The 60,948-nt window shown below is 43.7% G+C and overlaps 4 protein-coding genes across 13 annotated transcripts; 2 read left to right on the top strand and 2 right to left on the bottom strand.

The window, feature by feature from the left end:
- Positions 1-323: 323 nt before the first annotated feature.
- Positions 324-13,549, top strand: impdh1b (IMP (inosine 5'-monophosphate) dehydrogenase 1b). Of its 10 annotated transcripts, none has more exons than XM_084573758.1 (16): positions 324-446; positions 2,302-2,400; positions 2,568-2,645; positions 5,399-5,447; positions 6,880-6,981; positions 7,081-7,155; positions 7,555-7,761; positions 7,849-7,936; positions 8,036-8,235; positions 10,032-10,122; positions 10,228-10,323; positions 10,756-10,899; positions 10,994-11,138; positions 11,223-11,366; positions 11,447-11,530; positions 13,201-13,549. In XM_084573758.1, the coding sequence occupies exons 2-16, from the start codon at positions 2,303-2,305 to the stop codon at positions 13,220-13,222; spliced, it is 1,623 nt and encodes a 540-aa protein (XP_084429884.1). In that variant the 5' UTR covers positions 324-446; position 2,302; the 3' UTR covers positions 13,223-13,549. The 10 variants fall into 10 exon arrangements, with proteins under 10 accessions (XP_084429884.1, XP_084429875.1, XP_084429876.1 ...); XM_084573749.1 differs by having other exon boundaries at positions 7,330-7,761; XM_084573751.1 differs by lacking the exon at positions 324-446 and adding an exon at positions 455-585 and having other exon boundaries at positions 7,330-7,761.
- A 127-nt stretch (positions 13,550-13,676) lies between these two features.
- Positions 13,677-38,301, bottom strand: prrt4b (proline rich transmembrane protein 4b). The gene is made up of 4 exons (XM_084573748.1): positions 38,230-38,301; positions 31,355-32,527; positions 25,510-25,647; positions 13,677-17,988 (listed from the first exon to the last, which is right to left on the bottom strand). The coding sequence occupies exons 2-4, from the start codon at positions 32,433-32,435 to the stop codon at positions 15,914-15,916; spliced, it is 3,294 nt and encodes a 1,097-aa protein (XP_084429874.1). The 5' UTR covers positions 32,436-32,527; positions 38,230-38,301; the 3' UTR covers positions 13,677-15,913.
- A 9,072-nt stretch (positions 38,302-47,373) lies between these two features.
- On the top strand, positions 47,374-49,941 carry LOC311508887 (transmembrane protein 53-like; the record flags this gene model as incomplete). The annotated part of the gene is made up of 3 exons (XM_084573874.1): positions 47,374-47,440; positions 48,639-49,258; positions 49,580-49,941. The coding sequence occupies exons 1-3, from the start codon at positions 47,415-47,417 to the stop codon at positions 49,939-49,941; spliced, it is 1,008 nt and encodes a 335-aa protein (XP_084430000.1). The 5' UTR covers positions 47,374-47,414.
- A 4,021-nt stretch (positions 49,942-53,962) lies between these two features.
- Positions 53,963-54,529, bottom strand: lepb (leptin b; the record flags this gene model as incomplete). The annotated part of the gene is made up of 2 exons (XM_084573893.1): positions 53,963-54,283; positions 54,389-54,529. The coding sequence occupies 2 exons, from the start codon at positions 54,527-54,529 to the stop codon at positions 53,963-53,965; spliced, it is 462 nt and encodes a 153-aa protein (XP_084430019.1).
- Between the last annotated feature and the right edge of the window lie 6,419 nt (positions 54,530-60,948).

The raw sequence follows: 60,948 nt of genomic DNA, 5'->3' as shown, positions 1-60,948 counted from the left end.
TTTGTAGTCTTTTTAGAACTACAAAAACGCTACCCGACGAAGCAAAGTTACATAGTGCGGTTACAGCCAATAGAGGGCCGCAAAGCGAATACAGAATTGGCTTTCACCCGGTTTTGAGGTGATAAATCACTGAAACTATTTTTGAAACATTATTTTAAGGTACTAAAAACTCTTTAGTGTTGCTTTAAATCCGCATGGTTCAAGTTATGATTGATTTTACAGTTGACAGGAGGCACAGGGTTAAACTTTAGCGACCAGGGTGAAACAGAGGGAGAGAGAGGGGAGGGGAGGGGGTGAGGGGATGTGACGCTGCCGCTAGTACATAACACCAACACGCACTGTCTGCGGACAGCGACAGGCAATCACTTCTGATTCACCGACCGCCACCTTTACATCTTGGAGCCGCGAGCGACCGGTGATTTCATCTACTATTCTCCTTCCTCGAGGTAAAAAAAAAAATAAATAAAAAAAAAAAAATGGGGGACTTCTTCCTGCCTCTCTCTCGGCTTGATTTTTCTTGAAGCTACACTACACAGCTGGAAAGTTGCTTCCTTCTGGTCAACGTGGGCATCAGCTCCACACAAGGTAGCTAGCTAACGGTTAGTGCTAAAAATAAATAATAATAAATAAATAAATAAAGATGCCGGGGAGACCGTGTTGGCGAGGAAAGTAGCACGGTTTGAATCGCTTGTTTGCTCCTGTTAACGGTGTAACGGTGAAAGTCTCGTGCCTTTTTTCTTTTATTTAGCTAAAGCTAATATGCCGCTAATGCTAGCTGCTAACCGTTGCTCCCACATGTCTGGACGTGGCTCATGTCTGCTCCACCAAAACTTTAGCATCATTATTATTATTGTTACTATTATTATTATTTATAACAGCGTACATATCTATTTTGTGGAGACATTTTTATAGTATCCTCAGCAAAATAGGGCTATTTTGCATTTTAACAACAGTAAAACATATGCTTTATAACTTAAAGCTGTTTGTGAAAACGTGATATTTAAAATATTTGCTAGTTATTTTAAATTTACTTGTTGATTTGTCACTTGCATGAGTAGTTGTTGGTGCCGGTGAAATTGAAAGTTGCTTGTAAAAAAAAAACAAAAAACGCTGACGCTTTTTGTTATTATTAGATACCGTAGGCTAGTGGTGTTAATGGTTAAGCTCGTTAACTTCTTTTATTGCTGCAGCGACCGAGTAAACAGATATGTATGTGTTTACTTAATTTACCTGGAAACACGACATTTATCTGTCGCGTTTCTGGAAGTGTCAGATATAAAGCCTATACGTCTATCAACCTGCATGCACTCACGCTTCTGGCAGGAAGCTCGACACACACCGGCACGAAACCTCACTTTAAAACTCCACCAAAATAGGAATGATTTTGTTCCCAGAAAGACGGCACTTCGCATAGAGACATATTTTACATTATTCACAGTAAACATGAACTTGCTCTTTAATTCGGCACACTTTGAACACTCCAAAACCTACTTGGTGTGGTAATGGGAGGCATGTGCTTGTGAAGCATGAGGGATGCGTGGAGCTAGCACGGATAATAACACTTGTAAGGGTGATGTAACACAGATGGGCATTAGCATGGATGCTGCTTTGCTGCGCATCTCTGCGTAAACAAAACACGTCGGGAATATTTAGGCGACCGTGAGTGTGCTCTCTGTAAGCGGCTAGTGTTTGCTAGCTGCTGATAATGTAATGTAGGTCACCGGGGCAGTTATCGCTAGGTCCCCGTCGAGGCTGTACAGTAAGAGGGCAACGCTGCAAATAAGAGTGTCCACTGCTTTAAAAATCGATCGGACGGTTAGTGGGTCACCCGGCCATGTTTTGCTTCGCATGCGGTCGTCTGGGGACGATTGCGCTGTTGTCGTTTGCTTTTACTTCCCTGTATGGTCGATTTAATTTCTGGAAATAAAATAGAATAAAATAATAAAAGGCAAAGTTTTCAAATTTGACCTACGCATTATTGTGACTCTCGGCTCAAAATCATTAAATCGTTGTTTGTCTAATAATTGCATTTTTTACACAGTAAATGTTTTGAGCACGCTTGCACGTAGATTGCAGGATTATTTACAGAGGAAGTGGATTGTTTTTACACTAGACGCGCATGCGCACTGACCCGAGGGGTGTTATGGTTGCCATGGTTATATCTTCCTGTGAGGAGGTCATCAAAGCCTGGGAAGAGGATGTCTAGAGTTCTTATTGCCGTCTGTAGATAAGCATCTTTATGTCAAGTGTTTCTGCTGCTCAGTTGATTTGCTCTCTTTTATTTTTTTTCTAATTCTGCAGCATGGCGGATTACTTAATCAGCGGTGGCACGGGCTACGTCCCCGAAGATGGACTCTCGGCACAGCAGCTCTTCTCAATCGGAGACGGCCTCACGTACAAGTAAGTTTTTTTTTTCCCCTGCATCACAAACTTTTTTTTTTTGTCCCTCTTGAAAATCTAATTTAAATAAGGTTAAAAAAAAACAAACAATCCTCATCTTGTGCGTTATGGTGGGTGAAGTGTGCGCACCAGTGCTTTGTAATGGCCAACGCATTTTGAACCAGCAGATCTGACCAACAGTGTGTTGTCTCCGATGGTCATACGGCTGAAGAGCTATGCTCTAAAGGAGATGGGTTGACTTACAAGTGAGTAAAAAAGTCATCTTCAAACTGTTAAAAAAAAAATCCTCTAATGTCTCTGATTAGTGAGGGGGAAGCAAATGATTGTCCTTCTGAAGCAGCTTTACTGTGACTGCGGCAAACCCAAAATCTTTATCGTGTTGTCATGAGCTGAAGTGCATGAACGTAAAAAAAAAAAAAAGGTAAATACAGGGCTTGTCGAAATGCTTAATGTGATCTCGGTCATGGGGATGAAATTTGCTTCCAGTGGACATACCCGCATTACAACTCCCGACTAATCATCAAAGTGCACGACCTGTCCTGGAAACGCAGAGCGCGTGACTGGAGCAGCTCGTGCACTTTCCTGCCAATGCCTTTACTAAAAGTACTAATTGAGTACTAATTCCTCACCTCTTCCATAACCTCACTCTCCTCTGCTTGGCATTCTGGTGCTTTTATAGATCGGCATGTCACACATTTGGTCTGACTCGATTTATCCGCGTAATCGCTCCCTTTTTTTTAATTTCACAACCATAAATAACACAAGGCGGCTCAGTTGTAGTGGTTGTTGGGCATTCGCTCTTCTAAACGTTTGCCCCTAAATCCTTTAGCGCCTTGCCTCATGAATGCATTTGCCACAGATCCCAACAACCACTACAATCAGTCCTGCAATCTCGCCATTCCCTAAAGAACCATTAGCTGATTTATTGCTGTGGGTGGAAGGTTTCATCAGCTGAAAGTCATTCAGTTCTTTGCTGTAACCTTGCTACTCCTGCTTTGCAGAAGCTAATTGAGGAGAAATGTGCAGGAAAATGTGAAGGAAAAGCATGATTGCCTAAAATTACATCATGTGAATTGCAGTAGACAGTAGTAGACAATATAACAGTCCTGCACAAAATCTTATCTATTTATAATCCATATCGACTGTGTTTTCATTTTGGAGGCTGTGGTTTGTATTACTGTTGAATTATGTTGTACCAACACACGATTCTATCATTTTGACAACCCTGTAACAGAAGTACTTTTGTGTTTAATTTAACTACACCCTCCAAAATGATCATAGAAAATAAAACATCCTAAATGAACTATAACGTACTGTATGAAACATAGAAATTTAAATCATTTGATTTGCGAGTTTTCTTCTGACGGAGGAAAAAGAAACTGATAAAGTCACAGGAAGACAGAAGCTGCTTAGTGGGAGTAACAGCTTCCTGCACTATTGTGACCTTCTACCAGGTGCAGAAATCCTGTCCTGACAATAACAGTAAACATGTTGTCTTAAGCAAATCTGCTTTCGTGCTATATTTCTTTTTCCGTCTGCACTCCTGCAAGTTCAGCTGCGGCGCTGGCGCTTTTGCATGTAAATAGGGAATGATTTTGTATTCGTAGACGCCATAACACGCATCAGGAAAAGAGCCCTCTAAAATGCGCCTATTTCGCCCTAGCCCCAGGCTATTTACAGCAGGTAAATATCACTTTACTGCCGCTCATGCAAAGGCTGATACCACTAATTAACGCTTCATTCTTTAGAGCTCCTAACATAAACTGAGATAGCAAGGGAAACCACCTCTGATTGCCTCGGGTGCAGGGTTAGGATGACTCTGTCACTCTGTGATTCACTATAAATTCCTGCTGCTAGCGGTAGTGAGATAATAGCTGGATCTCGGCTTCTCTGGCACACGAATCTATTAAAGTGACGTCAGATGATGCTTAGATGTTTTCAAGGCGTGAAGCACTATACTTAATTTTATACCGAAGACAAGAAGCTGCAAGTGAAGACCAGTTGACGTCTTTGGTTTTAGATTGAAACGCTCCCACAAAGCATTTGTCTACATTTAACAGTCAAACGAGAACCTAAATGACCACGGGCGGTGTTTTGTTTAGAAGCTCTGGTTTACCCTGCATTGACTGACCCCGAGTCAGTAGATACAGCTGTGGTTTGTGGCTCCTGCTAAATGATGGCAGATGTGTGTTGGACTTCCTGCTTGCCCTCTTACTTTAAACTTGCGGGTGTTTGCGCTCTAAGGTGACTTTATTTTGCGGGGGAGGACCCCTCCCTTGCAGCGTCCCGCCTAATGCATCTATTTCCGACCTTCCCCTCCCCACACAGAAGCAGAGGAGATGAGGGCGATCTGTCGGCAGATCAGTCCGCAAGTTTCATTTATTCCCGTCTCATACTTTTCCCTCCCCGATGTCCACTTTCCTCACACAAAGCGCCCTGTTTTCCTCCATCCTTCCATGTCGTCCCTCGCATACTTTCACACCCGTCTGAGAGAAACCACAAAATACATACAGGCTCCGGCTGGAAAACGAACGCGTCACAACGTTCCTGCGTCTAGCTCTTTCTCCTCCACTCCATTAAACGGGCCAGGAGCTGAAATAGCTCAAGTGTAGCGTTTATAGTGTCTCGGCCACTTTGCAGTTTTATTAGAAACCTGGAAGAGACGCAAACAAGAATCCTGGAATGGGATCTGAAGTACGAAAATATGACAAAATATTATACTAAGCTGTAATTGTGGCAGAAGTTCATTAACTTGTGTTTTGTTTTCTACTTCTCACATTTACATCTGTGTTTCCCCATCTTTTCTGTTCCCCTCAAAAATAAAAAAGAAAAAGAAAGTAGTAGGAAAACATCAATCCTCTGCTTTTCTTGAAGACACTATGACAAGTGTTGGTTTGAACATAAGGAAGTCCTCTTGAATGCTTTACTGATTTTATTTTTGGACCTCTGTGTTGCTAAGCTGCAAGCCCTTACTTTGCGCTCCGTTTATGTCTTTCAGTGACTTCCTGATCTTACCCGGCTTCATCGACTTTACCTCAGACGAAGTGGTGAGTACGTACGTGCGCGGAGCACGTATCTGAGAGCACAAAAGGGCATTCAGTTGGTCTCACAAGAATTGTCACAAGTAAGCGTAACATCATGAGACCCTTTCGAGCTAGCCAATCGCTTTTTTCAGTTTCTCCTCCGCCCCTCGTGACGACGAACGTGTCAGCAGACAGATTGTTCCCTTGGCGGAGCTGCTTCCAAACCGTCCACCTTATTGCTGTCTTCACCAAACCTCAGCTTCAATTTTTAATTACAGCCTTCACAAAAATAGTGTCGGTTTTCTCCCATTTATAATTACATTTCTCCTCTCGTCGCCCGGCTATTTTTGCCCGATGTGGTCACCCGCTGGCTGCTCCCTCGCCCCTCTTGTGTTTACATTTGTGTCTGCTCGGTTACTCGTCCGTCTCTCTCGGCAGATGACAGGAGAGTTAATCTCCCGGCTTTAGATGAAGTCCCTCTCCTCTGCTCCATCCATCTCTGAGGGGTTTAATTGAATTTATCTGTAATCTCTCTATGTCTGTTTCCTTTCGAGTAAAAGAGAGCCTGCTTTTACTGTGTAGGATATTTGCCTGCCTGCCATGTGGTTAGTGCCCTCCACAAAGTCTTGGTGTGCCCTAGTTTTGTGCTGGATAGTGGTTCAAGCTTTAATGACGCAAATTTTTACACGTGCGGCCTCGGTCGCAGCTTTGAACGCAGCTTTGATACCATCATGCGCGGGGTAAAGTGTTAGAAACATGAAGAGGGTGCACATGTCGGTGCGCGCCGCCTTCACGGGACATTCTCCGGGGGTCGTGATGTTCTTTGACATACTTTCCATAAAGCCCCGGTTGAATTTAGCAGGCCAGCGCGGCCGTGCCCTTTAAGCAGATTGCTCTTGACTTCGCCACGAACCCCTGAGAAACCCAGCCAGCAGGCTCCGTAGTTTATGTTTGCCTCAGATAAAGAGAAAAGCCTGGACACCATGGAAGTCATTTGCTCGTTTTCCCATGCACAAGGAATGCTATTATTTTTTCCCCGTCTCCCAGTGGAGGAAAACAAAAAGGTGTCTGGCTGTTATGGGAATCGGTGATAAGTGAAGGTAAACGCGGCTGTCGGCCGATACTGGCTCATTTCCATTTTTCCAGTCAGTGTCAGGTTTCTGCACCTGGGAGGAACAACAATGCTTTAGATGTATTCAATAGATAGACCCTTAATGAAGCTCTCAGCTCTCAAAATAATCATTTTAATCGCATGTAGTGTATGCTAATCTCATGAAAGGCTGCTTTAATTGAGCTCATTGACTTCCTGCGAGTTGGGGGATTTGCCATCTGGTGTCAGATTTAGAAGCACAAACTGCATGAAGTCAGCAGAACAACTGTATGCAGCTCCCTGCAGCTTACTGCGCCCTCTGCTGGTCAATCTTGAAAAGTGTCCCCTTCTTTTATTGTCTCCCAGGACTTGACGTCCGCACTGACCAGAAAGATCACACTGAAAACCCCCCTCATCTCGTCCCCGATGGACACCGTGACAGAGTCGGCAATGGCGATAGCTATGGCGGTAAGAAACTGCCAACAATTTATTCATTTTTTTATTGAGTTCATCAATTTTCCCCAAATTGAAAAGTACCTAAAACTTCCCTGTTAATCTTTTTGGTAGCTAATGGGAGGCATCGGCATCATTCACCACAACTGTACGCCAGAATTCCAAGCTAATGAGGTTCGGAAAGTCAAGGTAAAGTACATTTAATTATATTTTTTAACTGTTTTCAAACTGTATTTTATGTTAAAGCATATCGGAGTTGAGTCAAATGCTCAATATAAGCAGGAATATTGATTAATACAGCTGCTCTTCATCATCATTTTCACACACTTGACTTAAATTTTGTCTCATCTTGTCTCTATATAGGATCTGGTAACTGTCTTTCACGTGTGTTTCGTTTTTTTGTGTGTGTGTTGGGTTTCATTTTCGTTTCTTCTTGTTGCGTCATTTTTGTGTGTGTTGCTGCTCACTTGTCGTCCCTGTGTGTTGAGTTTGAGTTTGAGCTTCTTTTCCTGCTTTGAACACATAGAAGTAATAATAATTCTAATCACGAGACTTGATCTTATTATTTGGTTTCCTTTTGGTTTCCAGAGGTTTGAGCAGGGTTTTATCACGGACCCGCTTGTTATGAGTCCGCGCCACACGGTCGGGGATGTGTTCGAGGCCAAAGTGCGACACGGCTTCTCGGGCATCCCCGTCACGGAGACCGGGAAAATGGGCAGCAAGCTGGTGGGCATCGTCACCTCCAGAGACATTGACTTCCTGTCTGAGAAGGACCATAGCAGACCCCTGGAGGAGGTGTGTGTAGTCAGGTTTTTACGAGGTTTGAGAACGCTCATTCTGGTTTCATTATTTTTATATTTAAATCACGCTGTGATTCCTCAGGCTATGACTAAGAGGGAGGAGTTGGTGGTAGCTCCAGCCGGTGTTACTTTAAAAGAAGCCAATGACATCCTGCAGCGCAGCAAAAAAGGTGAATAAGAAAAAATATATGTGAGCGCAGCATTTTCTAGTTTCATATTTATCTCCTTGTTTAATCTCATAAGCTCACTCTCACTCTCTCCGTATCTAGGTAAACTCCCCATAGTGAATGATAATGACGAGCTGGTGGCCATTATCGCCAGGACGGATCTGAAGAAGAACAGGGACTACCCTCTGGCCTCTAAAGACTCGCGCAAACAGCTGCTGTGCGGCGCCGCCATCGGCACCAGGGACGACGACAAGTACAGACTGGATCTGCTGGTGCAAGCCGGAGTGGATGTGGTTGTACTGGTGGGTATTTTGAATTCTGGTTGACCGAACAATAACCTGGGATATAACATACAACATTACATAGTTGAAGTGTACATAACACACTGAGAATGTTATGTGAGAATAGACTCAAATTTTTCGCACCGGAAATTTGCGTGTTGGCACAGATTTTCCAAAAATCGCTGTAACTTCTCTACACTTCTGTTCATATTGGTTGGTGTGAAACATCTTAGCTAATTAATGAGTTAATCAGCACAGTCAGTTTTGTGACTCCCTGTGTTCTTTTGTCATGGCCATCACATCCTGGTGGTGCAAGAGCTCAAACCAGAGAATTTTGACTTATTTTAGAGGAAGTGTCTATATGTGTATATGTACAAATCTACAAGATCTAGAAGTAAATAGACACTATATACATAGGAAGGATAAATGATAAGGACATTTTTAAAGGGGAACTATTGTTTTTTTACGACCTGGACCTTATTTCTGGCATAAAATACGATCGTTTACTCACCCATATAACTTTTGTGTAATTTGTAGTCATTCGGGAGATAATTAGATTAGCGTATATCCATATAGTGGGAGTGACTGGGGCACCGAAACGCAGCCTCTAAATAACACATTATCTGTCGCCAAACTCGTTCATTTCACCAATATTTTGTTGTCGTACGCTAATGCTATTCCCCGTTGAGTCTGGAGTTACCTGTCATCATCATTCGGGGTCTGTAGATTGACCTACAGACCCCAGATGATGTCTTCTGACCTGAATGATGTCATTTTTGAGCGGCGGGTGCATGATGTTGACGACAGGTAACTTCGGACTCAACGGGGAATAGCACTAGCGTACGATAAAAAAATATTGGTGAAATGAACGGGTTTTCGCGGCAGATAATGCGTTATTTAGAGGCTGCGTTTCGGTGCCCCAATCACTCCCACTATATGGATATACGCAGCGCTCCACTGGATCTAAATATCTTCCGAACGACTCCAAATGACACTAAAGTTATATGGGTGAGTAAATGATCGTATTTTATGCCAGAAATAAGGTCCAGGTTGTAAAAAAACAGGAATTCCCCTTTAAACTGATGTTGATTATTTTAGGTGGGCCTCGTTTTACATGACTAAAAACATTTTGCTGCTTGCCCCATTCACAGCAATTCATTGCTTGGCTTCGGTGTCGGTACCACAGTCTGTTTCTCAACCAGCATCTATTCCAAGTAATGCACTGACCACGGATAAGTAACTTACACAACTCTACCTGAGAGAAACCAAACTATCCCTTTAACAATCTCCTGGTTTTTGGTCCAAATACTGTACCCCTTGCACATATACAAGAGTGTGCGCTCTCCTTTTTCTTTTTGGGACTGTCCTTTTAAATTAACTGTTAAAGATTACTCCTAACTAGATTTTCCAGTATCTAATTTAAATGTATACAACTCTTTACTCTCTTACTGTTTGAACTGGTTGATATTTGTAGTCATTCGGGAGATAATTAGATTAGCGTATATCCATATAGTGGGAGTGACTGGGGCACCGAAACGCAGCCTCTAAATAACGCATTATCTGTCGCCAAACTCATTCATTTCACCAATATTTTGTTGTCGTGCGCTAATGCTATTCCCCGTTGAGTCAGATCTAATTATCTCCCGAAAGACTACAAATTACACAAAAGTTATATGGGTGAGTAAACGATCTTATTTTATGCCAGAAATAAGGTCCAGGTTGAAAAATAAACAGTAGTTCCCCTTCAAGTTTTATTTTGCAATATCATGTACTTAAACCCGGAATGTTTTTTTTTTCTTCCCTCATTTTATTTCTAGGACTCTTCACAAGGCAACTCAGTGTATCAAATCAACATGATAAATTATATTAAACAGAAGTATCAAGATTTGCAAGTTGTGGGAGGAAACGGTGAGTTTGTTGACAGCTCTTGAGTATATGAACTCAAAATATAGCATGTATTTGCACACATTTATTTACTGACTATTTTTTTTATTATTTTTTGCTTACCTGCAGTTGTTACAGCGGCCCAGGCCAAGAACCTGATCGATGCCGGCGTGGATGCTTTGAGAGTTGGCATGGGCTGCGGCTCCATCTGCATCACGCAGGAAGGTACAGGACTCGCTGTGTCTATTTATATCCTGAGCAGAGAGTGCTGGAAGTGGGGTTTAAATGGTTGATTTATACCGTACTGCATGGCCGTATTATTGCTAGTTGAGAATTAAAAAATATTTGGGAAAAGAATGGATCAGGATAAAGAAGCGTACATTTAAATTTAGCACCGTCTGGCTGTGAAGTACAGCAAGAAGAAAGGCTATCAGTTGCTAGCAGAAACCCTGAGACCACTCCTGGTTGCCATGGTGATTTGCCAAGGCCTCCGGTCTGCGTTGCCATGGGGACAGGTCTCTCATGTTCACGCTGGGTCACATTAACCAAAAGGGGAGATGTGCTGCGGCAAAGCAGACGGTTTATTAACTTTCAGCGGATCGTCTCCGCTCGTCACCTGATTCGGTTTTGTTTGTGTGTGTGCATTTTTCTTTCTAGTGATGGCATGTGGGCGGCCCCAGGGGACCTCTGTGTACAAGGTGGCAGAGTACGCCAGGCGTTTCGGCGTGCCAGTCATTGCAGATGGTGGCATTCAGACCGTAGGCCATGTGGTGAAGGCTCTGTCGCTCGGGGCGTCGACCGGTGAGAATTTACACGCAACAAAAAAGTTATTTATCACAGCATTGATGTGGTTTGGCGTGTGCAGTAACACAAAGATAATTGTCTCCCACTCCAGTTATGATGGGCTCGTTGCTAGCGGCAACCACTGAGGCTCCTGGAGAGTACTTCTTCTCAGATGGCGTGCGGCTGAAAAAGTATCGTGGCATGGGCTCGCTAGACGCTATGGAGAAGAGCACCAGCAGCCAAAAACGTTACTTTAGGTATGTGGAAAGTCCCGAAAATGACAAGAGCAGGCATTTCAGTTTTGTGATGAACATTAATCAGGGGTGACGTTTTATCCACAGTGAGGGCGACAAGGTGAAGGTGGCTCAGGGTGTGTCGGGCTCAGTCCAGGACAAAGGCTCCATCCACAAGTTTGTACCTTACCTGATAGCAGGTATTCAACATGGCTGCCAGGACATCGGAGCAAAGAGTCTCTCTGTTCTCCGGTGAGTTTTGTGTATGTGTGTGGATTACTGTTCATGTTTAATGTGGATTAGATGTTAAAGCGTTTTTGAATCTTTCTCAGTTCTATGATGTACTCTGGAGAGCTGAAGTTTGAGAAGCGGACCATGTCTGCGCAAGTGGAGGGAGGCGTTCATGGACTCCATTCGTAAGTTAAAAAAATCTGCAAACACTTGCTGTAAAAATTGTCTAGAGTACACTTTTTGTTCCCGGACAACTGATTTTAGTCGGTTTTCTCTGGGAGCTTTCAGATCAAACTGTTTGCATGTGCGCTGCCAGTAAGAACAATGAAGTGACATAATAGCCAGCTGGTGGTTGGAATAGCAGCATCTCTTCGTTATGAGTGACATTCAACACAACCAAGTCACATAAAGGCTTCATAAGGCCTTGACTTAAGTGCCCAATTTTTTCCAAGAGCCACTGGATAGCTAAGATTTTGTTGTTGTTTATACGTGCAGTCAGACGGTCAGCTTTATTTTAAGCTGCATTCCAGAAAGTTGGGATGTCAGATTTATCCCCCGTGACGCCAGGCTGCTGCATCTCAGTGAACTCGGGGTAGATCGATTTGCCCTGACTTCACTTGTAGGACCTCCAGCTTCAAGTGGCGTTCCACGGCACTTTTCCTAGTAGGAGGTCTGAAATTTCAGACCTCCCAAGTTTTCTGGAACACAGCATTATGTCCAAGTTGGAGAAAGGTCCTAAGAAATGATCTTTTGTTGGCCTTCTGATTGGTCTACTGACCACCAACCACGGGGACAAGAGGGATCCTACATCTTTGTCAAGTCCCAATTACCTATGTTAATGTTGCTAGGTATGTATAGCAATGCAGGGGTCCATTTCTTTTTAAAAACTAAAATGCTAAAATTGCAAATGTGAGCCGTCTTGCTTCCACGTTACTGGTAGACTCTATTATTCCAGGTAGACTCTATTATTCCACCCCTGCATGGCTACTGTTTTTCTAACCTAGCAACGATAACGTAAGAAATCGGGACTTGACAAAAGGTAGGAGCCCTCTGGTTGGTGTTCAACAGACCAATAATAAAGGCCTACAACAGGTCAATTATAGCCATTTTTATACACAGCCCCCTATTCTAGGGGGCGCAGAAGTGATTGGACGCTTGACCCAAAAGCTGTCTCATGGGTAGCTGTCATTCCATTGGGTTCAAAGGATCCCTCTGTACAAGTGAAACAAGCCATCTGTGCACTGCAAGAAGAGCAAAGTAATTTATCAGAGGGTTACTAGCCACATTAAAAGAACCCATACCAGCAGTTTGATGCAATCTGAGGCGAAAGAAGAACACACTGTACTGTTTGTGCTCTGCACTCTAAAAATCCTCAAACCTCTAGACAACAATTCACCCCGCTGTCCAAACATGGACGTTTGTTCAACCAATCGCCGTGCACTTGACGAACGTCACTGCAGGCCCTTCTTGAGCTGGGAAAGTACCTATCGACCCTGAAGCTGCAGCGGCTTAAAGCATACAAAAACAAAAGGAACCACAACAGACTTGTACTTGTAAGAACCACAATTCTTATTAACGTCATGATGTTGCAGTACTTGCTGTACTTCCTGTTTGTGTGCTGACGTTGTGAAACTATGAAGTGAAAATGACAACTGTTTCGCTTTAGCAAGAAACTGGGTGACATTGCAGCTCAAGCGAAAGAAGCAAGACTATAATTTTAGCTCTTGGTTTTCAGACTGTCTCTAAAAGCCTCAACACAGATGCATTAAACTCAATATCTGTCATTGAAGCAGCAGCAAACTTGGCTCACATTGCACCAAACACTTATTTTTGCCTTTTACGTTTCTCCCAACAGTTTCGAGAAGCGGCTTTACTGAGCGCACAGGAACGGAGCGCAGATCACCGGTGACATAACCAATCTCACAGCGACCAAATGTTAAATCGCCACTTCTGCTAAAATACGCACCACCGACCGACCACACCATCTCTGCCCTCCCCTGCATCGCATCACACTGTTGCTTTCCGCTCCCTCTGATCCCGACCAGCGGATCTGAGGAGGAAAGGGTGGGCATCGTAGCAAAGCGAGAACCTTTCGAAACTGACACCCGACTCTCCGAACACCTCGGATTTTGCACTCAAGATGTGGCGCATCAGGGTTTTTTCATTTTTTTTTTTTTTTTTTTTTTTTTTTTTTTTTGGTGAAACGACATACACACCTGTATCTTGCAGCCCGGTCTCAGTTTTGTGTCGTAGTGAGAGAACGAACTGTACAACGGCGCGTGTTGAGTGCGTGTGTGTGCTTGGGACAAACAAAGTGAAGGTGCACTGTTTCTATTCGTCCTGTTTAATATTAGCGAGTCGAAGGCAGCCATCTTTTTCATTTTTTTTTGGCTTTTATGGGATCCACCCGTACCAGCAAACCTGTCGGAAGCCTCACGCATCCCAGTTCTTAAACACACTAGTATATACACGTGCAGAAGACAATATATGTGCATTTATACGTGCAGCGTCGATGTCGTCGTTTTTGCATCACGGATAAACGCTACTTGAAGGGTAGCTGCTTATATCTCAGCGCGTTATGTTTACTCTGTGTATTGTGTATTCTGAGGTACGCGATATTGGCCTTTGGTTCGTTATCCTGTCAACTTTACACTTACACCTGCAATCAGTAGGCAGAACACAGCCTTTACCACTGTGGACGTTCATTAACCCCCCTCAAAGACTGCCTGAGCCAAATACCTTGCGTCCCATCTCGATGCGCAGTCCTCAAAGCGTAGAAGGGACCAAAAGCATGACGATCAGGAGAAAACGAGTCAATCAAAAATAGTTGATATTGAAGAAGAATTGCCCTTAATTTGAATACTTTTAGATAAAGCAACTTTATAACAAACCTGTATAGTCTTCGGGGAGGGGGCTTTGAATTGAGCATGAAGGGTTTTTGATATGCATGTTTGTTTTTTCACAAAGCCAGATGTTGGCTGTATTTATATTTCTGCTTTAATTGCATACATACTGCCAAGTGTATTTACACTTCCTCCGACACTCTTCTTTTTCTAACTTGAAAAACCCAAAGCGGCGCGACAAGTCGCCCCGTTAACCTCGGCCCTTCCTGCGCTTTCACGTTGCGGCATAGGTTTCCCCCGTACGTTAGTTTCATTTCGTTTCTTTTCACCGGAGACATGCCTTGAAGCAGGGATGGATAAAATGCATTCATGACGTCACAAACCTTCTCGTCTCCTCGTCTTACTTTAAAACAGTGTCTTTGTTTGTTCTTGTTTACGTAAGAGTTGGCTTTTCTAACATTTTCACATGTTTTGCCGTTTATTATTATTATTTTTTATATCTATATATATAAAGTGGCCCAGATTGTAAAAGTTGCTTTCTCTACCATGTTGGTGTTCACTTGACTAACAACTGATCTTGCAACTGGACTGAATTGCAAGGAAGATGTACATGGAGAAATAATATACCTATGTTTAGTTGGTAATGAATGCTGCTTGTTTTCAATTTCCCACCTGAAGAGGTAATCCAGGTTTTTAATAATGTCTTACTCATGAAGAAGTGCTGCGTCCTGTTAGTTCATCTGAAAAGCACAAATACAATGTGATGCTTTATTTTGTTTTCATTTTTTTCAACAACCAAACAATAAGAAACCTGTTTTTTTTCTTTTTTTTTTTTTTTTTTCTCAATGGATGGGAAAGACTCGGTATTTAGTAATTCCATTAGGGGATTTTGAGGAATATCACTTCAGAACATGTTTACAGTGAAAAACACTCTACAGACAAAAGTTGCTTTTGCTGTTCTATATGTTAAAGAAGAAATAAATAAGTAAAACTGTGACGGGACTGCTGTCTGACTGAGTTGCAAACTCATATCGCCGCTTTGAACCTCAAGAATAAGAAGCCAAATATTATAAAACAAACTTTATTAAACAATGTTTTGAGCAGAGTTATATTTAAACATAAATAAATTAGTAGAATACGCAGTTTGGACCATTATATAGAGCGATAACTGTAGTGTGCTTTTAACCAGTAGAGGGCGCTGCTGCACCATACCTGCAAGTACAGTTGGGTGGTATGAGAGTTTATAGTTTGACATACTGGATATTTTTAATCTCATTCATTCAGCAGGAGATTTAATAATGATATTCAGAATTTGAAAGTGTATGACTTCAGTAGTATTTAATAAGTGCTTAATTGAGTCACAGTACTATCTATTGGAATGTCGGAATGCAATAAAAACATTTGTACAAATCATCTCTTGTTATATCACCACTCAGTAAAAGGTTACTATTCTTTTTGACTGTATCAAACTTCGCCAACCTTTATCAAACATGTAAAAGTTACAAATTACCTTTTGGCTTTTGACATTCTTGGCACTTAGACCCTCATTGACATTCACTACTGACCACTTGAAGAAAGCTTACCCAACTTCCAAATACTTGATTACGGCAGCGATAGGTCCTTTATGCTGTATGCAAAGCTACCATGCACTATCGAATATTCTGTAAAGATTCTCAACAACCTTCTTAAGTCCTTAGTGTAACCCTTGTTTGACCAGACTCTCCTTTATAAATCAATAGTCTCGCTGCAGATGCTCAAAGCATCGATTTGTCTGCAAGCACTGATGAATTCCTCCTGCACGGACCGGTCTGCCTCGCTTGACATATCCAGGTCCAGGCTCTCTTGTGAGGCTGCGCCCAGCGTTTGATAGTTCCTCTGAGGGTCAGCGTGGCCCTGGTGGTCCGAGTCTGCAGCGTGTCTTGCACCCGTTTGCTGGTGAAGCTGCCGGGCATGTTTCTCTGGGCTCGGGCAGAGGACCAGCGAGGAGCTTCCGAGAGAGGCTCGGTAGAGGGAGCAAGAGGAAGAGCTGCCCCTCCAGCGTTCAGGCGACGAACAGCTGGAGGAAGAGCAGAGGGAGGGAGATGGTGGCGCACCTTCGACACTCTGAGATAGGGTGCAAAGGGGTTGGGGTTGGGAAGCCATCTCCACGCAGGAAGAGGTTCGATAAAGGCCAGGGTCGGCGGAGAGAGGATCACATAGGCCGTTGCTGGGAAGTGTCCAGTGGTTGCCAACTGCCAGGTCACCGCAGCCAACGGGTCGAGCAGGGCCGAAGAGGCTCATGGGAAAGAGCGCCTCGCTGAAGAGCGCCTCATCTATGCTGCGACGCAAGTTGATTGGCGAGGGCGGCCGTAGGTCTGTGGTGGAGTCACTGGTGAACGATGATCCACCCGACGGCTCTCTGCCTCCTGCGTCCTCAGGTTTTCCTGAGCCATGTAAGTCCAAATCCAAATCCAGGTCTCGGTATGCCAAGGCTCGGTTGCTGTGGTAGAGGAGGTCCAGGCCATTCAGACTGCTCCCAAGCCTGTCATCCATCAGGGTGTAGAGAGGAAGGCTCTCAGTTTCTCCAAGCCCTACTGTGTCAACGATGGCAAGCTTCTCCTGCTGGCTCAGCGTCCACTGGTAGCTTCCAGGAAGAATGGGCGACTTCGATGCCAACAGTTCAGTCCAGCAGCTCCCAGCAGCTGGAAGGTGGTCCGAGCAATAGACTGGCTGTGCAACCACCAAGGCTAAGGTGAGACAAACCCCGAGCTCGCACAGTCTGCAGCTAAACTGAAAAGTCCACCACGGCCAAGGGTGGAAGACCTCCTCTCCACCTGCAACCCCCATGGCATTGAGCATTGCATACAACTGAAGTCCTGCACATGCTAAAGAGAACAGTGCAGAAAGACAAACTGTTACAGCTGCACGCTCCCAGTCCCGGCTCTCGGCGAAGGGGCAGCGGTTGTAGCGCTCAGCGGGTGTTGGAGATGTGTTATTCAGGTGGTAGATGTGCTTTGAGTCCGCACGCACATAGATGTAGAACACAAAATAGGCAGCAGACAAGAATGTTGCCAGCGCCACAAAGGCTCCACGGGAGATGAGTGAAAGGAAGAGGCACATCGGAGGCTTTTGCTGGTAGAACTTTAATAATGTGACCGGACCAAACGCAGCAGCAAAGTGCACGAAAACCAGGCAGGCCAGGAAACAGGGTCTCTGGAAGGCCGAGTAAGAGAGCTGCATTCTTGAGCGCATGGAGAGGAGGAGGAAAACTAGTCCGAAGGCTGCGGTGAGGCAAGGAAAAGGTGCTTCGTAGAGCATCAGGGAGGCCTCTGTTGAAGATAACCGGTCCTGGTGTCCGTAGGCATCATACAGGAGTGAGAAAGATCTGGTGCAACCGGCAGCTAGGAGGAACAAGCTCACGAGAGCGAAGTAGCCGCATCCAGACGGACACCGCAGCGGCAAGCAGAGCAGATTGAGCGCCGAGGCTATCGTCAGCATCGCGAAGACGCAACCGGCGCCGTAAACATGCGCCTCCCAGGCCACGCCCCAGGCCGCCATGGCGCTGTTCCAGTCGGTGTACAGGGGCACCAGCATGGGTTGAGCTGGGATCAGGAAGGGGTTGCTTGACTGATTCGTGGCAGTGGTGTTTTGCGTGGGCTTGACGTGCGAGGAGGTCGTGGAGGAGTCCCACGTGTCGGAGAGGTTGCAGATCCCGGAGCGTTCTTTATTGCAGTCCGGAAGGAAGGTGACGTCACTTCCTGCCTGGTTGGATATCCACTCTTTAGTATTCGGAGGAGTATGTGTAGGTGTGGTAGGGATGCCTGGAAAGACAGCAGAACATAACGTTGATCAGATTTATTTCGCCTGTATGATAAACAAGATTAATATTCGAATAAGTCCTTGAAAAGAAAGAGCTAAGGCATGAGCTCGGAGACGGCCAAAGCTGGAAACGTCCACTTTCATTTCACTTAAAAGCATGCTAATCGTCCACTCATGAGAATACACAGGAGCATTTAATCAGCGTTCAAACTATCTGAGCCAGAAAAAAGGCCGGCCCCGGTCCAGGAATTGTGAAAGAGCGGTGTCCTTGTAATGTTCTAATCCTGTGTAAAAGCTTGTAAGAAGGCGACTTCAAACTGAGCTAGGCCCTAAATAGGAGGAATGTGTGTGCGTATTTGTGTGTGTGTGTGTGTGTGTGTGAGATCAGCCCACTCAGAACCACAGAGAGAGCTTTTCTTGCGTTACGTAAGCCATCTGGAGTTTCCATGCGAGTATAGTTAATTATGATTGTGTTAGACATGTTTTAGCGCTGCAAAGGAAGCGGTTTGGCTTTGGAAATGAAGGAGTACCCATGTATGTGTGTGCTCGTGTGAAATTTACAGACGCCTGCAAAGCTCATCTGCGCCGTACATGGTTATGTGGCTCAATTACCGACTTGAATGGGGACGTACGCAAGTCGCTTCGCGCGGCGTAATGCCTCACAGATGGGCAAAAGGACATTTTTCAGTCTCCCCGTCTCCACATCGGCGAGCTCCAGATCCCGGAGCTTTTTGTAACCGTCATCACGTGCGTGCTGGCTTTATATCCAAGAAAAGACCCCGCACTAATAAAGGCTGCTTAAAAGCCTCGTAAAGAAAAGGTAGACAGAAGAGAAGCAGCTTCTAACTGCACGTCAGTGATTTGCACTCGCACGCAGGATCATCAGTCATTTTGCTGCAGGCTTATCAAAGACAATAAGTCCTCCATAAAGAGCCAGGCGCCATAATGGACCACGGAGACAGGGACGAGCGGGCAGAATAAACTGACGGCACGGTACTGTAAATCACGCAGCAGCAGCAGGTTCAGTGAAGTGTACGCGCATAAATATTTTTTTGCAATCATTCTGAATCATCCAAGCAAACAGCGCTGACGCAACTTCTGTCTGGATCTGTGAAAAACGGCGCCCGGCGATGTACGGAGAATACATTATACGTGGCGACAAAGTTGTGTGCCCTTTTGAGAACATAAATGCGGCGACCACAAAACCCCAACATCTTCGCGTATAGATTGAAGGATGGCTGATTTGTTTCCCATGTAAAACTAAAAGTGGGATTCATGTTTTTCTCGCGTGTCTTTTAAAAGCTTTTTTCGCGAGTTTCCCGTCCCACCCTGTCCTGGTCCCCTAATTCACTCTTTTGTTTCTGATTTCCCCTCAATGGCTGCTTCAAAAGGGGATACTCCCATAGGTGGGTTTGCTATTTTTAAACTGGGACAGTTTTCTGTCCCGTTCTCTTTGACTGCCCTGAATTTTACAAGTTTCTTCCCATGCTTTATGTTTTGCTTTGTTTTTCTCACTTGCTGGCCTTCCAACATATACTCCGATTCATTTTAATGTTTCCTATATAATCTGTGTCAGTGTAAGGTCTCTTTTGGGGTCTGTCTATTCATGTATTTGCAGTATTGACATTTAAGCACCACTCTGAGAACAAAGCGATGCCCTCTTCGTGCCTCAGATCCACATGAGTGCCTAAGCCTTAGCATCCCTCTCCTGCCTCCCTTCTGTTTGTCTTTATCATTTTTCCCCCACTTGCCTCGCGACCTCACAGCTTTATCGCGGTCCCAAGCCGCGATGAAAACGTCAAGCTCGGGGAAATACGACCCCAACTGCCAGCTGCCCGGGCATCTCTCAGTGTGACACAGCAGTTTTATTTCACACAACATGCTGAGCTGTCCCGGGCTTAATCATTTCCTCAATGGGAGGAAGAGCACGGATCGATTTTCGTGCAGGCTTTGTTTTCGTTTTTTTGGTGATGCACTGAATTTTAATTACGGCCTGACGACTCTTTCATGGCAAAAGTTTGCCCAGACAGCTCCCTTACGCACCTTCGTCACAGTGTGAGCATCAGTCAGTAGATTGAGTAACCCCACAGTTTGAGCTCTGCCTAGAAAGTACTGTACATGCTGTGCAGCAATTCAGTTGAGTCAGTTCAGCAACCAGACTAAACATCCTGTTCTACGTTGACGTTGGAGGCGGTAGGAAGGAGTGACTAAATTATGAACACAGTGTCCAACAAATTTTGATTTACCAGTTGGAGAGTTAGCGAAACAACCAGATGTCATTGGTTCTGCATCAAACATGTTAATTTAACATTAGTTTCACAATGTAAATTGGAAACAAGCAAGTTAAAAACATACATTAAATATAAATTAATATATAACTGATTTAATTCCTGTTAAATATAAGCGCTTTTAGCTAAATGCTAGCACCATGGCTAACTGTAGCAAGGGTGACATGCTCACTGTGTCATTGCTAACATCTGACGATCAGGACGTTATATTTAGCAGGGTCGCCAGTTTAGTTTGGCGTAGGCATCTAAGAATAATAATTAGCACTAAGCTAACTGATGCTGATTGCACGTTTGGTCATGAACTACAATTTGCAAGACAAAACTCCACTAGTTGTGAAAACCAATACCACAAATGTCAAGGAACGGTTTGCCAAGAGTTATACGGATTCACTGGAGTGTCGGTTACAAGTTTCAGTTAATCCTTCCAAGAGTGGAGGGATATTTATGTCTGGACCTAATTGGTGGACTGACCTACTGAACCCTAGTGCAGTCCAGCTTGCATTGCTAAAACTCAATTAATCAACAACATTGATAGTCCTTATTTCCACCACTTTTTTGGCACCGTGGAAATTGTGACATAAGTGGTTTAAAAATTAGGGCATTAACCTCATAAACCTGCACCGTATAACCGTGTCATCTTATCATAACACACAGTAACAGTGTGGGAAATGTGGCTGGAGTGTAAAACAAACAGCTGTGGGCGTTTTGAACACGGGGGCCCCACTGATAAAGTAGGTGAGGTTAAGCACAGTGTTACATGTCAATGACTAGTCTGCCCATTTATTTACTTTTCCAAGGCAGTGAATTGGATGCCGCTGAGCCAGGCCGAGTGGAAAAACGTGACGGGTATTGAATTAGTGCCATGTTTTGTTGCCTCGCTCTTGTCAGCGAGCGTCAAATCTGCGCGGCCCGGAAAGGGTTTGATATGTGGCGGCGGCGACTACGGTACAGGGAGGGATCAGGGCGTTATGTTCCACTGCATGCTGCTTGGCTGTCTGACACATTCCTGTGGGAACAAGTTGCCCATGCTAGGCGCAGTTAACACATCTGGAGACACAAGGCAGAATCCTGTGCAAAGTATCTTTAATGCACCTTAAAGAGTTAAAGTTTGAGTTTAGCCTATTACAAAGATGAGAGTTTCTGCAGCTTGTGGCTGAAACTATGCTACCTGTATGTAGTAAATGCTCAATGTTATGCTACAGGACTATATTAGGCATCACATTTCTCCTAACAGAGTCAAATCACTGCACAAGTTGAGTTTTGGACATGTCACTTATTAAAGTATTGGAAAAGTTTCTAGAAATGTACCTGCCAATTACAGGTGGGCGTGGGTGGAGCCACCCACCTGAGTTCAGGCCCACCCAATGACACGGCAAGTCTGAATAAATAAAAATAAATCAATAACATTTTTTTTTTTTCATGTTTTCTGTATTATAGGATAGTTCAGAAATAAAAATAAATGTGTTTGGGGCTTATTTATCACTTATTATAATTACTATTAACTGTAAATCTGTCAATCGTCTGTCGTCACCTGTCAATCATCCCCGCTCATGCGCACTAGCAAAGGTAAAGAGCCTAGCAAGCTAGCTAGTAAGCAGCAAGTTTAAACAAAGTAGAAACAGGGCATTTATTCACATAACTGTGTGGAGGTAATGGAGGGGAAATAAGTGTGGTACATTAAGTTTTGTTACCGGGGCCTTTACATCGTTATCCAGCGCTGTTTTCCCGTAATATGGCAGTCAGGTGATGCTAATTCAGACATAAATCAACCTGCCGGAAGCTACTTTTCCCCAACGGTGGACTGGTTACCAGGACAACGTGTGAAGCAGCAGCGACTTGTATTTTAAAACCCTCTGTGGCGGAACTTTCTTCTTGTCTTCACTGAAAAGCAAATTGGACCACGGGGAGATGACTTCCGCACACAGGTAAGATGTTTACAATCTTTATCCCGTCTGTTTGCGTATTTTATTTATTTATTTATTTTTTTTTTTTTGCGGCAGCTGCGTGCCGTTAACTGAGCGCTTACTTTTGCGCCTGCGCTGTCGCCATCTTGGCTTGCTGACACGCTAAATGGAACTGAGGCACCTTTAATTGCACCTGAGCTGGCTCTACTGTGACAATTTGCAAAATGCCTGCCTTGAAAAATGCATATTTCTTCTATTTGAGGCTGCATTTGACTTAAATAATGTGCATGTGCATCTGTGCGGGTTATCAGGGCATGGCAGACTGTTGCCTCACCCTCTATCAGGTGTTTTTAGTGGGTGCACCTGGTTTTCTCAATGTAATATGTTTTCTGGTTGCTGATGAATGCAGTAAATCATCCTGGTGGGGCCGTGATTGCGGTCGCATATCAAATATTCAAATGTGTGCCCAGATCCACAGACAGGAACCTCATGCTGTGGGATTCATCTATAAGATTTCATCCAGTGGCTGTTAAGATATTTTAATCTGAACCAATCTACAAACTGACCCTGTAGCTGAACCAGCAGCATATCAAGGCCTCATTTGACCAACACTGCAACATCTCTTGTAGTTTTTTCCAACCTTTAGCTGAGCAATTGAATATAATTTCATCCAAGAGCGGTCTAAAGACAGTGGAATCAGTTATTAATGAGGGCCCGACTGCACACAGTGGAAACACTTTCACTGGTGCACGTTTATGTCTTAATTTCTAACAGCCGTATTAATAAATCTTGAACGGTCCCACGTGAGGCAGTTAACCTACTGAGGGAACAACCGGAGACGTGAGATTACGCATGCTGAGTATACAGAGGAGCCTGTTTTGTGTTGGGAAATGTCAAATCTGCTTCTTCTTAAACAGTTTTCTGCAACCAAAACCCACCTCCTGCAGGTCCATGAAAGCAAATGTGAGAGTTTGTTCACTATAAATTTGTTTATGTGCCGCAACAGGTTCTTGCTTTAGGGGGAACGCTAAGCGAACGGCTGATACGCGGACCAGCAGCATCATTGTTTGACCGCCTTACTTTGTGACACACCAAACCGATCAGCCCCGTAGCGTCCTCTCATCGGCACATTGGACGGGTCTATTTTTGAAAATCACTTGACAGCTTGTGCTATTCTGGGCGAGGTAATGTGGGTTACATCTGCTCCTGTGAACTGGGCCGAAAGCGGCTCTTTTAACGGGCGTGTTTGACCAGAATGTGGCTCCTGTTTGTTCTCTACCAGATTTTGTAGTGGAATTATGGCGGTCTTAATTGATTTACAGTGAAGAAGAAGTCTGGCGTATATTTCTGTAACTGTCTACAAGTGCCGTGTTGAGACCAGCAGCAAATTGTTCCTTAAAGGAACAGTATGTAGGATTGTGGCCAAAACTGGCCAAAACAGGTACTGCAATCACTTTCAAAATACTGTAGAACGGTGTATCCCCTCAGCCTCCCCCCTGACTCGAGGTTGCCAGCTAAGCTGCAGGATCCAGCAGGAACGTAGGCTGCTACAAGGAGCTTCCAATGGCAAGTGACGAGTCCTACACAGTAAGTTTTTTCTTCTGTTAATAAAGTTTATGCTTCATGAGAGATGTTTTGCGAAGTAATTATGTATCGCAAAAATTTACTAATGGCGATTAGCCAAATATTTCGTAAAGATGTACTGTAATACCACATTTCAGTCGGAACATAGATTGTTTTCATACCCTGCTAGTGGTGCGATATAAAGCTTTTTATGAACGCATTTAGCACGGGCGACCACGGAAAATCCACTGTCTATATGTACGGAAGCACGGGGCTTTTAGCCTATACCAACAAACATGGTAGAGTATAGCATCCAAACGTCGAGGGTCAATTCCATGCCATTCCGGACTTTGTCACGACGTATTTCGGATTCATAACGAGGTCTTTTAGGTTTAGTAACGTTATACATGTTTTATCCGACACGTTCGTAGCTGCAGCTGCGGTTACTAGAGCAGAGCTGGCAACCCGGAAGACGAAACTCTACTGACTTCGTGATTAGTAGATAGCTTGAGGGTGGCGCCTCAGGCCAAAACACAACATGACAACATCAACATCAGTTGAGGGCTGCAACTCTCACTTTTGAATGACAATATCCTGGCCGGACCACTGCTGTCAGTGATATAAGTATTTGAAATGAACATGATTTCTTCATGTCTAGTGACATATCAGGGCCATTTTATGATTAATTGAAATACATTTCTTACATACTGTTCCTTTAACATGTATGGTCTGAGTAGCCAAAGCCTTTCTCTTTGCCATAAAAATCTATCAAACACACTTGGATGAGTCACACTGTTGCATTGTAAAGCTCGCTGGACGCTAATTTGCTGAAGAAAATGCTCAAGATGACAAATCTGCACGAGTTATGCCGTCAAAATTAAAAGCCAATCAACTTGGAGCTTAGAGCCACAGATAAATATTCAGAAATGGAAGTTGCCTGCATTTAAATTTAGCGCAAGTTATAACTGTATGCCCAGAAAACCTCCAAAAGAAAATGCAAATGAATGTGTCTTATGCACTGTAGCTACACAAACACTAGGAGTTGGTTTATTGGGATAAACAGACGGCGAGGGGTGCAAATAAACCGCTGCAGAAGACGGGGGACTTAATTAATTAACAGGGCACCAAAACAAACAAAGCCAGAACGGTGGAAAACAATGTGGAAGACATGACAGAACTAAAGAACCGATGTTTGTTGTGTGGATTCATTTCATATCGCTCGATATAGAGCTGACGTTTCCCGGTGTTCACTGGAGCAGAAGTGTTGCTGGATGTTAAATCTTTAAATCATTGCTGGTCTTGATTTGTTTCTGTGTCTGTATGTTTCAACTCTATCCTGGAGATAAATCACACACCTTCTGTATTATTTGACACACTATTTGCCACAGTTCCCGAACAGATCCTTTGTTCTTTAACGCTACTCCTGTTTTTTAAAGTGCTCTGCCGTCATTTGAATGCATAATTAGTGCTTCCAGTACGGTGTCTATGATTATTTATCTGATACAGTACAGAGAAATATTCGTTCGATGCATCGTTTCCCAGCCTCTTGTGTTCTCAGGAGTTCTCTAAATCACAGCTTGAACGCGCAGTTTTCTCCTCCCATTGGAGGCAATTAGTAGCTCCAGGCAAAGGATGCAGGGTAATTGTTTCTCCAAGTCCTCTGACAGATTTACAGATATTGAAACGGCTACAGGATGGCTTAATTCAACAAAGAACATTGCTTGTCCTCCATGGCGGCTCGAACACCTCAAAGGATGCTTTTGCTCACCTGCGCTCCGCGTGAGGGACGCCGTTAGCAGCTTAGCGGACGGCGTGGAGGTGTCTGCCAAGCTCGTGTCAGCGTAGCCGCCCGCAGCCGAAGGTACCACACCCTCCTCGGCCTCCTTATCCTCTTTGCCCGGCGGCTCTGCGAAGACACGTGCAGTTTAACCTCTGAGCGGTCTCAAAGCGGTCAGGAATACAATTTTAAATCACACAGCGTCCCCACTCCAAAGCGATACAGATTTGCATATCTGGAGCTTGCACGAAGACGACAGTTTAACCCTCTCTGTTCTCTGCTCACAGCACGTCTGAGACTTAGCTCTGTAGTAAATGGAAGGACTATATTTCTTAACCCAGTTCTGTCAGAGGTGGGCCTATCATCCACTTAGTTGTAGCCAGTCATCCATAGCACAGTAGACTGGGCTTCTCTGGTCTAATTACACTGACATCCTTATTGGTGTGTGCACATCCTGGTCCACCACAAATACAGACTCTGGACTTATTAGTTCTACAAACTGGGTTTAGAAAAAGAAAGTCAGTAACTACATATCAGGGACATATGATTGTCTTTTCCCTTCGGCTTAGTCAAAAAATATGTTTTCACAGTTCAGCAACTCAGAGCAGCAGTCGTTGATTAGTGTAGGACAATATCCTGTGAATGAATCTGTTGAGCCGACTCTGACGGAGCAAAGGACCGGGTGCAGCTTTAGATTATAACTTAAGTATTAATATTAATTAAAGATAGCAAGACATCAGGATAGCGTGGAGGACAATGAGTTGGGGGGGAAAAAAAACTACAAGGTAACACGAGCTAGCATCTTAGAAAATAATCCATGTCATGCTCATAGCACTCGAGTTAATCGCAAATTTTAAAAGTCTCCCAAGATAAATCCGCTCGTCGCTTTGTTACCGCACAGCTGACTGCCACGCAGTTAGAGCTCTGTCTTTGCTAAAGGGCACGTCGAGTAATGTGGAATTACACGCAGATTAAAAAGGCCACAAATGTTGTTTAGGGTCTCTTCCAAGGAAATTGTTTTGTTGCCGTTGCTCCCATAAAGTGACAGTTACAAGGTGACGGAGAGAGGGCGGCACAGTGGCGTGGTGGTTAGGACTGATGCCTCGCAGCGAGAAGGTTCTGGGTTCGAGTCCATTCTTCTGTGTGGAGTTTGCATGTTCTCCCCTGTGTCTGCGTGGGTTCTCTCCAGGTACTCCGGCTTCCTCCCACCATCCAAAGACATGCTTGTTAGGTTAATTCTAAATTGGCCGTAGGTGTGAGTTTGAATGGTTGTCTGTCTGTGTTAGCCCTGCGATAGACTGGAGACCTGTCTCGCCCGATGTCCCCCCCACGACCCTTCACAGGCCAAGCGGGTTACAGAAGATGCTTCAGCCATAACGTAGCACATATATATAGGCTTAGCAGCTCTTTATGCTGCTTCGGTTGACTACCTACAGCCGTACCGTTAGAGGGCCGAGACTCTTAGATAGTATAATAAGAAAAATCCAATATTTCTGAGTACTTGTTATAGTTTTGCTGAAAACTGATGCTTCAAATTCACACAAAAAAGAGAGATACAACTCCAACCTTCGCGTACAACACGGCCAAATCTCCCGAGCTTCTTAGATGTGTCGACGCCAGTCCAAGTGCCTGAAGCGTTAGATTAAATTACAGCACCTAATAAGATCTGCCTGCCTCAAATGAGATGAGGAGGGTAAACATGTGCACTTGCCCACTCGCTCGCTGACTCGCGGACAGTGGAACTCATCTCTTCAGCACATCACAAGCGTAATTACCGATGACCGGGTATTTACATAGTGCTGAAAGAGCAAAAATAAAACCACTGCGGAAAGAAAAATATAAAAATGATCTTCATCTTGCTTATTGGACAGCTCGACTTGACAGTTTTGTGCTGGATAATCACTTTGGCATCTACCTAATACTGCTAAAGGCTCTTTTAAAGTACTGCGGGACATAGACGCCGTAATCTACGTATGTTGCGCCGATGAGAGCCATTTATACTTGTATTGTTTTGTGTTTGTTAGTCTGGCTCGCTCTGTAAAAACGCCACCCAGCGCTAGTCGGTGCTGTGTCGTTTTTGCCAGTCGGGTTAGTTTTTGTTTCTACTTCCTGCTTCACTTTCTACAATGGTGACTGAAAATTTCAGTCGTACGAATGTTTGTATCTCCTCAGTTAAGCTTTCCTCGTTGTGTTCCATCTTTATTGATCCAAAACAATCAATTCGAAAATTGCGGAGATGGAGAAGCAGCTGGAAATACTAAAGCAGAAACACGCTACTACCAACCGGACCAATCACAAGCCTTTGAGTCTCCGTCGCCGCCGCACATAGTTACATTTCTGGGGAGGTGCACGTCAGCTACAGTGCTAGGGTCTGCACTGTCGCCATAGCTTCTGCGTCAATTTGACTGTCTTCTTGACCTTAAAGTCTGATCAGTGATTTCTCAATTCTCTACATCTCCTTCACCTCAGCCTGTGGACTCTCCCTCAGAATAAAAACTTACGTTTTCCTCCATGGATATAGCCTAAATTGCAGAGTCCACAGTGGAGGAACATTTCTGTGTCAATGGTGGCCATTTTAGTGTGGCACGTATTACACAGCGTCTCAGAAGCTCCCCATTTATCTTCAGCTTCCAGAAATGACAAACAAAACACGATGTTGCACTCCGTTTCACTTGCTGCTTATCTGCGCAACCCCCGAGTGACTTTATGAAAGCGATACTTGCATGGGTTTCGTAACAAATACACCGAGCTTAATGCGATGGGGGGGGGGGACAGGATTGTGCTGGAGAGCACTGCAGAAGAGAGCAGGATCTTCGCGCTGTAATTATATGCATAATAAGGGAATACTATGACAGAGATGCTCGGCGTGAATTTCAGTTTTCAATGTACTTGCACGGGATTTCATCACGTTGTTGCTAATTTGGTTCGTCTTCGCACTAACTACCTCAGAGAATCGTCACTTTAGAAATCAGTAAAAGTATAAAATAATCCTCATTTCAGTCAGTCGGTGCTTTTTCTTGGGTTAATCCAGCCAAGTCTTACAGCAACAAACCAGCCTGGTAATTATCACGAAAAGATTAACATAATATTAAGGCAAACACAGGCTTCTTTATTTGCATTAAAGTCCACTCGCTTCCATGTAAAATCTATAATTCATCTCTATAATCAATGTTTGCTACAGTGCTCAGATCACGGAGACAGTACGTCCTTGCAGGTTTTAATGGAGCGTGCCACGGGTCTCGTCTCGCCACTTGCCATTAGCACAGGCTACAGTAATGGAAATGGTGGTGGGAGGAAGGGGGAAGGGGAAGGCATTGGCAGGATAAAGGAGAGCTTTTTGGAAGAAAATTCACAGCAGCGGCGGCTTTAAAAAACCTACAATTCCTTTCCCCTCGCTTCCCCCCCATAATTGCCCTTGCTGTCGGATGTTGGAGTGTCCCTTAGTAGGGGATATGACACAGATACAGAGCACTGCTGTTTTTTCTTTTTGTTTTGTTTTTTTCATACCTGACAGCCTCCTCAAGGGCAACGCCACATAACAAACGCTGTCTCAATCAATAAAAACACAGCCATTTTATTTAGTGAAGATGTACAACACCTCCAGTAGGGAGAGGATTCACCTTGTGCGGCTTTAAAATGAATTACAGCGCATGGATAGACTTCACATTGGCATAATGTATGATAATGCAGAGGTGCTGTGCTTTAATTTTCATTTTAGCCTCCACCTGTGTCCTTTCCAAGTTTAAAGACCGCAAGATGCCCTTTTCAGTACTCCGACAAGCAGACCTCCTATTTCTATTAGCTTCCATTCCTCCATGACTGACCAGACGCTCCTCTCATCCCTGTCGAGCCGTCTTTTCAACCTTCAAAGCAGCCGTAGCTGACATGTCTGACCGCGGAGCAAAGTGACAGGGATTTGTGTTTGTACAGAGGCACAAAGATGGCAAAGAGGAGGGAGGGAGGGAGGGGAGGGAAGGAGGGAGGGAGGGAGGGAGACTAAATGGCAAGAAGCATGTTCAGCATCCCCGAACAGCGACTGGCGAGCGGATGGTCCCAGAGGAGAGGTGGTGGTAGTTTCGCTGAGTGCGCGTTTGGAATACTGATACGTGAACGCAGCGGGCCCTCCCCACCCAGACGAACCCCACTCCCCCCCGACACACCACACCACACCACACCACCACCACCACCACCACCTTTTTCTTTTCTGTATGCTGCCACACGGTGCACAGCTGAAAACAAGTGCAGACACAACAGTGATCACAGCAGACGAAACACAATATCCACCAGTTACAATACAGCCAGTGTTAACCGGAGTGGAGGATAGAAAACCTAGAGAGGTCGCTTTCCAGCACCACTAATCTCAAACTCACAAAAGAAGTGTGACCTGTATATATTGTCAGATTGCATTGCTACTTAAGGATCCAATGGTTGAGGTTGCTCTTGAGCATTTTGAGACTGGGCAACACTGCAAAGGATGTCATTGCTGTGTTGTCCAGTATCTAACGTCTGCTTTAGAGAAATTTGCATGAGTTCGAAAGCAACAGGACACTATAAATATAAAAATATACATTTTTTAAGAAGGGGTAAATGCGTGGAAGTGTTATAGTGAACAGCTGCAAACATGCTTAGTAAATGTTTTTAGATTTAAATATAAAATATGTGACCAAAAGTCGCATTTTTAGCGCAATTAATATGTGATATGTGATTTTTATCCATTTTATATGAGCAAACACCATTTTCCTCTAGTGTTTCTTTGCTAACATTAATGTAGAAGTACTGTATATCTATATGCACAAGCACTATATGATTATGTCCTGCACACGCTAGGACACCGCCCTATGTACACATCCACCAAACAATGATGGTTTTATCAGATGGATGCTGAACCTCCCTGGCCGAGAGTAATGGACTCATCATCTTCTCTCCCAACCTTTGACCCTACATGATGAATGTGTCTGTACACGGAGGAGGATCTTCGCCCCAAAGACTCATTAAGCATACAGACACCCGACAGCCACCGGTGTCTGAGGGGGGGATGGGTTAGGAGAAAAACGAGGTGTTGCCTCAATGTCATGTCAGGGTCTCCTGAAAGGTGCTAGCTACCAGAAGATGTTTCAGATCGTAGCGTTTCGTGCACGCAAACCTCAGTCGAGTCGATTTCAATCGTCTTTCCTTCCGTTCTCTGAGGTAATGGCTTATGCAACGTTGAAGTGGAACTGCTGCTGGAAAATTCATCATAGATGGTTGAAGGGATAGTTAGAGGGTGAGAGAAGTTTGCTTTTGAACAGGGTGGTACTAAATAAAATTAACTTATATGGGTGTGGATGGGAACAACAAACGACAAAAGATCATTCAGAGCATCCTTTTTACCCACCACAACACATTGCCCAACAGATTCTGACGCTTTATTCTCTTTTGTTTAAAGCTTGACAGATTAATCCCTGGAAACACAATAAAGATGTGTCACTTGGTTGGAGGTGGTTCCAGTGTTTCTTTATTTTTTTTTGATTGCTTTATTTGTGAAGCAACTTCTGAAAGCTGGCATTTATATGTGTTGGCGTGTGTGTTCAAACTAGCTAGACAAAACCTTCAAGACATAACATCTCAGTCTAACCATTTTAATGTTGATTGGTCACTTTCAGGTTTCTTTGGGCTCTGGATTTCATGCAAATCTGAGACCCTTGACTGCTTACCGTGTCAGAAATGTCATTGATCAAGCCCGACTGTCTGCAGCCTTTTGACAGCCATTTATTGAACACTAAAGACCTGTCTACATGTGATTGATCACATCCATAGCGTCAATCCAGCCACTATTGATTTGTTTAACTTTGCTTACCTCCTGCTATTGGGGAGTTAACCCCTTGGCTCGGAGTTGTGCTTGTCATGGATTCCAGGACTAGGTTGTAATCGATCCCCAGGGTTGTGGCGATTCCCCCTGGCCCTTCCTCTGCAGCCCCCGACCTGGCTTCTGAGAGGCCCAGGTCAGCCTCACTCTGCGTGGGGTGAGTCTCAAACATTGTGGTCTCTCCAGCTTCCAAGGTAACGCTAACAGTTGAAGCCTGTGGCCCTCTGACAAACGCGGTTCCCGTGGAGGTAGGGTGAGTAACAGACCCCAGAGGGTGTGTTCTCGTCGGTGTGACCTCCGCTTGCTCTCGGTTTGTTGTTGCGGTTTGGGCCGTTGCCCACGTCAAGGCGGTGGGAACTCTAGTTTCTGGCGGCACTGTTGAAGATGCCGTTCCTGAAAAATCTACAGCCTCCTGATGAACACTGTGTTCCTCTGGGAGGTGTCGTGGAGTGGCACCCATGCTGGGTTCAGCAACTCGCTCGGTGCCCGATGGTGGGTGGGTATGTGTTGCATTTTGTTCAGGAGCGTTGGTGCTGGTGGGGCTGTCGGTGAACAGAGTGTTTCTGATAGAGCTGCTTGTGGGAGAGTAGGAGTCTGGAACAAGAGAATCATTGTCGCTCTGAAATCTGCTGCCGTGTGGAGAATCCGATGTTCCTGTGGGAAGTGATTCAGTTCTTATCTTTGTTACGCTGCTTTCGAGCCCCTGAGTCAAAGTGGTGGGCGGTGGAGACGCTTCAGAAATGCTCCCCTCTCCCGATCCCGAGTGGTCTTGCAAGTGCTCAGCTGGTGGTGTCAGCCCCTTGGCAGCTGTGGTCAAAACATCTGCCTCCTCTTTATCATCCGAACTCCCATAAATGTATTTACTGAACGGATTCGAGGGAATAGAAGGTAACTTTGGTAGAGAAGGTAACTTTGGTAGAGACGGGGCCCACCAATAAGAGCTTGGTTTATTATTTACTGGTGGCTTTTTACTTGGCGGCCCCCATTGGCCTTCTTCATCGGCCAGAGTCTGCCTGTGAAGTAGCAAAAAATACCAGAAGAACAGAGCCAAGGTCCGGTGGAGGCGAGGCATGCTGTCGACAGTGGCGCACGGCGTCGGTCACATGTTGTTCCCCATTCTCCGTCTCCCTGAGGCGGGTTTGTCTGGCTCGCCTGCAAACTGGCCTAGAAGACAAGAGCACACAAGACACCCGGTGACACACTTTTCATCCACTCTCAGGACAGCTAAAACTGACCGGACGAGAACTGCGATGGAATTCGCATCTGTTCCCTTTTCTTAGCGTGAAACATTTATTTTTTTATTTTTTATTTTTTGGATGCCTCTAGCTTTTCGGCCACTTTTCCAGACGGTGACGTAAATCGAGTAGAGAAACTATGCCGCCCATTGCAAGCGACTGCTGCTGAAGTTAGCCGGGCTAAAAATAATAAAAAAATATGTCACCCACCACAAATCACAACAAGAGCTTAAGCGCTGCGGACACCCCTCAATTAGTGGTGTTTTGTTGGATGTGGTGGTCAGTATTTATGTCACGCTGTTGCTCACAGGCATACTGTGTCGCAGCGGTTGGGCTAGCGACCAATTAGAGCAAGAACTTCCATCCATATGCATCCTATTCAGCAAGGAGTGGTCAAGAAATAATAATGTGCGAGGGCTGAGTTGGGGGAGGTGAGTGAAGAATTAGGGGGAGGGACCTCTTATTCTTTTGTGGAGCGCCGAATGGTTTAAAGTCACTAGCCTGTTGCCTCAGTGAAAAGACTGGAGCACCAGAGGAATTTCCCCTTGCGAGAACAACAACCTGTACGCTTTAGTTGTACTTAACACTTACCCCACCCACCTCCCCCCTTCAATAACTCCCAGCTTTGGCCTTGCTCTCTTTCAATCTCAGATTTATTTATTCTTTAAAGCAGATGGGGGAAAAGATCTGTTTGTGTGGGAGTGAGAAAAAAAAAAAAAAACATCAATGCTCTCCAGTTTCTAACATAGTTTTTTAACATACGGTGTGTTATTTCACACTTTTTTTTTCCGTCAGCTTCTGTTTTTCTATCTGACAGGTTTATTTACAGCTCACTTTATTTTTATTTATTTATTTTTTCCCGCCTTTAATCCCTGCCAGTTCTCCCTAATCTCCGGAGCTCTGGCTACTTTCTATTGCGCACACACTCTGATCAGGAGAGCCAGAACCCGACCACCCGTCCTTCCTCCTGCTCCCGCCTGGAGGGATATGAACGAGCCTGGATACACTTGTCAGACGCTCACTTAAATGAAGACTGACTAACGTGGGGTCAAACATAGAGCTTCCCACACACTCCCCAGATTTAGCACTTTGACTGAGAGGCATGAAAAACCCGATTCCAAGGTGGTGAGGTTGTTTTTAGCTTCCCGTGTGTTCGAGCTGGCCACCAACCAACCCGCGTACGTTCGCATTTCATGCGTGCTGAGATGTGATCGTAGATCGAATTCGGGCCTGACTCTGCATGTTGCCGCAGCTACGTGCTTGTTCGCCTACGTGAGGTGTTCGGTAGTAGATACAGGTTGCCAGCAATTTGTAAAGGCTTTCAGAAAAGCAAATAAGTGTTAAAAAGAAAAAAAGAAGCAAAAGGGAAACATGTCTTGTTGAAGCTTGGCGCAAAATTACCTTTCATCCGCAGTTTCTCTTTTCTGTTGATTTCGTGCTTGAGATATCAATTATTTAGACGGCAGGGAAGAATATGTTTAATTTATTATTGGCTAACGTTCTCACATTTCACTTAGGTATCACTTTCATTCAGTATCATGTAGTGCGGTAACTCATGTAGAGTTGCAAAATGCTTACTTCAATTCCTTCTCTCTCTGCATCGTTGGTAGAGAAAGTCACTGACAGTCTACATGACTGTGACTACGTCTCCATACGCTTTGAAGCAGGAAGTGAGAAGGTGTCTTTTAGTTCTGTGTTTTATTATAGACGTTTCCACCTCTAAAAAAACATTAGAAGTGACTACAACTATGATTTGATCATGTCGTTGTCTTATTAAGGGATTATTTACCGATCAACCCTGAAAAAAACCAAAATATCAACTTCAGTTTGGTAATATAACGACTATAGATCTCTCACACAGGCGCAGGTATTTTCAGGACGTTACCCGAATGAACTTTGAAAGTCAGAGTGGACATTAAGCTGAGTTTATCCTGCCATCTCCCTAGTACTTACTCCATGTATTGCACATATCACACATGAGCGCTTTGATGGTTTTGACTTGTCGCCCTCTTTTCTGCTCGTCCTTCTATTGATTTCCACTCCTTTGTTGATGTTACGGATACGCCCAAGTACATCCCCCCCCTCCCCCCCTTATTAATCGAAATTAAAAGGATACCACTGCAGATTCCAACTCTTGCACAATCGCCCCAACCAAAACAACGCAATTCAAGTAAGTGAGAACTCGCCTGACACGGACTCAGTCTCCTGTGGTCTGCTGCGTGCTTGATAGCGGCCTTGTGTTCACTTGATTGCCGTCTGGCCGCAGTTTATTACAGCGTAGCCTACGGCATAAAAATACAACGCTGCTGATGAGAGCTGTGAGAGTCAACTGAAGCATTAAAGCTACTGACTGGAAAACAGAAAACAATACGAGGAGAACTGCAGAAAGAGACGCCTTATGCACGCTTATTAATAAACTACTGACAATAGCAGGGTTTAATGTGTAAACAAAACAGCTTATAAGTAGTAGCCAGTGTCTAGCTGTCTCACATTCTTAGCATCTTTGTCCAGAATTACATGAATCACTTTCCTTCATAAACTAATTTAAACAAACTAGCAATCAGGCTAACTCACTGATCTCCCTCCAACCACCAATTAATCTAAAACCCCTGCAGTTTACTCTTTAATGTTATTACAGATCGGGCCTTTAGCTTGCTCGTCACCACTCGCCGCCACATCAAACGCATGCCTGCCGAAGGCATTGTCTGGCTTGACAGGCAGCAGAGCGAGTGGAAAGGAACTATAAAAAGTGTCTGTGGGGGAATTTACAAGTCCCGTCTATTATTTTGCTGGCGTTTTGTCTCGCTGCTCCTGACAAAGACTGGAGTGAAGGGGGGGGTGCCCTGGCACTGTAGCGTGCTCATTGGAGCAGAGATGGAGAAAGAGAAGGAGACGCAAAGAGACAAAAAAAAGAAAAGAGAAAAGGGCAGTGGAGGAGAAAGACAAAACCACCATATTGGCATTGGCTTTATTAGTCAAGGAGAGTCAACTCTGCAGCAATCTCCTTAATGCTCATTTCAGTTTGTTGGCCTGAACCTCCTTTATTAAGTCTAAACAGACTCAAGTCTTAAAGCTTAGTCTATTTTCAGGAGAACTCCACCCCCCTCCCTGTCCTTACTTGATCACTTCTCTCAGGAACATCTTTATCTCAATCAGGTTTTCCCCTGTTGTACATATTTCTCTGTGGAAATCTCTAAATCAGTCTCATATCTGGTATCACAAACCCTTCTGTGGTCACTGCGATCATATCAAGGTAGCTGTAGTAAGGCCAATAAAGAAAGGGGCTCTCCGAGAATCATAGTAAGAGGAAGGGGAAGGGAAAAAGAAAGCTATTAAAGGAGAGGCGAAATAGAAACATAGTGACTGAATGAGAGGCGTGCGTTTCTCCTGAGTGACTGAAATGAAGAAGCTCCACGCGGAGGGGGCTCACAAATGGAGACGAATTGACTGTCCCCAATGTCATTACTATTTAACTAACCCTTTATAAGCGCCAGCGAGGTCTGAGGATCAATGACACAGTCCGAGATAATGGAGTAATTTACCTCCCTGCAAATGTCTACGAGGTGATTGTTGTTGTTTTTTTCTTTTTCTTTTTCTCTGACTCTGCTGTGTGGGTGTGCATATTTACAAGTTTTCGCTCTTATTGCCATGGTTGCACGCAAGTGCACTCGTGAGTGCGTCACTCCCACGCGCTGTTGGGTCCATTGCACGGTACTTTAACATCACCTCCCGTGTAAGGACTCAGCATATGGCTTTTTTCCTGTTGTCCTTAGTGACTTTGATGCTACGCACCGATGTCGATGCTGCACCGATTCAATCCGACAGGGACTTATTTTACAGAATTAAGTGTATTTTTGAAGTGTTAGAGAGGCAGGCGTCAACATATCGATCATGGAATCTGTTTAGTTTGTCGAAGAGGGGTTGTAGAGGACAACCAAGGTGAAAATTATAATCTGAATGTCTAATTTATGTTTAGAGCAAATCACAAGACTCTCAGTTATAAATAATCCCATTTCACCGAAGATCCTTTGCTGTTTGTGAATTTATTTACGGTCTTCCAATGCTACAGCAAACTCCATGTTCAGACATGACCATAAACATTGATTGAATACTACGCGCCGCATCAGTAATGCACATTAAAATGAATCGGCGAGCTTAGTGGCGAGTCCCATATTTCACAGGAGAGCACGTTAACTTGTATTGTGTGCAGTGACGGTGCTTTTCAAGTTTCAGCTTCTGGCCAAGCAATAGTAGTCTGGTGCATGGTTTTGTAATTTGTGGCAAACCCAGGCTAGCGGTTTTCTTTTGCCTTTATGCTAAGCTACGCTAACTAACCCTCTGGTTGTAGCCTCCCAGCTTTAACTACCGCATGTGCTTTACCAATCCCGTTTTATGTTAAGCGTACAGTTATTCAGTTCTTCATCATTTCTCAGGTTTAAAGTCCCAGTTCGCTAACTTGCCAGCTGCACCAGATTCACAGCTACAGTTGTGCAACCAGCTACAGTCAATTGTCCCTGGACATTATTGACTATAATGAGAACTGCTCTTATGTCTAAGTATAGCTGAACCAGTAGTTGTGTGTTGGCTTTATGGCCCGGCAACATCCCGAGTCATTCTATTTACAGATTAATTCCTTGCTGTTCTAATCTGTGGGGTTTCCTCTCCCAGGTCAGATTTACACACACACACACACACTGAACACACTGAACATCAACAGTGCAGTTAGTAACATCTTCTCAAGTTGATTTATTTTTTTTTCTTAGTAAAACTTGTTGATTCGCCCAAAAGCCGTTTTTCCCTTTTCTTGCTTCAGCTATCTTCCAGTGCATCCTTCTTACACTCCACCTATTTAAGACCTCACTTTGGCCACTACCCAAAAACATACCCCCCCCCCCCCCCCCCCCCACGCTTGAGAATGACATTAGTTGTGCCTGGGGTTAATGCTCGTGTCAGTCCCAGAGCTGACGACTGCGCTGAACCCGCTTATTAAAAAAGGACGCCCTCAAACACGAGCGTTCCACCGGCTGCCTTTGCCATGGTGACAGCTGAAGCCAAAGACGTCTCGCTAATCCCACGGATTTGAGCACCTTTTGGATTCCGCTTGCCGGAGTGTGCTGCACTCACATGCAAATGCACACACGCACACACACACACACACACAGAAAATCTGTCCTTGCACGAGCAACACCAAAACAGATCCACATGCAATTCTACACATTATTACTCTGAAATATGAATGAAGATGATAGATGCTGACATTTGTATAGATCAGGTTCGTCCAGATGACACACACACTCCCGTGTACAGTACGTACAACACACACACATTGCCTGTTATCCTATAGATTTGGACCTTAATTCCTCCCTCTGATCTTAATCCTGGCACTAATTAGTATCTGCACCACCGTCAACCACGCGCCTTCTTACGTGTGTTTGATGAAATCCGGAGGGTGACAGCGTGTTTACCTATAACTGCGGCTAGAGCGCGCGTCTCACCGTGTGCCAGCATGCATATGGGAGTCACAACCACCACACACACACACACACACACACACAGACACACACACATCACATATTTCTAGAACAGCTGATTAAAACAACAACACACATGCTGGGAGAGTCGGCAGCTTACCTGCAGATGTATGAAATAAGATGGAGAATCCACAGCCAGCCGAAGTGTGTGTGAGTGTGTGCGTGTGTGTGCTGCAGGCGAGACCGTGTCTTCTGAGCCTATGTAGGTTCGCCTGTGTGGAATAGAGTTCCAGTGTCCCTCCCTCCCACTTGCTCTCTCTCTCTCTCTCTCTCTCTCTCTCTCACCCTCTCTCTCTCTCTCTCACTCTCCATTTGCCTCTATCTCTCTCGCTCATTGCATCAGTAGTCCACTGTGTGGCTCACATCACAATGCCCGTGTGGTCACACCTCGCTGAGCAAATTGTTCATTAGCGGAGATCGCCAAGAGTCGGCGGACACCGGGAAACAGAGTTGGGGAGATCACAATGGCTTATGCAAACACACACACACACACACATACACACACACACACAAGCTGGAAATAACACACTTGGTGTTACTCTCATACGTGTGCAGCTTGAGAGACGGTGACATTTGAATGCAGTTGTTTTCTAGGCGCTAAATTTAGACATGCTGATGCAGAGTTTTTGAATATGCAAAAAAAAAAAAAAGCACAGGTTGTTAGTGCCATCAAAGACTGTACACAAAAAAAACAACATTACCTGATTTGACATGATTATAATTCGAAATGTTATTAGGATTCAGGTTTTTTTTGTTGATCCATCCAACCACCCCGACCTCCTCTATAACAGCGTCGCACCAGTTCGTCCCTTGCTTCTAGTGTTGATGGGATTTTTGGACTGATTTGCCGATGCTGTGCTTTTTTTCCTCGAGAGGAAGGCGTCACCTGGGTCGAATCAGGTTGTTAGATTCTAAATAACCTCAAGGATATGCCGGATTTATTCGCTTTAAACCAAATTAGCCTTAATCTTCTAATCTCTCCCCACTGTCTTTGCGCTGTGTTTCTAGACCACTTCAGATCCAGTGCTATTAAAAGTGTTGCCTTTCTAGTTTTTTTTTTTGACCCGTCCAGCCGCCCCAGACTCCTCTGTAACAATGTCACTTTAATTTCTCCCTTGCTTCCAATGTTAATATGTTAATATTAGTATTTGCTGATCCTGTACTTTTCCCAGGGATGAAGGTGTCATCCAGGTACATGGTGACATTGATTCAGTCCAACAGGACTACAAACAAATCTGCATTTATTTTCACCCCCAAACAAGGGCTCTTAATTGAAAATCTCTCTCCGTCTTTGTGCTGGGTTTCTAGATCTTAGCGACATTTTTGCGTGCTATGCTCAATTTCGCAATGTGTACAAAGGGCTAACAATGTAAGGGTTAAGAACAGGGAACATTTACGTTCATGCCTCAACTAAAACACCTGTTCACTAGTTCTTTGCAGTTCTCTGCTAGACTCTGATCTGCTGCATTTACGGTGTCCATCCACCACACCAATGTCTGAACCTTTAGCATCCAGTGTTGCACACCATAGCATATCACCTCAAAACTAACTGTATTAAAGTTCAAGGTCTCCTTTAAAACATCTGTGTTTGTAGTTTATGCCCCCACCCAAATAAAGAACGGCTAACGTCATTTCCAGCCTTCAGCCAAGTTTACATAAGGTAAGGAAGAGCTCAACTTTAGCACAGTTTTGGGGGCATTGTTTTGTCCGCCGGCGTCTCTGACTTATCTCTAGTGACATCTAAGGTGTCTAGTGAGTGTGTGTTACAGCTGTGCAATGACTTTGGCGCAACATTCCCCAGATGTTTGCTTTGACGATCCCTAGGAATTTCCCCAAATATAGAAACAATCGTCAAACTCCCTGATTGGGGCAAAATAATTTCCTGAGCGGAGGCCGAAGCCCCTCTCCCCTGCTCGGCCCCAGGCCCACCAGCAGTGGCAAGATCGCCTTAATAACATATCTGACCTTGACTCTCCTTGCTATTCTTACCACCTTTACACCGCACTGGTTATATTAAACACCAGTTTCTTTGCGCGACTCTGATTCGATTCTTCTACTTTGAATGCATTACATTGCCGTGCTTTTATATAAAATAACTGGTTTTATACAGTCTATTATGCTGACCTTCAACAGTAACCAAGACAGCCACATGCTAATAGCGTCATGTATTATGGATTGACAGAGGCGATCTCCCATACTAGACTGAAATGACAAAGGGGCAATCCCAGTCCTGGTTGTGTACTTTACAGAATCTGCTGCTTTACGGTAAAATAAATAAATATTGGAGACTGTGGTAAAGGTTTTAAAGCCAGAAATCAAATCATTTACATCTTGTGTTACTTAGACATGTACCATCCACCCCTAGACCAGACCAGACACCCCCACCCCATAGCAGTGACACTTTTTGATGGGAGCAGCCATCCCCAGGAAGATGCAGCCTGACACAGACACACACACAAAACAGGTTTAAGAACAAATGAAAAAACATGAAAAACAGCACAAGGTGTTGACCTGGCCTCCAAATTCACTCAAACTGATCAAGTTTGGGATCCCCTCAACCCATAGGACCCAAAGGCCCCCACTAGCTACCCCCACTACACTCCGTTTCCATAAACCACAGGACAGCTTCATAAAGCCCATGTCCATTCTTTGACTCACAACTGTTTTGGAGGCACAAAGGCAACCTACACACTATTAGGAAGGTGGTCATAATGTTATGCCTGATTGGTGTATGTCCGGGGCAAGGCATGAGTGGAGGAAATGATACTGACAACACATTAAGAACCAGGATTGGCTCTGGTTCATGATATTTGCGAATATTTTTGTGTACGACTAACGTTCTGTGCAACTCCTTCTAAATCCTTAGTGAATACGAGTAATTTACTAAATCAAACATTAAACACGTCTTAGCTGGTCGGGACAAGAGAGACCTACCTCCCTGAGGTCCACCTCTGCTATTTCTGGAAATGTTGGCAAGCACGTAACAACTCGTGAACTGGAGGCCACTAAGGAGGTTAGGAACACCACTAGAGGGCGCTGTTCATATGGTATTTTGTCGTAAAACAAAATACTCTGAACTAATACAAATACCTAACAAAAATAAGGATTAACAACTTTTTTTTATATGATGATCTGTACATTTCTTTTTATTGAGATCTATATTAAAAATACAAAACAAACTAAAGATGGCAGTTAGGAAGATTAACAATCAGATTAACGGATAAAGAAAGCAAACCTTGCTTTTGAACAATAACAAATTATTTCGTTTCACTTTTCCCCACAGCTGTGAATTTATTTAGCTTCTACTCCACAGACATCAAAGGAGCCCCGTATCCGGCTGTGCCGATAATAACGCTCTTCCTCCTTCCAGTTTAAAATAGCAGTGTGATACACTTTTACACATATGCCTGTGTTATCAGCGCGACTGACGGCAACCGGACTTCAGTGTACAGTGTGTTAAAGGGACTCCGTGCCTTCACATGCCTGCCCGGCGTCTTGCGGACACTGTGACGGAGATCGGCGTCCCCAGATAATTCAGCAGTGTGTTGTGTGTGTTTGTGACTTCAGATTGATGTCCTCCTCGTGTGCAGTCCTCTGGCTCCAGCACAGGGAAAAGTAGTGGACAATGGTTAATTGTGATAAAGAAAGTTTCTTTGTCTGGGGGGGAAAAAAAAAGAGAAAACAATGGGCACTCTCAAACTGTTTATTGGCTCTGCCCAGGGTCTTTTTATAGTAATGCCAAGGTCAAGACCTCCCTCATCGACAAAAAACTTCACCCACAAAAACAATTACTCTGCTGAAAGAAGACTTTTGAACTTGCGCTCACATTACTGGATGCGTATGTCTGCAGAGAGTGTAGTTGTATGCCTTTTTGCCACCATATGTTAGCACGAGGCGTGCCATTAATCGAAGTCCAACAGCAGGAGCCATGGTGTAAATATGACCTTTAAAAAAAATCCATAAACGCAATCTGACTGAAGGAAAAATCCAATGTACACAAACGACACGGCATCTCCGTGTGTGTTTCTCGAGTCTCGTTCAAGAGAGTGCTGCTGTGTGGGTTCTCGTGTGTGTTCTTGTAAATGTGTGACGGTTTTCCCTTCAGATTTGACACGGCTGATTAGGGCTATTAGATGAGGACCAGGGATGACCTTGGTGGGACAAGTCATCTGCATTCATTTGAAGCACTGAGAAAAGACACTGGTATAAACAGTCGTGCCAGCTTTCACTGAAACCTTCACAGTGTTGCAGTGCGTACCCTTTGTAAAGGACGGGTTTAAAGGACTGTTTAATCTCCGTATGAAACGGTTTACCAGCGTACTTTATGAGGAGGGTAGGCATTCACTAACTTGCAGCAGCATTAGCTTTAAGAAAACCCTTTATGGGTCAAAACTCTGTGTTTACTCTGCTTTAAACTCCATTAAATCAGTCACATTAGCAGCTAAACACTCTACCATGGTTGCTTGCTAGTAGTAAACACTGTTATTATAAAAGAAAATGACGATATATTGAGAAGATGAACAACTAAGAGGTGCCCAAATGTCCAAAAGTAACAAATCAGGCAAATACGAACAATGCCAAACCTTTTTTGAGAGATTTTATTCTAAACCGATACCTGCCAACCAATCAGAAACGGGTATCGTCTGTCCCCAACACCTGAATGAAGACTACAGCACACTGGTTAAAATGCAAAACGACAGCTACAGGCGTCAAAATGGGATTTCTGCGCTATAGATGTGAGGCGCCATCTGTAAATCAACGACTGTGCGCTTCAGTACGCCGGCTCTCTGCACCTACCGGGGATTTAAACACGGTTTCCATACCAACGAGGAGGATTGATGGAATGAAAAGAAAAGCTCCTCCCCCGGACGACAGGTGTCACACGTGCGGTACGACACCCTCTGAGCGTGTCATGAATGCAAATCAAGGCTGGGATACGGATCAGGGTGGAAGGGTGAAGAAATGAATAGATGAACAGTGTTATATCTTTAGCACTGAAAAAAATATGAGTGATTAATGTTTAAATCAATATTACACTAAGGCCTAACGAGCATTTTAGCTTCTTTTAGCTCATAGTTGTGGTTCTACGGGCCACATCTTTAATGTTCTTTAATGTTTTGGTCCACTCATATCATTTATTAAATGAGCAGCCTTCCTTCCCGCAGCGCCATGCAGCTGTACATTACCTTGCACGCTGCCAAAGAGTTGACAAAGTCTGGATACTTTAGAAAGCCGGTGGAGACCAAACCAGAGTTGAAAGAAAACTGGGCCAAATAATTGCTAATGCTGCTTTTGGTTTCCTCTGTTCATTAATATTGGTAATGTGCTACCAAATCCAGATTTGTAAGTAAGATGGACTCATAACTAGCTTGTGTTTAAAGTTTTGTGAGATCAGCCAAAGGCACATATGCATCCATGATTTAGATTTAAGCCTAATTTTGTTTTACTACAGTTTCCAAGCATAGGAAGCATTTTTCCAACTGCAAAAAGTTCCAATTTCCACATGTTTCCCCTCTTTGGTTCTGGTTATATTCTCCTTTCTATTATTATTAAGCCTTAAATGACGTCATCACCACCTGCACATAAGCATAAATCTAAGTTCTCCAATGTTTTGATGTCCCGTGATAAAAGTCTGTAAAGCAAATATGACAGAGATGACTGAGTGAGAGGACTGAGAGGAAAAAGGCCGGGAGAAGAAAGCAGGAAGCTACAGCGGAACCTCCACACCCTGATGTGGGTGGACGCCTCCTGCCCAAAGAACAGAGAGGGCACATTCTCCCCACTCTTCCCTCTTTTTCTTCTCTGCCCTCGCCTCCCTCCCAACTTTCCCTCTTAGCTCGGACAATAGAGGCCATGGGGAAACAATGCTAAAAGGAAAGGACGGGGGTTTGTTCGGGGGTGGTCTCTGCTGCCAATTTTCCTTTTTGGATAGGGAATGTATAGAACCTCAGCAGGGGGGTTGTTTGAGAGGATGACATAAGATTGGAGTAAGAAGTGTAGCTTAGAGGCATGGCAGCTTGTGTTGAGGCACATGGCCTAAAGGGCGAGGAGGGTTATGTTTTGTGGGACCCAAACTCTTTTCTGCCTGACTGAGCCTGAAAGCGGTCGCGCTGAGAGAGGGAAAGCAACTCTGGCATTTTCTGTTGAGCCCAGACACACGTTTGTACACAAAGGAGAAATTAAAGCTGCACTAATCAATACGTTTATATTACCCGTGGAGCAAATGGACGGTGTGTAATGGGAACGCAGTCACTATTGGAGTGGAGAATTATTACTCAACTCTGCAGCTGCCCTCAACTGTGGTGGCGTTGGGACTTATAGCTCGAGTTGTTTGCTTTTAGGGCCTTCAGTTTTACTGTTGCCTCCTTTGTAGCTGTTTTTTATAAAGATAGTAAGATAGTCGATCCCCATTCATTCCAAAATGAGTGGAAAAAGTATTAAAAGACATGAAAAAACTACTATCTACCTATTAATCTTGATCTTCAGCATCACCATTAAGAGATGTCCGCAACTTTCTAGATTTGTCTAACAGTTTTATTTCAACCTGCGACTTTATTATTTACATGCAAGATCCTCGACATCTTATGTGTAAATTATGGCACAATTCTTTCGTCTCTGACCACCATAGCAAAGTATTTTTTCAAAACTGAGGTGTCACGCTGGTCCCCTCAAAGCGCTGGACTTTGCTTCTCCATAAAACCACTGTATTCTGGTCGTGGTTGAGCATTTAGCAGCTAAACATGCAGTAGACAGGGAGGAATCCTTCAGTCTAAAGGCTATTTTAGAGTGCTGCGGGACTAGACGCTGTAACCTACGCCAGTGCGAGCCATTTATACTTGTGTGCTTGTCAGTCTGGCTCACTTAGTAACTACGCCACCCAAACTTCAGTTGGTGCTGTGTCTTTTTTGCCAGTCGGGTTAATCTTTGTTTGTACTTCCTGCTTCACTTTCAATAATGGTGAAACTTTCACTGAAATTTCGCAGAAGACGAGTCATGCAAATGTTTGTATCTCAGAACCTCTCTCAGTTAACCTTTCCTCGACGTGTTCCATCTTTATTAATCCAAAACAATCAATTCGAAAATTGCGGAGATGTGAGAAGCAGCCGGAAATACTAAAACGGAAACACGCTACTACCAAGCGGACCAATCACAGCTCTTGCGGTCTGCGTCACCGCAACGCGTAGTTACATTTCTGGGGGGGTGCATGTCGGACTACGGCACTACGGTCTGCGCTGTCGCCATAGCTACGTCGTCGATTTGACGCCAAAGTCTAAACCGCCAATAAGTTGGCAGCTATTTGTTAGCTTGTTCTGATTTGATGACTATGGTCAAATAATGTTTTCAGTAATTGTTCCACCACCTGATGAGGAATAGTACCCTGGTTTCTGATCAGTAATGCCATTGTAGATATATCTTTCACTCAAAAACAACTAAACATCTGTCATTTATGTGCTATTCTGCTGCGCTGACTTCTCTGTCTGATTACCAGTAAAGTACAGTGACAAGTGACAAGATTTTTCTTCACATTGCCAAAAAAAAAGTGTAGCTCACAAGTGTAGAAGAAGGGTGACAATACTTTTCCTATAATTAGAGACAATGGCAGTCTAAGAATAGAGTGCTGCAAATAGCTGTCAAAACCAGGCTAAAGGCTCATACAGAGTTCTGATGCATGTAGCACATCAGTGGTGTACATACAGGCATATTACAAGAAACATGCACGTTTCGCCCACAAAGTATATCTTAATATTATTCCAGACTTTTTGCACGCTTACCAAAAGGTCAGACATGAAGTGGAAGTCCAGGAAAATATAAGGTAGTGTGTGTTCTTGCGGTTGTGCGCCGGTGGGGGAAGGTGCCAGTGGAAAATAGGTCCAAAGAGAGAAGGAAACGTGATGACCTAAAACTGCCTCTGCTGCCTGTGTTTGTGTGAAAGAATGGAAAGATGTGATCACAACTGTGCCAGTCGTTCTACAGTCACCTACAAACACGGCGCACACGACAACCGCTTAAACGGCACGCTATACCGATGTAAGGGATAGAATACCACTTGGTAAAAGGCATAATGCCTCATATAAGGACAAATCAGATCTTCTTTACATGCTAGGTTGGTTGAAAACTAGCAGTTTAAGCTCAAATTTGGCACGCTTACGTCTTTTATTTGTAGATATACTTTTGGATTTATTAACGTGAATTAGGCCTAAGCGGTTTTATTTTCTGGACTGGTGGGGGGCAGTTGTTGTTCCCACTTAACTGTCTAAATGTTGTCACCCCGACACAGCTGGATTTTGGTTTCTGGTTTGCGTTTAAGAAGTAAAAAAAGTAAAAAAATCTTTCCAAAACAATGGTAAATGATCTAGTTTTGGATGTCAGTACCTAACTTTTTCTTCATAGTGCACAGTCACATCTGAGTCGTTCTTTACCCATTACATGATGGTGTGTTTGAATGAACCATTCCAGTAATAAATATTACTTAACCACATTTGAACCAATACTATATGGAGTTATACAATAAAACAATGATACGTATGATTTGAAAAGTCACTTAAAAAAAATTAAATAGGAGGAAAAAGATAATCCACGTGTCAAACATTACAAAGGATATTTTATTGCACTTTCTGAAAACGGTTTGCAGCATCAGCTTAGATAGATCTGTGTGGTTTGAAGACGAGTAAGCTATACCCGTGTCTTTTTTTTTGTATTGATAAAGAAAAACAACTAAAACACGTACAGGACAAGGACAAATCAGTTATTGCAGAGCATTGAACAACATAGAAGGTGCTAAGAGGTGACTTTGTGATGAGTGAGCTCTTCTGATTCAGTCTGTAAAACGGGACTGTGGCGCCATCTTGTGGCGCAGACGTGTCTTGCGGTTATTTGGTTAGCGGGTCACGAGAAACTGACCTTTTCTGACCTTGTGATATTTCCCTATTTAGACGCATGAAGTGAGAGGGGGGTTAATGAAGTTCAACCTGACGTTTGGTTTATAAATACCTAATCTTCTAACCTTTATTTACCGTCAATAACTCTGGTTTTAAGCGGGGTTGCGCGTTGCTCCAGTTTTTCGCTCGGGAGCGTGCGCGCATCAGTCGCAGGAAGGAGGGTGCGCGCTCACGGAGTACTGCGGGACTTATAGAGAGGCGGGCTCTCCGGCCGGCGTCACTTCTTCTTCTCCTTCTTCCTCAATTCATCCTCCTCGGGTTATCCGCCGCTAGGATACGCCGGTGTCGAGGCAGGCTACATTTTATTTCTTCCCTCGCTCACCCCGGGAGGAGAAGGCGTCGCAGAATGGGAAACCTTGCGCTGCCCACGGGGTAACAGATTATACGTCGCTTCGGCTTTGCTTGCGCGTGACACGCTTTGCATTGCGGAACTTGCATGTATATTAAAATAAATGACCTGTCCTGTGTTTTCCCGAGACCCGGTAATGGTTAACGAGTCAAAGAGGTGCATTAGATAGATTAGCTGACTCTTCAACCTGCTGTTAAAGCGAGACAGTGATGTACGCCACGGGATCATAGTGCTCTCTGTGCGCCAGGCAAGAAAAAAATTAGACATCCATAAAGTATAAGGATACATATCCCGGAAGAACAATAAATAATAACAACAAGAAAGACTAAAATAAGATCTAATAAGTTGTTAACAAAATATGTAGGTATTAGTATGTAGTATAGAAATGGTATATTATAGAAAACACCTTAAAAGGCTGAGCAAGACTTAATTTAATGGCAATGGGAGTGTACACCGGTCAGGCATAACATTAAGACCACCTTCCTAATATTGTGTAGGTCTCACTTGTGCCTCCAAAACCCTTGAGACTCATCAGAGAGTGGACACAGGCCCTCTGAAGTTGTCCTGTGGTGTCTGGTAACACAGTGTTGTTAGTAGGGGGGCCTTTGGGTCCTATGGGTTGAGGAGAGGGGCCTCTGTGGATCAAACCACAGATACTGAATGCAGAGTGTGGAGGCCAGGTCAATACCTTGTGCTGTTCTTCATGTTTTTTTGAGTTGTTCCTAAACCGTTTTTGTGTGGGTGTCTGTGTCATTGCTATGGGGTGGGGGTGCCTGGTCTGGTCTAGGTGGGTGCTACATGTCTAAGTGACATCCACACGAATGAATGCCAGGTCCAAAAGTTTCCCAGCAGAACATTGTTTTGTCACAAGATGGTCGATGTTATTTACTTGTCCTGTCAGTGGTCATAATGTTATGCCTGATTGGTGTACACACAGCAACATTTTGTGCTATGAAAAGGGGATCTTGTCGTTGAAAGGTTTCGCTAAGCATAGTGAAGACAGTCGTCAGCAGTTAACTACAGCATTGTGTTTGCATTGTTTATTGACAACAGTTCACATGACTCATATAATCAGGGTTTATATCCGGGTCTCAGGAGAATACGAATAAAAGTTAAATAGTATTTTGAATGATTATGCGACTCAATCTTCTCTGTCACACTCTGCGATTGATTCCTTTTTTTTAAAAAAAATAAATAAATCTGACTTGTCTCTTATTTCAGTCTCTTCAGGACTGAAGCAATCACATCTGATCAAGTCACCAGAGGGAAGTTCATAGCCAGAAGGATCCGCAATGGCATAACTTATTATTACACACCCCTCACAGGGGCTGAATACCAGACTGTATGTCCTGCCAAAGAATCTGAACAACCCTCCGTCTCGTCCCCTTCACCAGCAGCTCTGACCCTCAGTGACTCCTCTTCTACTTCGCTCTCCGATTCGCCTCTCACCTCGCAGAACCAGTCGTTTTCCGCCTCCGAATCCCGCCCGTTGCTTGTTTTCTTCTCTTGGCTCGGCGCTCAGCCGGGGGCGGTGGCCAAGTACAGGGACCTTTACCTGGACCGTGGCATGGACGTCCTGCTGGTCCAGAGCAGTGTCATGCACTTCCTGTGGCCCCGATGGGGGCTCGACTACGGGCTGGAAGTTCTGAAAGTTCTGGAGGAGCCCCGGTTCTCGGAGAGGCCAGTGCTGGTCCATGCGTCCTCCATCGGCGGCTTCACTTTCACCCAGATACTCACCCACATTTCACAGGGACCTAAAGAGCGCGCAGGCCTGTCCCGGAGGGTGATGGGACACGTCTATGACAGCCTAGTTGTTGGAACGCTGGAGCACATGGCGATAGGTGAGTGAGAGTGATCCTCCACTGTCCCACTGGGGGTCAGGGTGCCTTTGTGTCAGATATTTGTGTCAGCTCTTTAAATAATTTATCAGCCAGCTGACCTGCTGCTCCACTTAGTCAGGAATTCTTTGGAGCAGCTTGTTTGACCTGCTTTAGGATAGTATCTGTAAGTAGTTTATCCATTAATCAATGTTTAAGTCTTGGTTTATCTCTTTTATTTTTTGTTGAATGACTGTTTAGTCTTTGAATGTCCCAAAACAGTAAAATAAATCAAATTATACTCATAATAAGCCTTTTAATTATTAACTGTCTCTTGTCCTTCAGGCCTCGGCAAGACTCTGGTGCCGCGCTTGGAGAGCTTCGTCAAAAACACCGCCATGCTTTACTTCTGGCTCTTCAAATCCCACACGGCCGACTTCTACGAGAGCAGCATCCAGGTGTTCCACAACAGCCCGGTCACGGCGCCGGCCCTCTTCTTCTTCAGCGAAAACGACGCCCTGTGCAGCACGGCCGTCATGGAGAAGCTGATCGACTCCTGGAGGAAGAGGGGAGTGGCCGTGGAGAGCAGGAAGTGGAAAGTGTCGACGCACGCCGCCCACATGCGGTGCCATCCGGAGGATTACCTCTCCACGCTGCAGCGCTTCCTGAACTCGCTGCCCGCTTCCTCCCGGACGGCAAAAACATAAACTGACGGGGGGGTGGGGAAAAACAATAAAGGCTTAAATTTAAAAAAATGCTTTATCATTTCAAAGAGAATGCACTTTGAGTATTTTATCTTGTATCTGTGATATTATTTATTTATTACAAATTATTTTAATGCATTTATTTTTCTGCACTGCTGCTATGTTTTAACCAAGGAATGCTTGTTATGCATAATAGGTAGGCCATTAATTATCAGTGAGTATTGGTTAATCAACTACTGTTACTTCACCAGAGATCTGTTTTCTGCACTGTAAATAAAATATGAATTGTTGTTCTTAACACAGCTCTTCTCTCTTGATGATTTTAGAAGGAGCCCTCTGAGGTATTTAAATTGTTTAAGTTGGAGTTTTTTTTTTGGTTTGTGGTGTGAACAGCAGCAACATTTCTCAACAGGGATAAGGACTGATAAGAGAGTAGATAAAGGAAAACATTTTGCTCCTCAAGAGGTATCTACCACTAATCCACGACCAGATGGTATGATCAGAAACACGGTGTGAAGTTGAAAGCACTATCAGCTTACTGTTTACTACTGCTGGAGGAAATAATCCGGTGAAAGTGAAAACCAAAGGTGAACGGAGTTGGCAGCTTGAACTTGGAGCTTGTCTGGAAGCCAAAGCTCCACCTAGTGGTGGATGGCTGTAGTGGTCTCCCTTGTGCCTCCAAAACAGTTGTGACTCATCAGAGAATGGACATGGACCGTCTGAGGGTGTCCTGTGGTGCCTGGCAACAGGATGTTGTAATTGGGGGGCCTTTGAGGGGAGGGGCCTCTGTGGATCATCCCACAGATACTTGATCATTTTGGGATCTAGTGAATTTGGAGGCCAGGTCAACACCTTGTGCTGTTCTTCATGTTTTTCGAATTGTTCCTAAGCCGTTTCTGTGTGTCTGTGTCATGCTGCCATCAAGGAGTGTCATTGCTATGGGGTGGGGGTGCCTGGTCTGGTCTAGGTGGGTGCTACATGTCTAAGTAACATCCACATTACTGAATGCCAGGTCCAAAAGTTTCCCAGCAGAACACTGAATTGTCACAAGACGGTCAATGTCATTTACTTCCCCTGTCAGTGGCCATAATGTTGTGGCTGATCGGCGTATCTGCGAAGACTCTTGGTCATCCAGGTCACGGTATGGCTAAAACAAGGCAAAGGTTTTTCTTAAAAATGTCATGCAAGACTAAATAAGCCACTGGGATGAGCGGTGAATCCTCACACAGCTCCAGCTGCCTTTGTTTTAGATAAACTGAGTGGGCCGTGACGTTCACGTGAAGCTGGGACCGCCGCGGTATGTGAGCCCGAGCAGACCCACTGTTTATATAAGGGTGAGTCACGCTGCTGCTGCTGCTGCTGCTGCTGCTGCTTGCTCGGATCAGGATAAGATTACCTAAAGTTGCATTCGTCAGCAAACGGCGCAAGTAAATATCTTGTATAGGCTGCTGGAAGAATGAATAATAACTGGTAAAGGAATGTACGTATGGATCTTTGCCTTTCATCTGGCCTTAAATCATCAACCCTAAAAGTTTCCCATGTTCTTTTATTTTATTTTCCTAACTCTCACAATTGTGAACGACATCAGCTTAAAAAGTAAAAGCCCAGAAAGACATAAAGCCAGTTTAGATCTTCTCAATCTCTCAGGTATTAAGAAACAGATGAATGCATTTATTCAGATCAGTTTGTATAAAGATATATCTTTTAAAATAATTTTAATAATAATAAAATATATGACTCATATCTTAAGATTCTGCTTGCAGGGAAACCTTTTAGTAGTCGTATGTATATATCTTTGCTCGATTTTAGTAACACACTCTCACACGATGAATAAACACGCAGCACACTCAGTCTTGGATAAATAAACGTTTCCATCGTCTCATGGTCTCACGCACACCTTGCCCCCGCTATCCCACCTCTTTCACAGCTCTGAAGCGTTCACACAGACGTCGTCTGATCCTCGCCACCCTTCACACGTTAGTGTCTCTATTGTCTCTAAATTGTCTGCAGCTCTTTCCATGTCTGCGTGGTCGGGGTTTTTACACCGTTTCTCCACGAGTTTTCTAAAAACAAGTACTGTAGGCGCTGACGTCGCCACAAGAATACAGAGTTTATATTCTCAGTCCACGTTGTTCAGTTTTGTATAAAAACCAGAACGAAAGTGCAGAAGAAAGCCGAATGTTTAACACAGTTTAGACTTAGTTGATCCACATATGCTGTTTGTGAGGTTAGTTTGCATTAGCTTTCGATTAATGTCCCATAAAATACTCGATATTTCACCTCTTCAAGCCGAATTTAAGTAAAGAGTCAAATTACAGATATTAAGTTTTATTATTTGTAAACCGACTTTTGATTTACTTCTATATAAAGCCCCTAAAATTTCAATTTTGTTAAACTAAAAGTAAATTTACAACTAAAATCCAGTGTTTTGTATAGTTTATTCACAAATGAATCAGTTTGCCCCATGGCCTTTGACCCTCGGATTAATAAATAATAAATAAACCTCCCTCCAAAAATTATAAAATGTTTTTTACAAAAGAAACAAAAGCACAACATTTCAGAAGAATACAGTTACTTGTTTTTTTTTTTTTTAGCTTAAATTCTCCTGTTACTCACTTTATCTCTTAAAAAACACAAGTTATAAAACTCAGTCATCATGAATAAATGCATAGTTTTATACAGTAGACTCAGTATTTAAAGAAGATCATACAGCTACCTGTTTCTAATTTAATCTTTTTAAGGAATTTCCTTTCTTTTAATGTGAATAAATGTGCAGTGAATCTTATATAATGCTACATATTATGATTTTTTTTCTTCGTTGCGTTGAAAACACAAAAATGCAGATAAGAGTGCTCGTGGCTCTTCGTCGCACTCATCTCTGCTCCGTTCCACGTACGTTTCATATATATTTTAGGTGGTCAGCGCGGTGTAATAGTCTACATCTGTGTATACGCGTCATACTCCCCGGCTTGTGTTAGTGCGCTTACATGTGGGTCAAAGTTCAGCCTTTACTGGAACATTCTTCTGTAGCTGAATAATATAGATTATGATTTATAGGACGTTAACTTTAGAAAATGTAAACTTAACGTTGCGCCATTAAAGCACAAGAAAGTACAAGAAGTGTCTAAGTCAGTCTCTTTCCCACAGTTACGTAAAAAACTAATAATGGTATTAATAATAAAATACAATAATTAACAGTCAAGCAACATTATTTATAGCTATTTCAATCTGCTATTTTGTGTGGTACCTTTTTTATTCCTGTTTAAAGGCACATTATATATTTTATAATGATAGTTAAAATGACATATTAACAAAAGCACTGTAGGTATGCATTTATTTGTTTTATTTTACAAAGCTCTGTAGTAAAAATGAAAGGATCTACACATATATACGTATATAATCATTTCCTATAAGTTTTTTTTTTCAGATTTGAAACAGTGAGCTTTGTTTTTAAACTAAAGATATATTATTTCAAAGATAAAAGTCTTCAACTTTGAAAGTAGGAGAAACAACCACAAGATATCAGTTTACTGGAATAACTTTATTGCAATAAGAAATACATTTCAGCTTACATAGATCCTGATCATCTTTAGCTTAATTTCTCTCCTTATTAAAATGTGAACTTTAGATGAACATTCATCAAAAAGTTGTTCAAAAATGTAAAAAATTAACATCTCAGAACACAACACTTCAATCCTACGTAACTGTTGAGCTTTCTGGACGAAACATCCGTAGAGTTATATAGCTTTTTGCAATACTATTGTATTGAAATATAATAATTACACTATAATGCTATACTGTTCATGTAAAAGCTAGAGTACAAAGTCTTGTGCAAATATTGAGCTACTTGCATGACATTCAGTTATATTGAGAACCATTTTTTTAAAAAAAGGTTTGCATGCTTTACAAAACTCCAATAAGAGAAAAGGGTATTTTGCAACGACCAGTTACAAAATTACAAATAATGCAAATAAGCTTCGTATATATGCGTTACGGCAAGACTTGGCATATAAGTGTGGATTCGTCAGCAGACCTTGAGTTTTTCCTTGTGGAGAATTAGGCTGTCCAGGTAGCCCTGCACCTTCCCCAGCATCAGGTAAAGGTGGCTCTCCGGGTACAGATGAATACCGGTCTCCGGCGCTCTCTGCTGGGCCTGGACCGGACAGTTCATAGACGAGGCGAGCGAGCGCACCCTTCCCTTCAAGCTGGAGACGTCGGCCTGGATCTGGCTGAGAAAATCTGTCTGCAGGCTCTTGAGTTCGTTATCCAAAAGTCCAAGGTCATGACTGATACCAGTTAGTCCCTCAATGGGAGGAGTGGTGACTATTGGTGGAGACACTGACAGCTGAGGAAAAGGAGAACAGAGGGGCTTTGTGCTCAGTTTTTATGCTCATGATTGTATTGTTCTTGCAAAGAAAACAGCTGTGTTACTCTTAAGGAATGTGCATACCTCCATTCTTAGTTTCTTAATGTGCACCAGGGTTATCTTAGCAATGTTCACTATGTCGTCTGTGTTTTTTTTGACGGAGAAGCTCGTGCACCCGGGAGCTGCCATTAGACAGACACAAAGAAAGGCCACCAGGACGCACATCCTAAAAAGAAAAAATAAGAAAAAGAGATAATTCATAAAATGACAAAACAACAAAACTCTGCAAAATCACCAAAAGTTTAAAGCTGATTCCTCATCCCTTACCTTTTTTCCATTTTGTTTTTGTCTTTGTTCCTGTAACACGCGGTGACTCGGAGATGACACAGGTCCGCACGTTTCCCTCATTTTAAACAGTCGGCTCTGAACTCACACCGTTCCCCTCCTTTCTCCTCCCCCACGGCTAAAACGTAAGCCTGACCCTCACAGGTCATCTTCTCAACGTGCTCCGACTTTGACTGAATGCCTTAATTACGATAGGCCACACTGATTCAGGGATTTGGAAAACACCCATAGTTTTGCTTTCCTGGAAACTGATACGAATGTGAGCCCGTTGTTGTTGGTATATCCCAAAATTTTAAAGAAATGGAAAATGTGTAGGTAGAAGCTTGAGCTAATAACTCATGTGTACCACCGAGTGAATCAACAAATGCATTTTACTCAAGAAACTAGAATTTACCATCTGGTGATTTAGAGCTTCGGCAGTGAGTCATCTTTACTTGTTCGCCACTGCTTTTATTTTGCTTATGTTTAAAATGTATACCCAGTGACTGACTGTGAAATCTTGTCGATACCGATGACTTTAACAATTAGTTTTATCGCTTCAGTCGAAGACAATCGCACAAACAAGGACTGAATAATGGAAACGTAATGGAACGGCGCTCTTCTTAAACTGCGGTGGTTTCCAGAGGTGCTTTTTAAGTTCTGTCAGAGGGACAAATTTTCCAACCACTGAGGTTTTGACAGTGTGTGTGTGTGTGTATGTGTTACTGTGCGTGCGAAAGACAGTATGTTCTTCATTTTGCTGCTCTAATGTTACGTACTGTCTGTCTTAGATCGATGATTTACCCCACGATAGTTCCATTGTTGGTTCCAACAGCAGACTCTACAGTAACGCCTTGTGCGAACACGGTCCTCAACGCTGATCTGACCAGGCTATTGTCATGTTGTATTTGTGCATCGTTGAAAGCTTGGGTCTGACTCAATCCCTTCTTTGAAAAGTTACTGGCAAACTTCTTACGGAAATTTACACCGATCAGGCATAACATTATGAACTAATATTGTGTAGGTCTCTCTTGTGCCTCCAAAACAGTTGTAACTCATCAGAGAATGGACATGGGCCTTCCTGTGGTGTCTGGCAACACAATGTTGTTAGTGGGGGCCTTTGGGTCCTATGGGTTGAGGGAATTGGCCTCTGTGGATCATCCCACAGATAATTTATCAGTTTGGGATAAAGGGGGTCAACACCTTGTGCTGTTCTTCATGTTTTTTTTAGTTGTTCCTAAAGTGTTTTTGTGTGTGTGCCTGGGTCAGGCTGCATCCTGCTGGGGATGGAGTCGTTGCTATGGGATGGGGGTGCCTGGTCTGGTCTAGGTGGGTGCTACATGTTTAAGTAACATCCACACGAATGCCAAGTCCAAACATTTCCCAGCAGAACACTGTATTCTCACAAGATGATCAATGATATTTACTTCTCCTGTCAGTGGTTTTAGTGTTGTGGCTGATCGGGGTATTTCAGTACTTCGGTGTGTTTCTTGTGGTAGTGTGGCCGAGCGGTCTAAGGCGCTGGATTAAGGCTCCAGTCTCTTCGGGGGCGTGGGTTCAAATCCCACCACTGCCAGGAACTTTTAGAAGAGCTTTGTGGGCAATGGCTGGAGTTCCCATTAGCCGTGAATGGACGGCCAGACTGTCGGCAGTAGAGGTAGTTGTTGGAGAGAAGGCGCAGCCAGAGCCAAGACAATAATTGGGCAGTGTTGGGGTGGCCCGTGTACATCGCCTCCAAGAATTATTGGAGTAATTCTTGTAGCTTCAGTTGTTTTATGGTTATGTTATTTTTTCTGTAATTAAAAACGATGTTAACGGTCTTGAATTTGGCTGACTTTTTAGTGGATTCTCTCATTCATTGTTACTCCCGTCATCCTCAAGTCCATTTCGGTGGATATAAAAGTCTAAGGACTGACACCAGCCTTATGTAGTGAATGCTGAAAGCCATGCATGTGACCCGTGGCATGCTAAGCTCCCATGTTGCTCTTAACCTATCTATATCTCCTCCGGGTGACCTGCCTGTTTGTGTGTTGACGAGAAAATGTCCCAGAAAGGAGGCTAACAGTGTGTCAGATGTCCAGACATCTCCAGGCTTTTGCTGTTCCTAGTTAATGACAAAGATACGCACTGTACATGTTTTGAAAGTTAGCACAGATTTAAAAACACACTCATACTGTTCATATGGAATCCCCCAGCCGGGGTGGTAAGCTGCCTTTAAGCTGGCTGTGGTGATAGTTAAAGGTGTTTCGTTGGAGGGGAATCCCTGCTGTGGTTAGTAAGTTGTGGTTTATTGCTGCTCTTTCAAGTAAAATCAAATGTAACCATGGGACATAGAATGAAATAGTCTTTTTGTCCTCTCAACAACCCATCTTTGTTGATGTGTATCAGTCTCCCCTTGAAACTTAGAGGTAACTGTCGACCTATACTTTTAATAATAGTTTATTGAGTAAGAGTAAGAACCGTAATTTAGCTCACAAAAAAAAGAGTTTGAGAGTTTCAGCCATCCCGTTGAGCCTCATACGCACCGACACGTTGCTCCTTAATGTTGTGGAAGCAGCGTGACGCAGATGGAAATACTTTGCTTGTGAAGTAGATGATACAAGGAGGCGAAAAGGAGGGGAACATGGGAGGAGTTAGTTATCGGGAAGCCAGCTCTGGTCACTTCCAGTAAGTTAGCATGGCTGACTCACTTTGACCCCCTCGTCGCCCCAACCCACTTATTGTTTTGACCAACTGACTTGTCTGCACAGGAAATAGCAGTGAGCTTAACACTCATGATGGAGTGTGATGGGGCTGTCTCACTCAATCGCAGGCGTAGTCGCAGTAAAGTAATAGTGAAAAATTATTTGGCACTCCTCCCAAAAGTGCAACATAAAAATATATATACTTACAGTAAACAAAAACCAAATATTTACAAAGATAGAAAAGGGGAAAAAAACTCATTGAGTTCCAAGTGCTACAATCATTGATGTCAATACTATGTAACCGACATACGACTGTCCTTTTTAAACAGGTAAGCCCCTCCCACCAGGCTCATTATTCCGTCATCATCGCATAATGTTCTTCTAAATAAGAACAAAAAAGTATTTCTGTTTCAACGTTATTCATTCTCACACTATTGCTTCTCAATAAAGTGCAAAGAATATGTTTGACAGAAAAAAACTGATAACATTAATGTAAACAGAATCGGTCACATGACTGACGTCACCGTATTGCGTCTAACTACGCTCCTATTTAAAGTGCGATTGGCCAGTACATGCACACACAAGAGAGGTAAGTAAACTCAAGATGACCACCTGTAATGTATCTTGGCTAGAGACATGCTAAGTGTGCATCCTTAGCATCCTACTCGAAATTAATAGCAGCCAGTCAGAATGAATGTACTCTCTGTGTGCTCCTCTACAGTCAGTGACGGGACTGCTCCGTCACACCATCCCCCTCAACCCAAGGGTTGCCGATGTACAGCAACTTTGAGAGGTCATCTTCAACTATGTTCCTCTTGCCTGATCGGTGTTGAAGAACAAACTTGAATGGTTGCAGGGAAAGATGCCGCCGGGTAAGATGGCCGTTTTGGTATTTCATGGAGTTCATCCAGGTGAGGGCCCGATGGTCGGTCTCCAGATCAAATTCTCTAGCCAGCAGGTAGTACCGCAAGTTTTCCAAGTCACACTTGATGGCTAAGCCTTCCTTCGTCTCCACAGAGTACCTGGTCTCCCGGGGAAGCAGCTTGCAGCATATGTCTGTCCTCTCCTTTGTCTCCTGTGCCAAGACCTACCACAGGGGCATCTGCCTGTACCAGAAATTGCTTGCTCAAGTCAGGACTCTTCAGCATGTTGAAGAGAGCCTGTGTTTTTCTTCTGTCCTGAACAAGGGTTTTTTGTATCTTTGGTTGTTAGTGCTTTGAGTGGGGCTGCAAAGAACTGTGGCATAAAGTGTCCGTTCCAACCAGCGAGTCCCAGAAAAGACTTGACTTCTTTCTTGGTGCGAGGACGAGGGCAGTTCAGGATCACTTCCACCTTATCCCCTTGTGGCCGCACCCCTCCTCTTCCCAGATGGTAGCCCAGGTACCGTGTCTCCTGCTTGGTCCATTCACACTTTGAGATGTTCAGCGTTAGACCAGCCTCTTGGACTTTTCCCCACAACCTTTGTTAGGTGATGATATGCAAAAGCAGGAGTTGCTGAAAATGACAATATCATCCATTTTTCCAGCAAATCAACAATCCTCAGCACTGGGTAGGCATCAAACTTGGAGATGGAGTTGAGCTTCCACAATACAGCAAACTACTGGCCATTTACAGTCACAGTTTTGTAGGTTTTCTTCCCTATTTCATTGTTCTCTTCTTTGTGGGCTGGCTGCTGGCATAAATAAAAGCCCTGTCTGCTGCCTTGGAAGATGAGTTGCCGTCTTTCTTCTCACCATCCCACTTCCGACACCTTACGTGATGGGGTTCTCTCACATACTACAATCACTGATCAGGGTTGGGTCAGATTACTTTGAAATGTAATCCATTACTGACTACAAATTACATGGCAATTTTTGTAATCAGTAACGTAATCAGTTGGATTACCAAAAACATGTAACGTAATCTGATTACTTTTAGATTACTTCAATAAATATGCACCTTAAGTAAAAGACACCGTCACAGAATTGATCAATGAAATCTCTTTTTATTTTTCTCTTTATTATTTCATTACATCTAAGAAAACTTTTTGTTCTCAGTAAAGCTGAGAAAGCATTCCTTTGTGAATGAACTAAAAACTGTATTAACTAAAAACTTTAGATTTATTACTAAGTACTTTCTTTACTCTGAACATATCCGTTTTTCAGACCATATCCTCATATCAACCTGTTTAACTCTTTTCTCACAGCATACTGAATGTTTACAACTAAAAACATTCCTAAAACATTTTTCTATCTTTTCTCATATTTCTCTTTCTGAACATTTCTCATAACATATCCACAACATGTCTTTCAAAATCTCAAAATAAGTCTGAAAATAAGTCTGTAAACATATCATAGAACAAAAGTGAACATGTTCTTTTTACAACATATTAGGATTTTTTCATGCCCAGGCTGTCATAAACAAGTTGCATTGTTTGCATGATAAAATGTAATCGGGTAATCCCCAACAATGTAACTGTAATCTGATTACACAATTTTTGTATTGTAATCTGGGCTGATTATAGTTACTTGATTTTTGTAATCTGATTACGTAATCCAGATTACATGTAATCCATTACTACCCAACCCTGTCACTGATGTCCATACTTCGGGCCAAATATATTACCTTCAGTGTAACCAACATAGGAATGACTCCTCAATGCAGGAGGCCGGTTTAAACAGGTAAACCCCTCCCACCAGCCTCATTAATTACCACGATCTTGTTTTCTCCATATTACAACCATACATTATTTTCTAAATGAGAACAAAAATATTTCTATTTTAACATTATCAATTCCCACACTATTGCGCTTCAATAAAGTGCAAAGAACTTGTTTCACATATTCACATTAAAAAATAGGATCGGGCGCATCACTGTGACGTCACAGCAATGCGCCTATCTACGCTTCTATTTAAACGGTAATTGGCCACGGCTTCTGTTTGAATTTGAGAGCACGCACAGGCACAAAAGGTAAGTGACTGGCAGTGACCACCTGTATCGGGGCTAGAGTGAAATTAGTCTCAAATGGTCACAAATGCGTGTTATGTGATCCACAAGTAAAACACGAGATCCACTAATGCGTGCAACGATTTTTTTTCTGTGAATCTGATTGGTCACAAATGTGTACCGACAAATTTGAACATGTGCAAAATAATTTCACAAATCCACACATGGCAGTCGGAATAAATATTATTTTATGTACATTTTTCTTTATTGCAAGTTTACAAATCTGATCATTCAGCTTTACAAAGTTCATCATTTTCGCTGTCAAACGCTTCCGGTGTTTACGACTGTCTCAGCGTGCGCAGACGGATCGTCAGACGCGCACAGATCCCGCTGCGCTCACTTGCGGAGCTCTGAGACGCATATATCCACAAAGGTATGGAGCGTTTAGGTGTCACCGGGAAACTGGGAATTCTGGACTTTGGGCACAGTGATAAATGTAGGGAAAATCCAACTTTACTGATGTAAATCGTCAGTTCTCGTTCAGTAATAACCATAGACTTTATATAAATATGGACAACGCGTCCCCACGTCCTTGCATTTGCCAAACTGACGCCATTTTCTTGGGAATATGGACAACATGAGTTTGGAGCCAGAGTTTGCGCAGTACGGTCTGAGAGTGGAGCCACGTTATCGATAACCAAAGCATGCTTC

This window comes from Chelon labrosus (assembly GCF_963514085.1).
Source record: "Chelon labrosus genome assembly, chromosome: 23".
In the NCBI taxonomy this organism is placed as follows: Eukaryota; Metazoa; Chordata; class Actinopteri; order Mugiliformes; family Mugilidae; genus Chelon; species Chelon labrosus.
This window is presented reverse-complemented; position numbering and strand designations above follow the sequence as displayed.

Coding starts and splice junctions, on each gene's coding strand:
- impdh1b (XM_084573749.1), top strand. CDS start 2,303: ATGGCGGATTACTTAATCAGCGGTGGCACGGGCTACGTCCCCGAAGAT. Junction 2,401..2,567: donor GGAGACGGCCTCACGTACAA/GTAAGTTTTTTT, acceptor TTGAACCAGCAG/ATCTGACCAACAGTGTGTTG. Junction 11,531..13,200: donor GGCGTTCATGGACTCCATTC/GTAAGTTAAAAA, acceptor TTCTCCCAACAG/TTTCGAGAAGCGGCTTTACT.
- prrt4b (XM_084573748.1), bottom strand. CDS start 32,435: ATGCCTCGCCTCCACCGGACCTTGGCTCTGTTCTTCTGGTATTTTTTG. Junction 25,648..31,354: donor TAACTCCCCAATAGCAGGAG/GTAAGCAAAGTT, acceptor GTGTCTTCGCAG/AGCCGCCGGGCAAAGAGGAT. Junction 17,989..25,509: donor GTCCCTCACGCGGAGCGCAG/GTGAGCAAAAGC, acceptor CTGTCTTTCCAG/GCATCCCTACCACACCTACA.